Raw genomic sequence first — 61,210 nt, 5'->3', positions numbered from 1 at the left:
GAGGCTGATACGGAGGAGTGGACCCGAAATGAGCTGCTGGCATTTACTTGGTGCCAGGCAGATAAGGCCAGGGGGTGCCAGCCAGCACCTCCAGAGCTCCCAGGGCAGGTGGGAACCCTCTGAGCCCACACCAGGAACATCCAGGGCGCTGTGACCCCTCGGGAGGCTCCTGAGAGAGGCTGGCTCCAGGGAAAGGAATCTGGAAGGGCTGAGGAAGAGGAGGGTTTGTGGCTGAGGCACTGCAGAGCCTGGGAACAGGGCTCCTGGGAGATGGGAACTGTGCGGGCAGACAGCTGGGGACAGGGCTGTGATTCATCCTGGATGCTCGGGAAGCAGGGAAAGGGCACGGGGAGCCAAGGCGGGGAAGGAGGGATGAAAGAAGGAGAATAAGCAATGGGCCCAAGGCTTTGTGAACTATAAACACTGCGATGGAGGAGCTTTGTATTCAAAATAAGCAAAGGCAAATTAAAGGAGGGAATTAGGGGAAGGGAAAGACACAAGTGAGGAGAGAGAGAGAATGAGCAGAGATCTGTGCCCAGTGCCAGGTGAAGAGAAAATTCTTCCCAGGTTTTTGCTGGGGAGGGAGAAGCCTGAGAAAGGGTGGGGAGAAGTGAGTGAAGGGTGGCAGGGGTGGTGCCAGGAAAGAGGGGTCCCCAGGAGAGTCCTGGGTGCTCTTCAGAGCCTCCAGGCAGAAGGGGAAGAACTGGATTAAAGGGAAACTGGGACCAAGGAGCCACTGGAGAAGCTGCATCTTCACTCCAGGCTGCAGAGCAGCTGTGCCACATGGAATTACTGAGGGTCCACATGCACCAGAGTCCTCACCACGCTGCTCCCAGCCATGGGAGGAAGGACAGAAACCCCTTCCCATGGCTGGCAGGCTCAGGAGTCCTGGCAAAGCAAGACGGGGAGCAGCCCTACCAGGGAAGGACCCTCCAGGCCTCTCCTGCTCCAGAGCATGGACCCGTTTTTGTGTCCGCGCCTGTGCCACGCCCAGGCTGCTGCAAGAAAATTCCCAAAACCACACCAGTGTCAGGGGACGGTTCTGTGCCCAACAGAATTGCTCCTTGTCCCCAGGCAGACGAGGAGATCACCTCCAAACGCTGCCCTGAGCACATCCTGCCCACAAGGGTCAGAACCAAGGAGGAAGCACCAGGAGCTTGGCAGCATTCAGGGAAAAGGTCACTGCCCTGGGATGGCTCCAGGTGCAGAAAAACCTGCTCCCACAAGACCTGCTCTCCACCCCCTTGGGAATTTCAGCCTTGCACAGCTCGGAGAAGTTTCCAGACCGTGCATCCTGACTCCCAAACCAAACACCAGCTCCCCCCCGAGCCCTCAGACCGTGCCCAGCATGTCCCACAGCTCCCAGCTCCCCTCGGGGAAGGGGAGAGCACCGAGAGGCTCCTTTGGGTGCAGGAGGCACCAAGAACCCTCGGGGAAGCCTGGGAAAGTTCCATCCAACCGAGATATTCATCAGCACCACGGCGGGGAGCTGAGTCAGGACAAGGACGAGCAGGAAGCCAAGTGTCAGTTGCTTTAACACGTGCTTCACTTTCGCCCAGCCCAACAGGTTCCAGGAGGTCCTGACGCATTCCTGAGGCCCTGAGCTGCCATTCCTTCCCCCCAGGCCGGGTCCATGCCATCACTCATCCCTGCAAGCTCTCCTGGTGGATCTGCGTGGATCCACCCCAGCTCTGGGGTTTCTGTCTCCCTGCACTTCTCTTAATCCCATCTCAGCCCTCCCCAAAGCCCTGAGATAAGAGGCAGCCTGGAAAGGCTGATAAAAAGGAACTGAACAAATCCATTAATGCTGTTTCTGTGCCAGGAATTACAAATCCCAGCCCTTGGTAATTAGGGCTCTGCCAGCCAGAGTCCCAGCACAGCAAAGCCAAGGGAGGGAAGTCAGGCTCACTAAAATATACCCTGAGAAAAAGGAAAAAAAAAAACAAAAACAAACCAATATGTGGAGGACCAGGACATTTGGGATAATTTGCCAGGTTGTGGCACTGAGGGGCTGTTTGGGGACAGAGGTGATCAATGCAAGTACAGCCCAAACCAGTATGAGCAGTGGCTCTCCCTGCCCATTCCCTGTGTCCTGTCCCTCCAGCCTTGTCCCCAGTCCCTCTGCAGCTCTCCTGGAGCCCCTTCAGGCCCTGGCAGGGCTCTGAGCTCTCCCTGGAGCCCCTTCAGGCCCTGGCAGGGCTCTGAGCTCTCCTGGAGCCCCTTCAGGCCCTGGCAGGGCTCTGAGCTCTGCCTGGAGCCCCTTCAGGCCCTGGCAGGGCTCTGAGCTCTCCCTGGAGCCCCTTCAGGCCCTGGCAGGGCTCTGAGCTCTCCCTGGAGCCCCTTCAGGCCCTGGCAGGGCTCTGAGCTCTCCCTGGAGCCCCTTCAGGCCCTGGCAGGGCTCTGAGCTCTGCCTGGAGCCCCTTCAGGCCCTGGAAGGGCTCTGAGCTCTCCTGGAGCCCCTTCAGCCCCTGGAAGGGGCTCTGAGCTCTCCTGGAGCCCCTTCAGCCCCTGGAAGGGCTCTGAGCTCTCCTGGAGCCCCTTCAGGCCCTGGCAGGGCTCTGAGCTCTCCCTGGAGCCCCTTCAGGTCCTGGCAGGGCTCTGAGCTCTGCCTGGAGTCCCTTCAGGCCCTGGCAGGGCTCTGAGCTCTCCCTGGAGCCCCTTCAGGCCCTGGCAGGGCTCTGAGCTCTCCCTGGAGCTGCTCCTGTCCAGGGAGCACCCCCAGCTCTCCCAGAGGGGCTCCAGGCCCTCCTCTGGGCTCTCTCCAGGTGCTCTGCAGGTGGGGTCTCACCTGAGCAGGGCAGAATCCCCCCCTGCCCTGCTGTGGGGTCACCACTGGCTTCCCCAGATAAAACCCCAAACCAATCCAGGAAACCCCAAATGACAGGAGAAAAAAAATCAAATGCAGGACATTTTGTCAAGGTGCTAAATCAGAGAGTGAGGGACAACCGAGCAGGATAACTGGGACACGTTTGGATTGTGACCTCTGGAAAAAGCTTCTCCTGTACAAATGGAGATTAATGGACATTTCAAAAGACAGTTGCTTTAGCTTAACCCCTCCCCTCCATGTTTTCCTTGGGATGGGACCTAAGGGACGCATAAACAATGTAAAAACTAACAAATACTAATAAAATAAATAAATCGAGACGCTCATCCAACCAACACCCTCCCTGGAACAGATTCCGTTTCTATTTCAATTGACAGCTCCTAAAAAACAAAGCCTTTCTCAGGAAAAATAAAGCACAGCCACTTCAGAGAAAAACAGGGCAAGAACTGCCCAGGATCTCCCAAATTCTGGGAGGCAGAGGCAGGAAACCAGGTCAGGAGCAGAGCACTGAGCACAATATCAGTGAGTTTCCCTGAAATCTGGGCATTTTCTGCTTTTTGAGATTTTTTTTTTGGACTCCTGATGTTTGCTGGGATTTTGCAGCCCACCCTGGAGCCAGCCCCAGCCCTGGCAGGAGGCTGTGGGTCCTTCTCCCTCCTGGAAGTGATGACAAGGTGCTCAGTCTTCCCAAAGGCTCGTTAGGAAATGGCCCTAATTAAGTTTGATGGATGGGGAGTGGGGATTATTCCTAATCTCCCTGCAGCAGCCAGACCAGAAAGGATATTTCACACAAGAATTCAACTGCACAGCACGTGCGTGGCCTGACTCCACAGACCCAGAACCTGCTCCCAAGGAATCAAATCCCCAGGAAAATGCCCCAAAACGAGGAGAGCAGGATTTGGATCCCATGGACAGCCCCTCCCTGGAGTCAGCTTTGCTATAAAACGGTTTGTTGGATAAAAATAATTTGGTTTATAAAGGTACATAACAGGCCCCAGTCACAAAACTGAGTTCAGGATTTAAAGTCCAGTGAATGTTAAGGATTTTCTTCCTCCAAAAGATAAGATGAAGATTTGTTTTTCTGTATTTCCTTCCCTTCTTCTCTGATGTGGGAGGGAATATTCCACACAGGAGGAGATGTGAACATCCAAGCCCTTCATTGAGCATTTCAGTCTTTGCATGTGGGCTGCAAAATAATGGAATAAAGCAACAGAGAAAACACATAAAGCAGAAAAAAAATCCAGGGAAAAAAAAAAACAACAAACAAACAAAAAAACAAAAAAAAAAACCACAAAAAAAAAAAAACCCTCTCCATTGCCAGCCTGAGTTCAACCTGAAATCAAACAATTTCTCCAAGTTTTCTGCACATGGATCTGCCTTGATGACCTGGGGATCACCCAGCAGGAGAAACCTGGGCTTTTGATGTCACAGCAAAGTACAAGAGAATATCTGGGGTAATTCCCAGCCAGGCTTGCTCAGACCCCAGGACACAACATGCTCGAGCAACACCTGGGAAAGAAATGTTCCTGACCTGGGAAAGGGGGGAAAAACCAATTAGGATGAGCCAGATCAGCTCCTCCAACCGGTTTTCTGCAACACAACCACAAAGGGTTGCATCAGTGCAAAGGGGAGAATGGTGCAGTGGGGCAGCTCATGGGGAAAACAGACAGGGGAAAACACAGATATGTGGAGAAAATACAGATACAGGGAGAAAATACAGATACAGGGAGAAAATACTGATAGATGGAGAAAACACAGATAGATGGAGAAAATACTGATACAGGGAGAAAATACAGATACAGGGAGAAAACACAGATAGATGGAGAAAATACTGATACAGGGAGAAAATACAGATAGATGGAGAAAACACAGATAGATGAAGAAAATACTGATACAGGGAGAAAATACAGATAGATGGAGAAAATACAGATACAGGGAGAAAATACTGATAGATGGAGAAAATACTGATATGTGCAGAATATAGATATTTGCAGAAAAAGATACATGGAGAAAACACCGATATGTGCAGAAAACACAGATTTACCCAAGGAAAACGCTGCTTTTACCCAGCCCAGCGAGGCGCGGGGGTGTGAGCGCAGCATTCCTTGCCCAGATTGCAGCCAGGACAATCCCTCCTGCTTTAGCTCCCTCTCAGCGGCTCATCCGGGAGCAAATCCCGAGGGCTGAGCCCGTCCTGGCCAGGTGAGCCCCGAGCGCACCTGGAGCTGCCATCCCTGGGCAGGAGGGCACCCCGAGCCAGCGCTGCACCCTCCGTGGGCTCATACCCCCCTCTCGTGGCAAACCCTCGGCTCCCGGAGCCCACGGGAGAGGATTTTGCAGGGCTGGATCCCGCTCTGGATGGCCACAGCTCTCCCCAGGGGCTCTGCTGGTGAAGCACATGAATTTTGATGATGTGCAGGGAGCGGGGAGAGGAGCTCCCACTTCAGCAAATGCTGCCCAGGGCAGAAAGCTCCGGGGCAGGGGAAGGAGAGGGAGCAGGGAGGTTTTGTGGGGCAAAAACAGGTCAAGATGTTTCAGCCATGCTTAGGAGAGCAGGATCCTTCATTTCACCAGGAAAGGGCAGCCAGTCCTTCAGTGAGAGCTGTTTTTAGAGCCCAGTGGTTCTGTGGAGCAGCAGTTGTACAGCCCTGCATGGATCCATCGTGGAATATCCTGAGTGGGAAAGGATCCACGGGATCAGAGTCCAGCTCCTGGCTCTGCACAGACCCCAGCAATCCCCCCCTGTGCCTGGGAGCGTTGTCCAAAGGCTCCTGGAGCTCTGTGTTGCCATCCTTGCAGATGAAAACGAGCACAGACGGCTCTGGCTGCCCTTCCCTGACCCAGTTTAGGGTGTTTTTTGGGGACACGGACCTGTTGGAGCAAGTCCAGAGGAGGATTAGCAGGATGGAGCACAAGGAGAGGCTGGGAGAGCTGGGATTGCTCAGCCTGGAGAAGCTCTGGGGTGACCTCACTGCGGCCTTCCAGCACCTGAAGGGAACAACAAAAAACATGGAAATAGACTTTGGGCAAGGCCCTGGAGCAACAGGACAACCTGGGATATGGAATGTGCCCTGTGCTCTGCTGGGAGCAGGAAAACCCCCATGGGATGATGAGCTACAGCCCCCACACCTCACCCAGCTCCTTCCCAAGAGCCCCCTCCGAGGGGACACAAATCCGGGTCCTGCATCAAATCAGCTCCCCCAAGAAGGGTGGGAATTCAGTGGGCTTGAGACATTTCCTCTCTGTCAAACGCTGCTGGAATGAGCTGGGGCTCAGCAGGGGGAGGGAGCCGTGCACCCACACACACAGATGGAATCTCGTGTCAGAACTGAGCCAGCCTGGAGAGCAAGTGCATCAGACCCTGCTGAGAAGGGATCTGGGGACAGAGGGGGACAAACGGCTGGGGAGGGACTTTTCCAGCTCAGGAAGGGCTCACTGCAGCCTCCTCAGCCCTCCAGGACAGAGTCCTGCTGGAGCTGCTCACATCCAGGCCCAGCCAAAGCCTCTTTGCCCTCCCTGCACTTCCCACACCCCAAGCTGCTCCCTCACCCCCCGAGAGCCCCAGCAGCGCTGCCAGAGCTGTGAGAGTGCACAGCAGCCAGAGGGGATGGCTCGTCCTGCAGGAACACCCCAGAGATCCCACGGGATCTTCATCAGGGCTGACAAACCCCAGCCGGGTCACGCCCTGCCTCGTGCCAAGTGCCATCTCCCCACCTCACCATTTTCCAGGGACAGCACCGCCTGTTTCCTGCCTCTTCTCCCCCTGATTTACAGAACCATGTGCACAGGAGAGGGACAGCTGCCTTCTTGTCACCAGAGTTCGGCTAAAAGTGCCAGCTCCTGGCTGAGAGGTGCCCTGCGGGGTGCTGAATGCAGGTCACTGCACAGCACAGTTCCCCAGGGCACAGCCTGGTACACTGGACACAAATTAAATCACCTGGATTCAATTCCCCAAGGAAAAGGGGACACCCCCCACCAGCAAGGTCACAGCCCCAGGAGTGGCTCTCACTCAAAGCAGGGAAGGGCAAATCCTCAAGATGCATTTTTAAGGCAAGGGTGAATCTTGCAGAAGGAAGAGAGGATGGAAAACCGGCCCAGCCTCATGCAGGGGATGAGGTTCTGGTTCTGCAAAGCCTCCTCAGCTGCTGCAGGTTCAGGTGGCATTGCATCAGTGCTCTGCACCTCAGTCAGGAGCAGGAAGAAAAAACCATCTACCCTTAGTCTGCAAAAATCCTGTGTGAGGGAGAGTTCTGAATCAAAATAGCACCAACGTTTGGTTGGTTGTTTTTCTTTCAGAGCGAAATTAAAATGTGGGGAGGTTTATTTCTCGTGATTCTGCTCGGGTGAGACCCCACTGCAGAGCTGCCCCAGCCCTGGGGCCCAGCAAAGGCTGGGAAAACTGGGATTGTCCAGCCTGGAAAAGCCCCAGGGTCACCTAACTGTGACTTTCCAGTGCCTGAAGGAGCCACAAGAAACGTGGGGAGAGATTTTGGACAAGGGATGAAGCGCCAGGACACAGGGAATGGCTTCCACTGCCAGAGGGATGGGATTTTGGGATTTTGGGATGGAATTCCTCCCTGGGAGGGTGGGAGGCCCTGGGATGGAATTCCCAGAGCAGCTGGGGCTGCCCTGGATCCCTGGCAGTGCCCAAGGCCAGGCTGGAGCCACCTGGGATGGTGGGAGGTGTCCCTGCCATGGCACCAAGGCTCCATCCACCTGTAGGACACCCCAGAAAACACCTGGAATGAACAGGAACGCAGGGCAGGGATCAAACTTATTCATCAGAAACAGGAAAAGTGCCCAAAATAGCAGTTTTGGAAGGTTCCAAAGCTACTTGAGAAGCCAGGCCAGATTTGACAAATAGCTCCAGCCAAAGTGGAGAAAATAATTAGAAAAACATTGAAACGTGTCATTTTTAGTTGTTGTTCTTATTTTTTTTCTAAACTGAAACGTTTTACTTCGGAAATGATGAAACATTTTAGTCCCAGCAGGATCTTGGAGCCTTTGTCCCAGCGAAACAGGAATGTTTATTGGGTTTGTCACTCACTGACTGAGTTAAATGTCAGGAGGAAACTTCAGCGTTGCTTTCTCGCGTAAAAATAAAAATTAAAAACGCACACAAGATTTTATCTGGTGGCACACAGGGCATTAGAAGAGGCCAGATAAAGACTTGAAGGCGAGCACCTTTCCTGTCCAGCTCCTCAACTCCCCTAATTCCCAACAGGCTGAGCCACGAGGGATTAGGCAACCTGCAGGGAAAGGGGACAGGGTGACCTCAGGTGACAGCAGAGGCCAGGAGAGGCAGCTCCTTTTGGGAGCCTCCCATGGAACCACCCCAAAACAGCCCTGGGAACAGCAGGGCTGAGGGTGATGAAGGCTGGGAGGACAAAGGCTGGTGAGAGATGCCCCCCAGAGCCACCAGAACAGAGGATTGGGACCTTCCCCTGCTCCATGCCCAGGGCTCTGGGAACGGCCACATCCTGCCTGCTCCATCAGCACTGCAGCCTTGCCAAGGAATCCGCCTCTCCCAGCACTGGGGCCTTGGGCTGCCTCTAATTTTAGGGTGTGATGAAAAGGTCTGGGGTCTCCTCCAAGCCTTCCCAACAAAGGGCTCAGTGCCACAGCCAAGAGCCCCGGGATCCCACAGCACTCCCACGTGAGCCCAGATGTCCTGTGCCTTTCCCAGCTCCCTGCCTTTCCCAGCTCCATCCCTTTTCCCTTTCCCAGCTCCATCCCTTTTCCCTTTCCCAGCTCCATCCCTTTCCTCTCTCCCTGCTCCATCCCTTTTCCCTCTCCCTGCTCCATCCCTTTCCCAGCTTCATACCTTTCCCTGCATTTCCCTGCTCTATCCTTTTCCCAGCTCCATTCCTTTCCCTTTCCCTGCTTTTCCCTGCTCCATCCCTTTCTCCCTGCTGTTCCCTGCCTTTCCCAGCTCCATCCCTTTCCCAGCTCCCTGCCTTTCCCAGCTCCATCCCTTTCCCTGTTTCCTGCCTTTCCCTGCTCTATCCCTTACCCTTTCCCTGCCTTTCCCTGCTCCATCTCTTTCCCAGCTCCATCCCTTTTCCCTGCTCCATCCCTTTCCCTGTTCCCTGCCTTTCCCTGCTCCATCCCTTTCCCTGCTCCATCCTTTCCCCTCTCCCAGCTCCATCCCTCTCCCTGCTGTTCCCTGCCTTTCCCTGCTCCATCCCTTACCCTTTCCCTGCCTTTCCCTGCTCCATCCCTTTCCCTGTTCCATCCCTTTCCCCTCTCCCTGCTCCGTCCCTTTCCCTGCTGTTCCCTGCCTTTCCCTGCTCTATCCCTTTCCCTGCTCCATCCTTTCCCCTTTCCCAGCTCCATCCCTCTCCCTGCTGTTCCCTGCCTTTCCCTGCTCCATCCTTTCCCCTCTCCCTGCTCCATCCCTCTCCCTGCTGTCCCTCCTTTCCCTGCCCACACACCACAGCCATCCAAGGCCTCGTCACCAGGGATAATTACCCCAGCTCCGGGCACGCTCCCGGTGATCCGATACCCACAACAGGCCCCGAGCTGCAGCCCGCCCAGAGCTCATCCCAAATCCACGGGCCTTGCCCAGATCATGACCTTCAGCTCCTCCAAACGCTAAGTCAGCTCTTCACGCAGCCAGGAGGGACCTGCAGCGGGGAGAGCTTTCCAAACTCCATGACACACAGCCTGCAGCGGCCGTTTCCAAGCTCTGGAGGAGCACAGCCCCGTTCCAGAGTGTCCCAGCACAGGTTTTCCTGGAGCAGACAGAGCGTGGTGTGAGGCACTGAGTGTCCAGATGGAGGGGATGGAGCTGGTGATTGCAGCAGGGAGGGAATTGGGAGCTGGGACGTGAAACCAGAGAGGGGAAACGTTTAAAGCTTTAATCTTGGAAACAGCTTCCTGATAGGAGATTTATGAGCAAGGGGAATAGCCTCCTTTGCAGAAGGCTGGAAGCTGTGCTGCTGAAACCAGACCGGATAAAAGGGGAGACAACACATGAGGAATGGATTTGGGCTGAGCAGAACACAGGAGGTCGCCCCCAAAACCTTCCCACACACCCAACCCCAGAGCTGGGACATGCTCCCCCCAGCAGAGCTTGTCACAACACTCAGCACAGCTCCAGCCCAGTGTCACCAGCCCAAAGCTCCCTCCCCAGGGCAGCTGCTCGTGGGGCTGCTGCAGAACCTCATTTTTTGGCTAATTCCTGGCGTGGCAGCCAGACCCCAGGGCTTGACACATCCGACTTTTGTGTGGGAGCCTGTGGAAGGGGCAGGTTCATTAACACGTGTTTAACTTGGACCTTGAAGGAGCTGAACTTTTCCTGACTTAGCTCTCCCTGTATCTATATCCCACTTTCCTGTAATCAACCTTTCCCTTTTTCCTGCCTTGGCCTTTCCCAGTGAGTTCGTGGGTATTGGTTTTCTCTGGAGCTGCTGGAGGATGTGGGAGTGACAGCTCCGGCCTTCCAAGCTCCGTATTCACCCCACATTTATCCAGCTCCTCGTTCCCCTGGCTCCTCTTCCAACCTCAGCATGACCTGAAGGGGTGAAAAGATGAAGGAGATAAGAGCCGGCACCTCTCCAAATGTAGCAGAGAGTCATGGAATGGTTTGGGTTGGAAGAGACCTCAAAGCTCACCCATCCCTGAATGGCCAAGGACATCTTCCACTAGACCAGGTTGCTCCAAGCCCTGTCCAGCCTGGGAAAGGCTTTGTTGGGAAGCTCATCCAAGGCTCAGCCTCGCAAAGCTGCCGAGCCAGGGCCCTGAGCAGGGTTTGGATGCTGAAGTCTGACCTCAGCCGGGTGCAGCCAGCCCAAAGAGCTCTGACTTCGGGCTTATTGCCCCACAAAACCAGCAGTGAAATCACTTCATTAATCCCCAGAGCCTCGTTTCCTTTCCTTCCCACGTGCACACACAGCCCTGCAGCGCCCATGAACAATCTCAGTGTCGTGGCAATCCCCCAACACCACGAGCGGCCGCTCTTCCAGAGGTTCCAGCAGCTCCTAAATTAGGACAAAACCCACAAATTAAGCTGCCTCCTCGTTGATGCCTCCACAGAGCAGGGCTGACCCCGTGTCCAGCCTCATGGACAGTTTGAACCCAGCTAAAAAAAAATAAAAAACTCCTTGGATTCAGCGCAAGGCGTGGGACAGGAAAGATGGAGCCCAGCTCTTGCTGCACTCGGATTTTGCAGCCTTTTCTCGCCCTCTCAGCAGCCCAGGCCGAGCGCGAGTCAAACGGGGCTGTGGAGATGACGGAGCTGGAAAGGAAACGTCACCCAGGAGGGCTCCAAATCCACCCAAATCCATGAGACATCAGCCCCTCGCTCAGCGTCTGCCACACAGCCAGGCTCGGAGGGTCACGGAGGGGCTGTGGGCCAGGAGGGGTGCGGAGAGGGGCACAAACACAGGGAAGACGTGGGAGCTGCAGGGGAGGGAGGGAAGGTCACCCACGCCGCGCTTGACGCGTTTGTTTGGTTTTCAGCCCGAACTTCCACCCACGGAGCAAAGTCAGGGCAGCTTGAGCACTCCAGGCAGCTCATGAGCAAGAGCTGGTTCGTTATTTTAAAGCATTTACTGCTTTAAAATAATCCTAAAATGACAAAAAGCCATAGCGAGTACCCCACATCCCTGCAGAGCTCCATCCTCTCTCCTGATAACTGTGAAGAGGAGGGAGAGCCAGGCGCCCCCAAAACCAGGGAACTGTTGAAGGAAGGACAAAGCGGCACTTTGTGCGTCTGGTTGACATGATGGTGTTCAATTTTAAACTGAATTCGGGAGTCTCAGGGGTCCTCCCAGCCATGCCCACCCTCAGGGACCAGGGGCAGCACCTGCGACCCCCTCACACCCAGGCGTCCCCACAGAGAAGCCTTCAGGGACAACACCTCTCCCCGGTACAAGGGCTGCACAACGGCCTTCTTTCCGTGCTTGGGCAATCCTGACACTCATGAGGGGCTGTGTCAGGCCCCGAACCAGGCTCGGAGAGTGTACAAAGACAACAACACACAAACAGCACTCGGCCGCGGCTGCCGCCGCTGTGAGGGGACCGCGCCTCAGCCGGGCCCTTTTATACCGCGCGCGCCGGGTCACGTGGCCCTGCCCCACCCGCTGACGTCATCGCCGCGCGCGGCAGCATGGCAGCGGCGCCCGGCGTGGCGCCGGTTCGAGCCCGGTGAGTGCGGGACCGGGGCCTGGGCCCCTCCTGAGCCCCCGGGACCCTCTGTAACCCCCCCGGAACGGGCACGCATCCCTTCATGACCTCCTCTGCTATGTGCCCGGTCTCTTCATGAACCCCTCGGTACATTAGTGACCCCCCCCAGTACGTGCCTGGTTCCTTCATGACCCCCCCGGTACATTAGTGACCCCTCCATGACCCCCCCGGTACCTGATCAGTCCCTTCATGAACCCCCCGGTACCTGACCAGTCCCTTCATGAATCCCCCAGTACATTACCGACTCCCCCAGTACCTGCCCGGTCCCTCCATAACCCTCCCAGTCCATTCCCAGTCTGTCCACATCCCCCTCCCAGTACATTCCCAGCTCCTCCAGAATCCCCCAGTCCATTCCCAGTCCCTCCCCACCCCCCTCCCAGTCCATTCCCAGTCTCTCCACATCCCCCCCCCAGTCCATTCCCAGTCCCTCCCCACCCCCCCCCCAGCCCATTCCCAGTCCCTCCACACCCCCCAGTCCGTGCCCAGCCCCTCCTGCCCCCCTTTCCCACGGACCCCCCCTTTCCCCGCAGGTTCCTCACCTCCAAGGAGCAGTTCCACGCCTACCTGCGGGCAGGGGGCAAGGAGGAGGAGGAGGGAAAGGAGGGGAAGGAGGAAGAGGAGCAGGCCAGCGAACCCCCAGCCAAGAGGGTGAAGGCAGAGGAGCTCGGCCAGGATGGGGAAGGCCAGGGGAATGCTGGAGAGGAGGGGAAGGAGCGCCCGGGGAAGAAGAGAGCCCGGGGGCAGAACAAGAGCCGGCCGTGCATGAAGCCCAGCAGCTACGAGCAGAGCAGGCTGTGCCCCTCGGTGACACAGGTGGGACAGCTCTGGCTGGGCTAGGTGGGATTTTGGGAAGGAATTCCTCCCTGGCAGGGTGGGCAGGCCCTGGCACAGGGTGCCCAGAGCAGCTGGGGCTGCCCCTGGATCCCTGGCAGTGCCCAAGGCCAGGCTGGGCAGGGCTGGGAGCAGCCTGGGACAGTGGGAGGTGTCCCTGCAGGTGGGACTGGATGGGATTTATGGTCCTTTCCAACCCAAACCAGGCTGGAATTCCATAAAATCCAGGTGGGAGAGGGTGATGTGGGACGAGCTCAGTGTCACAAGTGAAGTGGCACCTTCCCTGAAGGGTGTCCATCCCCTCCTGTGTGTGTGTCCATCCCCTCCTGTGTGTGTGTCCATCCCCTCCTGTGTGTGTGTCCATCCCCTCCAGGGTGTGTCCATCCCCTCCTGGGTGTGTGTCCATCCCTTCCAGGGTGTGTCCATCCCCTCCAGGGTGTGTGTCCATCCCCTCATGGGTGTGTCCATCCCCTCCTGTGTGTGTGTCCATCCCCTCCTGTGCGTGTCCATCCCCTTTTCTGTGTGTCCATCCCCTTTGCCATGTGTCCATCCCCTCCAGCATGTCCATCCCTCTGCCGTGTCCATCCCTCCCTCCTGCAGCCCCCCGGGACCATGCCCTCCCTCCCCGGGGGTCTCAGGCGTGGCAGGGAGCAGCCCTGGGCTGTCCTGCCCCCGTCCCCCTCACCCTGCCCGTGCTGTCCCCAGGGCCGTGCCGGGCAGTGCCGCCTGGGCCCGCGCTGCCGCTTCCTGCACGACGTGTCCAAGTACCTGGCGGCCAAGCCAGCAGACCTGGGCCAGCGCTGCGTCCTCTTCGACACCTTCGGCCTGTGTCCCTACGGTGTCACCTGCCGCTTCGGCCGGGCCCACCTGGGGGATGGCCACCAGAACCTGCTGGACGCCGCCGTGGCGCGGCAGTGGGAGGGCAAGGTGCTGGTGAGGAACGGCCTCTCCAAGGAGCTGCAGCAGCAGCTGCGCAAGAGGAGGTGCAGCTTCCAGAAGGCCGAGGAGTTCCTCCGTGGGCTCCGTGCTGGGAAGGGAGGCAAAGCCACGGGGGGCTCTGCGGAGGTGTCCGACTGCACTGCTCCCCAGCAGGGCCTGAGAGGCAGCCCTGAGCGGCAGGAGCAGGGAGAAGAGCCCAGACCTGAGGCCCTGCAGAGCTCCCCAGGGGCTGAGGGTGCTCCCAGACCTGAGATCCTGCAGAGCTCTCCAGGGCCTGAGGGTGCTGCCAAACCTGAGGCTCTGCAGAGCTCCCCAAGGCCTGAGGGTGCTCCCAGACCTGAGACCCTGCAGAACTCCCAAGGAGCTGAGGGTGCTCCCAAACCTGAGACCCTGCAGAGCTCACAAGGAGCTGAGGGTGCTGCCAAACCTGAGGCTCTGCAGGGCTCCCAAAGGGCTGAGGGTGCTCCTAAACCTGAGACCCTGCAGAGCTCCCAAAGGGCTGAGGGTGCTCCCAGACCTGAGACCCTGCAGAGCTCCCAAGGAGCTGAGGGTGCTCCCTCCATCCCGACCCTGGGCCCCCTGACAGATGAAGACATCACGAAGCTGCGGCCGTGTGAGAAGAAGAAGGTGAGAGTCCCCTGTGTCCTGATCTCATGGTGGACATTGTGCATGGAAAGATGGCAGAGAAACCCTTGGAGAGCCTTGAGCTGGGGGAGGCAGGCGGAGCATGGAAGGAATTCCTGCCTGTGAGGGTGGGGAGGGGCTGGGGTGGAATTCCCACAAAAGCTGTGGCTGCCTCGTCCCTGGAAGTGTCCAAGGCCAGGCTGGACAGGGCTTGAAGCATGCTGGGACAGTGGAAGGTGTCACTGCCCATAGCCAGGGCATGGAATTGGACGATCCTGAAGGTCCTTTCCAAGCCAAACCATTCTGTGATTCCATAACATCCATTCCGTTGTGCTGACCTGCTCCTCCATCCCTGTTTTCCAGCTGGACATCCAAGGCAAGCTCTACCTGGCTCCACTGACCACGGTAGGTTGGTAACGCACTGTGGGCACGGTTGGAACAGAGCAGATGTGCTGACAGTCCCTGTCCCTGCTGTCCCTGCTGTCCCTGGCAGTGTGGAAACCTCCCTTTCCGGCGGATCTGCAAACGTTTTGGAGCGGATGTCACCTGTGGGGAGATGGCTGTGTGCACCAACCTGCTCCAGGGCCAGTCCTCCGAGTGGGCTCTGCTCAAGCGCCACCACACCGAGGACATCTTCGGGGTGCAGGTGAGGTTACCCCCCCACAACCCAGCAGGAGCTCACTTCCCAGGGGAAAAGCTTTCCCTGGAACTCAGGGAGCTCTTTCCCTGTGGCAGCTGGAGGGAGCCTTTCCAGACACCATGACCAAGTGTGCAGAGCTCCTCAACAGGACAATCGACGTGGATTTTGTTGACATCAACGTCGGCTGTCCCATCGACCTGGTCTACAAGAAGGTGGGAAGTTCTGTGGTGCATTTTCCTTCCATAGATCATTGTCTTCAGCCTGTGCTGCCTGATTGCTCTTTCCAGCCTGACCCAGAGCTCCCAGTTCTGATCTCAGTGAAAAGGGGAATGAGCTGCTCAAGGAGCAGGGAACGGCTGTTCTGCCTGGTGGGATTTGGGAGGGAAAAGCACTCTGGAGTATTTTTGGTTGAAGGACCTACTTTCTCCAAACTCTGAGATGCTCCGAGGACTCTCCACTGTGTGAGGAAGGTCCTGAGGTGCACGTTTTGTCCCTCAGGGAGGAGGCTGTGCTCTGATGACTCGCTGCAACAAGTTCGAGCAGATCGTCCGCGGCATGAACTCGGTGAGTGGGAGCTCCTGGAGCTGAGCTGCTGGAGCCCTGTCCAGCCTGGCCTCATCCTCCCACCTCTGCAGGTGCTGGATGTCCCCCTGACGGTGAAGATCCGCACCGGGGTGCAGGAGAAGGTTAACGTGGCTCACAAAATCATCCCCAGGCTCCGGGAGTGGGGCGCGGCCATGGTCACGGTAGGGCCGGACGGGTGGGGGTGGTGGCTGGGCAGTTCTGCCTGCAGATCACATGGGGATGAGCTTCTCCTGCCTTTTGGTGTCCTCTGCTAATCAAAGAGGAAAATTCAGCTGCAGGGGGCGTTTTCCTCCCTGCTCCTGAGCCTTGGGTCTGTGATCATGGAATCCCAGAATGGTTTGGGAAGGGACCTTTAAGGTGATCCCACCCCTCTTTCTCCAGGAACCGACAGAACCAGAGCACACAGCCTCCAGCTGCACCAAGGGGAATATAGGTTGGGAAAAGGATTTCCACTGAAAGAGAGAAAAAGTTCTGGAAAAGTTCTGCAACTTTTCCTCACTGAAAGAGAGCAGAACTTCTCCCCTGCCTGGGGAGGTGGTGGAGTCACCACCCCTGGGGGTGTTTAACAGAGCCTGGATGTGGCACTGGGTGCCAGGGCTCAGTTGAGCTGTTGGGGCTGGGTTGGACTCCATGACTTTGAAGGCCTCTTCCAACTCTTCTCCCCTGCCTGGGGAGGTGGTGATTCTGTGAATTCCGTAAATCCAGAGGTGCATCCCAAGGGATCCCTTCCCTTGTCCTGCTCTCCCCATCCCAGTGTCCCGCTCTCCCCATCCCCGTGTCCTGCTCTCTCCATCCCCGTGTCCTGCTCTCCCCATCCCCGTGTCCTGCTCTCTCCATCCCCGTGTCCTGCTCTCCCCATCCCCGTGTCCTGCTCTCTCCATCCCCCTGTCCCGCTCTCCCCATCCCAGTGTCCTGCTCTCTCCATCCCAGTGTCCCGCTCTCCCCATCCCAGTGTCCTGCTCTCCCCATCCCAGTGTCCTGCTCTCTCCATCCCCCTGTCCCGCTCTCCCCATCCCCGTGTCCTGCTCTCCCCATCCCAGTGTCCTGCTCTCTCCATCCCCGTGTCCTGCTCTCCCCATCCCCCTGTCCCGCTCTCCCCATCCCAGTGTCCTGCTCTCCCCATCCCCGTGTCCTGCTCTCTCCATCCCAGTGTCCTGCTCTCTCCATCCCAGTGTCCTGCTCTCTCCATCCCAGTGTCCTGCTCTCCCCATCCCCGTGTCCTGCTCTCCCCATCCCCGTGTCCTGCTCTCTCCATCCCCGTGTCCTGCTCTCCCCATCCCCGTGTCCTGCTCTCTCCATCCCAGTGTCCTGCTCTCTCCATGCCAGTGTCCCGCTCTCTCCATCCCAGTGTCCCGCTCTCTCCATCCCCGTGTCCCGCTCTCTCCATCCCCGTGTCCCGCTCTCTCCATCCCCGTGTCCTGCTCTCCCCATCCCCGTGTCCTGCTCTCTCCATCCCAGTGTCCTGCTCTCTCCATGCCAGTGTCCCGCTCTCTCCATCCCCGTGTCCTGCTCTCCCCATCCCAGTGTCCTGCTCTCTCCATCCCAGTGTCCTGCTCTCCCCATCCCCGTGTCCTGCTCTCCCCATCCCCGTGTCCTGCTCTCCCCATCCCCGTGTCCTGCTCTCTCCATCCCAGTGTCCTGCTCTCTCCATGCCAGTGTCCCGCTCTCTCCATCCCCGTGTCCTGCTCTCCCCATCCCCGTGTCCTGCTCTCCCCATCCCCGTGTCCTGCTCTCTCCATCCCAGTGTCCTGCTCTCTCCATCCCAGTGTCCCGCTCTCTCCATCCCCGTGTCCTGCTCTCCCCACCCCAGTGTCCCGCTCTCTCCATCCCAGTGTCCTGCTCTCTCCATCCCAGTGTCCTGCTCTCTCCATCCCAGTGTCCTGCTCTCTCCATCCCCGTGTCCTGCTCTCTCCATCCCCGTGTCCTGCTCTCTCCATCCCAGTGTCCTGCTCTCCCCATCCCCGTGTCCTGCTCTCCCCATCCCCGTGTCCCGCTCTCTCCATCCCCGTGTCCCGCTCTCTCCATCCCCGTGTCCTGCTCTCCCCATCCCCGTGTCCTGCTCTCTCCATCCCAGTGTCCTGCTCTCTCCATCCCAGTGTCCTGCTCTCTCCATGCCAGTGTCCCGCTCTCTCCATCCCCGTGTCCTGCTCTCCCCATCCCAGTGTCCTGCTCTCTCCATCCCAGTGTCCTGCTCTCTCCATCCCCGTGTCCCGCTCTCTCCATCCCAGTGTCCTGCTCTCCCCATCCCTGTCCTGCTCTCTCCATCCCAGTGTCCTGCTCTCCCCATCCCTGTCCTGCTCTCTCCACAGCTGCACGGGCGCTCGCGGGAGCAGCGCTACACGCGCAGCGCTGACTGGCCCTACATCGCCGAGTGCGCGCGCCTCGCCAGCCCCATGCCTCTCTTTGGTACGTGGGGCCTCCCCGGGCGCCTCTTCCTTCTCAAATCCCTTCAGACTGGGGGGAAAGGAGGATGTTCAGCATGGGAAAAAGGTTGAGCATCGCTGGGTGTTGGATTTGCGGGGCCCTCACGGCGGGAGGGAACGATGAATCCGTTCCGTGTTCTTGAAGGCTGATTTATTATTTTATAATAATATTTTATATTAAATAGTTTTAAACTATACTAAAGAATACAGAAAGGATACTCACAGAAGGCTAAAAAATTATAATAAAAACTCGTGACTGTCTCCAGAGCCCTGACAGAGCTTGGCACTGATTGGCCAAAGAGTGAAAACAATTCACATGAACCCAATGAAACAATCTCCAACCTCATTCCAAAGCAGCAAAACACAGCAGAAGCAATGAGATAAAATTGTTTTCCTTTTTATCTGAGGCTTCTCAGCTTCCCAGGAGAAGAATCCTGGGCAAAGGGATTTTTCAGAGAATGTGAGTGCCACACCTGGTGCTGCTGATGTGGTGCCAGAGGGAAGGGACACCAATCTCTTGGGTTTTAAAGGGGTTTTCTTGGATTTTGTGGCACAAAATCCCTAAACCTTCAGGGAAACTGAAGGACAACAGAGGAGAAGGCTCCTTTTTTCCTTGTAAGGGAACATCATCAGAAACATCCCTGGGAATCCAAAGCAGGAGCCTCTTTGGACCATCTGGCTCTTGGACGTTGTGTCCATTTTGAATTTTATCCCATGCCTGCATTAGCTCACTTTGACTTGTCCTCACGGATCTCTTTGACCTCTGGCTTCTCCCTCCTTCCTGGGCAGGAAATGGGGATATTTTGTCCTATGAAGATGCAAATCGAGCCATGCAGATGGGAGTTTCTGGAATCATGATTGCAAGGCAAGTGCCTGTGTTTCCCTTCACTCCCGAGCTCTGGTGGTTCAAGAGAGGGGGGAAAAAAAAAAAAAAAAGAGGATTAAAAAAATCCCTAAACAAACCCAAAGCATGGAATTTCCTCTCAGTGAAACCAATCTGAAAATCGGTGAAATCAATTTGTATCAGTTGGAGCTTCTTGTTGGAATGGAAAAGGAGATTTTAAGCAGAATTGGCTGGGAAATCACTGCTGGAAAGTGTCTCAGATCTTCAGGAGCATCAGTGATGGGAATAACAATTTTTTCTTTTTTTTTTTTTTTTGGCTGCAGAGGGGCACTCATCAAACCCTGGCTTTTCACGGAAATCAAGGAGCAGAGACACTGGGATATCTCCTCCAGTGAAAGGTTTGACATCCTCAAGGACTTCACCAACTACGGCCTCGAGCACTGGGGCTCAGACACTCAGGGAGTGGAGAAGACCAGGAAATTCCTGCTGGAGTGGCTCTCCTTCCTGTGCAGGTGATGCTGCCCAGCCAGGAGCATCCTCAAACAAGAATTCATTAATGAATCCCTAGTGCTCAGTGCTGGCACGTTTAATTTCACTCCAGGTACATCCCAGTTGGGTTGTTGGAACATCTACCCCAGAAAATCAACGAGAGGCCGCCCTATTACCTGGGGAGGGACTACCTGGAGACCCTCATGGCCAGCCAAAACGTGGATGATTGGATCAGAATAAGGTACTGAGGCAGCAGATTTCACTCCAGTTGCCAAGAAGGGACGTGGCAGAGCCCCTGTAGGGCCACGGGGTGGTTTGACAGCTGGGGGCTGAGCACTGGCTTGGGTTTTGTTGTTGTTTTTCTGCCCTGGCAATGCCCAAGGCCGGGCTGGACAGGGCTGGGAGCAGCCTGGGGCAGTGGGAGGTGTCCCAGCCATGGCAGGGGTGGCTCTGGGTGGGCTTTGAGGGCTCTGGGTTAATTCTGTGGTTGATTCTTTCTCCCAGTGAGCTGCTCCTGGGCCCCGTGCCGCCCAGCTTCACCTTCCTGCCAAAACACAAGGCCAACTCCTACAGGTAGGGCTGGCCAGGCCCTGTCCCTTGGCGTCAGGAGGAGTTTGGAAGGGCTGTGAGGAGGAGCAGGGCTCCTGGCACTTGGAATAAAGCTGATGTTTTTAGAAGCTGGTGAATTTTTTGCCTTCCTGCGTGCCCCACACCAATCCTGGCAGACAAGCACCCGTTAGTGAGGGGATGTTTGAGCCCAGTTCGCAGCCAGAGCTGTCCCACGGGGCTGACAAAGAGCCTCAGCTCCCACCAGGATGTCCTCGGGAGTGACAAAAACTCCCAGGACAAGGAGCAGCAACGTCCCCCAGCCCTTCTGCTGCCCCCACAACCAAGGTGACACAGAGCTGATGTTCAGGCTCCAAAGGGAAGCCTCTCAAAGAATTCTGAAGGCTCTGGGGACAGCCTGGAGGGTCCCAGCAGCGTCCCCACGCCTGGGGGACCCCAGTGGCACCGGCAGCGTGGGGAGAGCGGCGATCCCAGCACTGCTGACACCCATCGTGGCCACCTCCACAGGCCACCACAGCTCCCCAGCCACTCTGCTGCCCCCAGACCAAGGTGTCAGGGACAGGGCAGCGCTGGGGCACCGCGGGGATCCCCTGGACCGTCCCCAGCTCGCCCCAACACAGGCCCTGGACGAGCTGCTGCCTCGGTAGGTGTCATGGCGGCCTCCCGTGCCTCGGTAGGTGTCATGGCGGCCTCCCGTGCCTCGGTAGGTGTCATGGCGGCCTCCCGTGCCTCGGTAGGTGTCATGGCGGCCTCCTGTGCCTCGGTAGCTGTCATGGCGGCCTCCTGTGCCTCGGTAGGTGTCATGGCGGCCTCCTGTGCCTCGGTAGGTGTCATGGCGGCCTCCTGTGCCCCGGTAGGTGTCATGGCGGCCTCCTGTGCCTCGGTAGGTGTCATGGCGGCCTCCTGTGCCTCGGTAGCTGTCATGGCGGCCTCCTGTGCCTCGGTAGCTGTCATGGCGGAGGCAGGAAGCGGAAGCGGCCGTGACGTGGCGCTGCCCGGTTCCGCGTGCGGGCGGCGGTAACGCCCGGTAGGGGCGGGGGGGGCCCGGGGGCACCGGGGGTGTCCGGGAGGGGCACCGGGACCCGGCGGGGTAAGTGGGGGGACAGAGAGAACGGGGGCGAGCGGGGGGCACCCGGGGCGTGGGGATGGGGGCACTGAGGGGACACTGGGGGGACTGAGGGGCAGTGAGGGGACTGGGGACACTGGGGGAGCACTGGGGACACTGGGAGGGACTGGGGGGACTGAGGGCACTGGGAGGGACTGGGGGACACTGGGGGGACACTGGGAGGACTGGGGTGGCTGGGGATACTGGGGACAGTGGGGGGCACTGAGGGGACTGGGGGACACTGGGAGTGACTGGGGACACTGGGGGCACTGGGGCACTGGCAGAGGGGTCGGGGGTGTGGAGCAATGGGGGCACTGGGAGGGTGCAGGGGGGGTGACTGGGACACGCAGAGGGGGAAACTGGGAAAGTACCCAGGCTGAACTGGGAGGGGCACAGGGGAACTGGGACAGTACCCTGGGAGCACTGGGAGGGTACCCAGGCCCAAACTGGGAGAGTTGAGGGGGCACAGGGGAACTGGGAGGGTCCCCAGGCTGAACTGGGGGGCACTGGGAGGGTCCTCAGGCCCAAACTGGGGGCTCAGGGCCAGCCAGCAGTGACCGGGCTATCCGTGCCGTGCCGTGCCGTGCCAGGCCAGGCCGTGCCGTGCCGTGGCAGGCTGAGCCGTGCCGTGCCGTGGCAGGATGGCGCTGCGCTCGTGGCGGTCGCTGTTCTCGGGCCGGCTGCTGCTCCTCACCAACACCGTGAGCTGCGGGGGGCTGCTGGCGGCGGGGGACTGCCTGCAGCAGGAGTGGCAGCGCCGCAAGCACCCCGAGAGCCAGCTGCAGCTGGGCCGCACCGGTGAGCACGGCACGGGCTGGGAGCCCTGCCCGGGCTGGGCAGCTCCTGCTGCTGCTGCTGCTGCTGCTGCTGCTGGCACGGGGCTCTGCCGGGGAGCCGGGCTGGGGGAAGCTGTCCCTGTCCTGAGAGGGAGGAATTCCTTCCCAAAATGCCCTCATGGACCCATCCAGGGCCAGGGGAAATCCATCCCTGCCCTCACAGAGAGGAATTGCTTCCCTAAATGCCCTCATGGGCACTGCCAGGGAGCCAGGGATGTGGGGAATCCATCCCTGCCCCCATGGGGAGGAATTCCTTCCCAAAATGCCCTCATGGGTACCACCACAGAGCTGGGGCTGGGGGAAAACCATCCCTGCTCTCACAGAGAGGAATTCCTTCCCAAAATGCCCTCATGAACCCATCCAGGGCTGGGGCAATCCATCCCTGCCCTCAGGGAGAGGAATTCCTTCCCTAAAATGCCCTTATTGACACTCCCAGAGATCCACGGCTGTGGGGATCCATCCCTACCCTGACAGGTCCTTCCCCAAATGCTCCCCTGGCCCCATCCAGGGCTGTGGGGAATCCATGCCTGCCCTCACAGGGAGCAGCCCCCTCCCCGGTGCCCTGCTGCCCCCTCCCCGGTGCCCCCTGCCCTCCCCAGGTCCCTGCTGCCCTCCCCGGTGCCCCCTGCCCTCCCCGGTGCCCTGCTGCCCTCCCCGGTGCCCCCTGCCCTCCCCAGGTCCCTGCTGCCCCCTGCCCCGGTGCCCCCTGCCCTCCCCAGGTCCCTGCTGCCCCCTGCCCCGGTGCCCCCTGCCCTCCCCAGCCCGTGATGCCCGGCGCGGTTGCAGGGCGCATGTTTGCGGTGGGCTGCAGCCTGGGCCCCCTGCTGCACTACTGGTACCTGTGGCTGGACGCGGCGTTCCCGGCGCGCGGCGTGCGCCGCCTCAGGACCGTGCTGAAGAAGGTGCTCATTGACCAGCTGGTGGCCTCGCCCAGCATGGGAGCCTGGTACTTCATGGGTACGTGGCCAGCCCCGAAATGCCAGCCCGGGGCTCCTGGTGCTGCCTGGGGGTTTGGGGTTGGTGCTCGCCGGGTTCTGTGCTGTTGGGGTGTAGCTGGGAACCTCCCGGGGGCGTTGGCAGGGGCTGCTCGTGGTTTGTGTGAGGAAAAGGCATCACTGCTGCTCTGGCAGGGCTGGGCTGGCACCATTCCCTGGGGAATGCAGTGCCCAGCTCCCTCTGGGGGAAGAACCTTCCCTGGGATCCATCCCAAACCCCAGAACCTTTCCCTGGGATCCATCCCAAACCCCTGAACCTTCCCTGATCCATCCCAAACCCCTGAACCTTCCCTGATCCATCCCAGACCCCTGAACCTTTCCTGGGATCCATCCCAAATTCCCTGAACCTTTCCCTGATCTCCATCCCAAATCCCAGAACCTTCCCTGGGATCCATCCCAGACCCCTGAACCTTCCCTGATCCATCCCAGACCCCAGAACCTTTCCTGGGATCCCAAATCCCAGAACCTTTCCCTGATCTCCATCCCAAACCCCTGCACCTTTCCCTGATCCACCCACCCCTGGCACAGCCCCAGCCGTTCCCCAGACAGATCCCTGCCTTCCCTTTCTCTTTCCATTTCCCGGACCTCCCTCCTCGGGATGCTGCCCTCCCCGCCCACACTGGGAGGGGTTTGGGGCATTTCCCAGCAATCCCCACCCCAATTAATCCCCCCCCCAGTCCCCGCTGACCCCTGCTGTCCCCGCAGCCATGGGCACCCTGGAGGGCCAATCTCTCCAGGAGAGCTGGGACGAGCTGAAGGAGAAGTTCTGGGAGCTGTACAAGGTGAGGCCGTGGTGGGCTGTGCCCGCTGCCCCGGGGGTCCCGGGCAGCCCCCAGCTGCTCCCTGTGCCCCCCAGGCCGACTGGAGCGTGTGGCCGGCGGCGCAGATCCTCAACTTCCTCTTCGTGCCGCCCGCCTACCGCGTGGTGTACGTCAACGTGGTGACCCTGGGCTGGGACACCTACCTGTCCTACCTCAAGCACCGGGTGAGCCCCGCCCCTGAGCCCCGGGAGTTCCCAAAATTCCCCCAAATTCACGGCGTGATCAGGGCGCAAAAAGACCCTAAAGGTCATGGAGTGCACCCCAGCCCCAGCACTGAGCCCTGGCACCCAGTGCCACATCCAGGCTTTGTTAAACACCCCCAGGGATGGTGACTGCACCACCTCTGGATGCCCTCAGTGTCTCAAAGTCCCTCCCAGGGTTTGTGTTCCCAGCCCTGGTGCCCCTCAGTGTCTCAAAGTCCCTCCCAGGGTTTGTGTTCCAGCCCTGGTGCCCCTCTGGGTGCCCCCAGTGCCTCAAGGTCCTTCCCAAGCCGAGGGGCAGCCCTGGGCAGAGCCCTGGAGGTGTGCCCAGCCCAGGGGCAGGGCTGGCTGCTCCTCCTGGGCAGTGCCCAGCTCACCCCGGGCTCCCCGGGTGTTTTGCAGCCCCGCAGCTCCAGGCAGGAGCCACAGCAGAGCCAGAGCAGCGCCGGCGCCTAGAGAGGGAGCAGCCCCCCAGAGCATCCTGAGATGGATTTCTGGGCATCGTGGAGCCCCCCAGGCTGCTGCTCATTAACTCATCTGCTAATTACAGCCACGGCTTGGGGTTGTAACAATCTGGTGTTGCAGGAGAAGCTGTGAAGTGATTTCTTCTGGGATTTGCCCGCAGGGCCGGGGTGAGCAGGAGCTCTGCAGCCCCTGGGCAGGGCCCTGCCTGGATTTGCTCCTTCTGCAGAGCAAACCAATGCCCTGCTGCTCCTCCAGCACCTTCCAGCCTCCCGGATCCCCCTACATGGATTTTGGGAAGGAATTCTTCCCTGTGAGGGTGGTGAGGCCTGGGGTGGAATTCCCAGAGCAGCTCCTGGATCCTGGGCAGTGCCCAGGGCCAGGCTGGAGCAGCCTGGGGTGGTGCAAGGTGCCCCTGCCATGGCAGGGGTGGGAAGGGATGGGGTTTGAGCTCATTCCAGCCCAACCCCAGTCCCCGATTCCCTCTGGCTGCTCCTCTGCTCTCCCTGCAGCTCCTCACTCCTTCCCCTCCTGCTTCTCCTCTTCCAGCTCGGGGATAAATCCCTCCACTCCCCCCAGCTCGGGCGGGGGCTGCAGCCACCTGCACCCTCTATAAATAGGGATGTGATTGCAGCGCTGGGGAGGAGGCAGGGCGGGTTGGAGCCACATTTTGGCACAGTTTGGGCCATCACATCCCTCTGCTCCCAGCCCTGGGCAAGCTGGAAGCTCCCTGCATAACCCAAGAACTGAATTATTTCCAGTGTCAATGAAAATTGCCTGAATGGGTTTGGGTTTGTTTTTTTTTTTTACTTGATTTTTAAAGCTGTGCCTTAATGCTCTGCCCTGGTCCCTGCTGTCACACACCCGGGGGGGACTCAGCTCCTCCCTCAGCAGCAGCAGGAGCCATTTGGGGGATGATAATTTAAAAAAATCCGATTAATTCTGCTCCTCTCTGGCAACTCAGGGACCCCGAGGAACTTCTGATCAGCATTGGTTTATTTCTTCACAACATTTCTTTTAATACAGTGATTTTTAGGAAATTGTACTCTTTTTGACACTTTTGACATTTGTACAGTACAGTGTAACTCTTCCATAAGTAAACTTCACAAAAAAGAGGAGGGGAGGGGGAAGGGGAGGGAGATGGAATCATGGTGGGGGGAAATAGAGGGAAACCTGTAAAATAAAGACACAGCGCTCCAGGAAAAATAAATAAAGGGCAGCTCTGTTATGGCTACGGGAATATCCACTTATTCACAGTCTCCACAGAAGCACAGAACTACAGGAACACGAGATCCCAAATCCCTGGAGCAAAGCAGCCACGGTCCCAGCCCTGCTCCCCCCCCACGAGCCCAAACTGGGGCTGATCTGTTCCAGCTGGCTCGGCCTGGCTGATTATTGAACGAATTTTTCATTTGAAATCTCATTATTGAAATAATAACAGTTTTGTCGTCGTTGGGTTGTGTGTGGGGGGGAGGTGGGGTGGGTTTGGTTTTTTTTTGGTGGGTTTTTTTTCTTTAAAAGTGATATTCACAAGCAAGGTTACCACACTGAGAGAAACAAAACCAAAAAAAAATCAGAATATATATATATATATATATATAAATGCACCACCACGGCCACAGCACAGCAGGTCACGCGCACAGCGTCACTTCCTACGCCTATTTACAAGGAATTTCTGTATGTACAAGGAGGAAGACGGCGGGAGCATAAATTAGCATCTATTTATACAAATAAACAAGAGTCAGGAAATATCCATCCAGCTGGAGGGGCAGGAAAGCCGGGCACAAAGAGCCCCCTGCACCAGGAGCTCGGGGGGCAAAGGGGGCACGCGGGGTGGCGTGGAGTGGGGAGGGGGATTTGGGGGTCCTGTCACAGCACCCACACGCTGGGAAGGGGGTCCCAGGGCAGGGGGATCCCCAGGACAGGGGGTCCCAGGACAGGAAAATGGGCAGGGGGTCCCAGGACAGGGGATACCAGGACAGGGGATACCAGGGTAGGGGGATCCCCAGGACAGGGGGTCTCCAGACAAGGGGTGCCAGGACAGGGGAGGGGGGCTCACCAGGGGAAATGGGGCTGGGGGTGATGGTTCCTTGACAGTGATTAAAAGCAGAATGGAGGAGGAGGGGGAGGAGTTTTCTACCAGCCCAGGCTTAAAAATAAATTAAGGGGTGGGGGGCATAGCCTAATGAATTGGGGTGGGGGGCTCCTAGAGGGGCCGCAGCCCTTTGGGAGACATCAGCAGCAAAAGCCCCCGCGGGACCCCCGCGAGGAGGAGCTCGTGGGGGGGGTTGGGGTGCACTGACCGGTTTTTGGGGGGGTTTTGGGGCGGGGGGCTGGCCCCTAGCAGGCACAGTCCTGGTGGGGGGGGGCCTGCTGGTCCGTGAGCTGGGGGCCCTGCTTGGCGCCGGTGACGGCGGGGTCGGCCGTGTCCAGGGACTCCGACATCTTCTCGCAGATGATGTCCACCAGCCGCTCGAAGGTCTGCTTCACGTTGATGTTGTCCTTGGCGCTGGCCTCGAAAAACTCAAACCCTGAGGTGGGGAGGGGTGGGGGGACAAGGTGGAGGGGGACAGAGGGACAAAGGGACACAGGGACATCAAAGCTCCGGCCCCCGTCCGACCTGGCGCGGCTCCTCCTCCTCCTCATTCAATATTTAAAGGGTTTGCAACCCGCCCCCACCACCCTCAAAATCCCCTTTTTCCCACCCAAAGAACCCCCCAGATCCTCCCCCCAGCATCTCTCAGATGTTGAAGGTGTGTGGTGACTCTGGTGTTTCACCGAGCCGCCGCCGATGTCGGAGCGCAGCGATTGCACGCGGGGAATTAAGCCCTTAATTAAATTAATTGTGGGCTGGCAGCCGCGGTGGGGGGCTCCCCCTCCCCAGCTCACCCAGGTGCTCGGCGAGCTGGCGTCCCTTCTCCGAGGACACCACACGTTCGTCCTCCATGTCACACTTGTTCCCCACCAGCAGGACCTGGGCGTTGTCCCAGGAGTAGGTCTTGATCTGGGTGGACCTTGGGCAGGGCAGAGGGGGCTCAGAGGGGCTCAGGGGGGGAGGCTGGGGCGGTTTGGGGTGCCCAGAGCCCCCCCGGTGCTCACCAGTCCTGCACGGCGTTGAAGGACTCCTCGTTGGTGATGTCGTACATGAGGATGAAGCCCATGGCCCCGCGGTAGTAGGCGGTGGTGATGGTGCGGTACCGCTCCTGCCCGGCCGTGTCCTGGGGCACAGGGGGCAGCAGGGTCACCCCCGGGGACGAGGTGACACCCCCCAGGGCCAGCGGGGGCATGGGGCAGATCCAGCCTCAGCCTGGAATCGCCCTGGTGGGGCAGCTCCACACTGAGCATCACCCCAACGAGCATCACCCCACGGTGACCATCACCCCATAGTGACCACCACCCTACAGTGACCATCACCCTGCAGTGACCATCACCCCTCACTGACCATCACCCCCACACCTCACTGACCATCACCACCACACCACAAATCCATCACCCCAGGTGACCATCACCCTACAGTGACCATCACCCCACACCACCAATCCATCATCCCCACCCCTCACTGGCCATCACTCCATCAAGTATTATCCCACAGTGACCATCACCCCTCACTGACCATCACCCCTCACTGACCATCACCCCTCACTGACCATCACCCCCACCCCACACTGACCCCCACCCTCACCGTCCATCTCCCCCCACCACCCACCGCCCCCTCCCCACCAGCCCAGCCCAGCAGCGGGGTCTGGGGGCTCCCCGGGGGTCTCCCCTCACCCAGATCTGCAGCTTGATGCGTTTGTCGTTCCGGTAGATGGTCTTGACCTTGAAGTCGATGCCCACGGTGCTGACGAAGGCGGGCGTGAAGGAGTCGTCGGCGTACCGGAACAGGAAGGAGGTTTTGCCCACGCTGCTGTTGCCGATGATCAGGATCTTGAACATGTAATCGAAGTTCTGGTCCGAGGATTCCTTCTGCCCATAGCGGGAGTCAGTAGCGGACGCCATCTGCAAGGGGGGAGAGGCCGTGACGGGGCCGGCCCCGCGCGGCTCCCAGCAGGGATCGGGAATGTTTTGGTTCAGGACGGGCGATGGCGTGGCCATCCATGGGTCACTGAGCCCCCAAGGGCTTGGGGAGGCCACCTCCTGCCACCCGCAGAGCAGGGACCCGCGGCGTGTCCACGGGAATGGGGGGCACGTGGCCCCTGGTGTTTGCCACGGCCACAGAGATCTGCCACGGCTCCCAGGAACTGCCACGGCTGCCAGGAATTGCCATGGCCATAGAGATCTGCCACGGCCACAGAGATCTGCCACGGCTGCCAGGAATTGCCATGGCCATAGAGATTTGCCATGGCTTCCAGGCTTTGCCACGGCTGCCAGGAATTGCCACAGCTCTCAGGAATTCCCACGACTCCCAGGAATTGCCGCGGCTCCCAGGAATTGCCGTGGCTCTCAGGAATTGCCATGGCTGCTGGGATTTGCCGTGGCTCTCGGGAATTGCCACGGCTCTCAGGAATTGCCACGGCTCCCAGGATCTGCCATGGCTCTCAGGAACTACCACAGCTTCCAGGCTTTGCCATGGCCACAGAGATTCCTTGTGACCTCCAGGCTTTGCCATGGCTTCCAGGCTTTGCCACGGCTGCCAGGAATTGCCACGGCTCCCAGGAATTGCCGTGGCTCCCAGGATCTGCCATGGCTCTCAGGTCTGCCGTGGCGCTGGGGGTGCGGCCGGGGCGCCGCAGCCTCTCCCGCATCCTCCCGGTGACAAAATGGCACCGGCGGCGGTGCCCCCGCACGGCGCGGCCAGCATGGTGACACGGAGCCGGGGGGGTCACAGGGCACCCGGGGGTGTCACAGGGCACCCGGGGCAGGGCGATGCCAGGCAAGGGGGCACAGAGGTGGGTGCGTGCCCAGGGTGGAGCCCGGGGATGCGGGGAGCTCGTGGAGGGGGGGCAGGAATGGGGTGCAGGGCGCTGATGGGCATTTTTGGGGGGGCTGGTGGAGGAGGGGTAAGAGGGGGGATGCAGGGCGATGCAGGGAGGGGGTGCAGGGTGCTGATGGGGAGGGGTCGGGGTGCTGATTGGGGGGGGTGCAGGGTGCTGATGGGGGGTCAGGGTGCTGATGGGGGGGTGCAGGGTGCTGATGGGGGGGGGTCAGGGTGCTGATGGGGAGGGGGGGTCACCCCCCGCTCCTCCCCGCAGGCCCGACCCCGCTGCCCCCACTCGGTCCCCGCCGCACCGAGACCCCCCCCAGGTCCTGCGCAGCCCCCCCCGCGCCGCATCCATCATCATCATCATCATCATCATCACCCCCCCCGCCTCCCGCCTCCTCCGCTGCAGCCGCCCCTCCCCTCCCGGGGCCGGGGGGCACAGAGGGGGCTCGGGGGGTCCCTGGGGGGGTCGCTGGGGGGGGGGTCGCTGTTGGGGGGTCCCGGTGGGGGGGGAGGGGGGGGTCTCACCTCTGCCGCGCTCGCGCCGCCGCCTCCTCCCCGCAGCGACTGCAGCAGATGCGGAGCCCGGGTGACGTCGGCTGAAGGGGCGGGGTTATCTATGCAAATGAGCCCGGACGTCACGGGCGCGCCCCTGAGGGAGGCGCTGATTGGCTCGGCGGCGCGCTTTGATGGGCAGCGGGCGGACGGGGGGGGGAGACCCCCCCCTCCCGGCGCGGTGGTGGGCGCCGCCCCCTCCTCCGGCAACGCGCAGTGGTGCGGTCCGGCCGCGCTGCGCGGGGCGCGGGATGAACCACCCCTGCGCCGGCGGGGGTGTAGGGCAAACCATTCCCGCTCAAAGGGGGGGGGCGATGTTTGACAGGCTCCCTGTCGCGACATGGCGCGCTATCGCGACGCCTAACATAGGCCTGCAGTGGCGGGCGGGCCGGTCCTTCCCGTGGCAGGGCGGCTGGCGCTGAGGCGGGGCCGGTGCGCAGGTGGGCGGCCATGTCCTCCCTCGCCCTGAGGCCCAGCGGGGATTAGGGCCGGCAGCATATGGCGGCCTGAGGGCAGCGGCGCCGCCCGGCCCTGCCCCGCCCGGCGGCTCCGTGCCCTCGGCCCCGGTGCAGCGCTTGGCTCCTGCCCAGGCCCAGCCCACGGCCACAGCCCCGGGGGGACCGAGCCGGGCGCGGTGGGCTCGGGGAGGGGACGTGGGGATGGACACAGGGCAGGGATAGACACGGGACAGGGATGGACATGAGGACAGGGATGGACACAGGACAGGGATGGACGTGAGGGCAGGGATGGACACAGGGCAGGGATGGACGTGAGGGCAGGGATGGACACAGGGCAGGGATGGACACAGGACAGGGATGGACATGAGGACAGGGATGGACACAGGACAGGGATGGACGTGAGGGCAGGGATGGACACAAGACAGGGATGGACGTGAGGGCAGGGATGGACATGAGGGCAGGGATGGACACGGGACAGGGATGGACATGAGGACAGGGATGGACGTGAGGGCAGGGATGGACACAGGACAGGGATGGACGTGAGGGCAGGGATGGACATGGGACAGGGATGGACACAGGGCAGGGATGGGACACAGGGCAGGGATGGACATGAGGGCAGGGATGGAGCCAGCTGTAGGATGGATCCAGAACTAGGGATGGATCCAGGCTCAGGGATGGATCCAGAACTAGGGATGGATCCAGGCTCAGGGGTGGACCTGGCTGCTGTGACCATTTTTCATCACCCTCCCCAGCAAGAAACGGGGGGAAAAGGGCTTTTTCCACCTGCCTCGCTCCACCCTGGGCTGGATCTGGATCTGAGGAATTTGAGAGCACAGAGCCTCAGCCCATCCCTGTCTGGAGAGACAGGGGGACATCCAGAGCCACCAGGGATGGCACAGGGGACATCCAGCACCCACCAGGGATGGCACAGGGGACATCCATAGCCACCAGGGATGGCACAGGGGACATCCAGAGCCACCAGGGACGGCACCGAGCCGCCACCACCCCGAGCAGGACCCGGCACTCCCGGAAAAACCCTGGAGAATGCCTGGGCTGGGGAAGAACCATCGGTTTGTGAGGCCCTGCTGCTGCCAGGGCAGGCAGGGGGCGAGGGCCCCGCGTGCCAGGGCAGTGCCACGGGTGGGGCCGTGTTTGTGGAGATAAATCACCGTGGGGAGCAATGCGGAAGAGCGCGGCGCGGGCTGCGCAGCGCGCCAAGCCGGCGATTAAATATTTACCTTAGCAGGTCGTGTTTGCCAGTGATGGATCGGCGTTTCCAGGGAGGAGCTGGCTTTTGTTCCAGCTCGGAGCCAGGCCCTGCCCGCTGCCCGGCGGGAGACGGGGCCGCCAGCCACGCCGCTCCCCGGGGACACCGGCTGCGGCTCCCGTGACACAAAGAGGCGCTGGCAAGGCTCGTGTTTAGGGTGGAACAAACCGGGTTTAATCTCTGGAAGGTGAGGGAAGAATCCCAAAGGACCCTGCCCCAAGCAGGACAACGGAGATGGGGGGTGGGGGGGTGGTGACAGCACCCGCCAGGGTCCGAAATGTGAAATGCAAATGGTGTTTGGAGTGATCGCAGAGAAGAAATGGAACTTTCCCCCCCAAAAATGCGTCTTTTCTGCCTCAAAAATGTGTGTGAGCCTCGGGGAGGCTCGTAGTAAAAAGTGAGCTACAAAAGGCTTTGAAAAGTGAACCCATCCCCAAATAAATAAAGCACTGAGCCGTGCCCGTGCCGTGCCGTGCTGGGGGTGCCTCGTGCTGGGGGTGTCACCAGCACCCTCTGCCCACCTCGTCCTGCCAGGGGACACCTGGCCAGGTGCAGGAATGCTCCTTCCTGCGGCGCTGTGGGGCGTGATGTCCCCAGGGCTGGGCTGGGCCCAGAGCAGCGTGTCCCCACGCCCTGTCTGAAGGGGACAGGGACCTTTCCCAGGGAGAAGGCCAGCAGCGTCCTGGTACCTGTCAGGACCTGCCCAGCTCCCAACGGGGACACATCCCGGGTGCCTCCGAGTCCTTCCAGTGCCAGCTCCCCGCTGTCCCCAGCACTGCCAGGGCACCCAGGGGCCGCTACGTGCCCAGGGACAGGAATGTGACATTGCCCTCAGTGTCCAGGCACAGCCCCTGGCTGCCCTCGGGGCCTGGCACGGGGCACCCGCCGCCGTCCCTGGGCAGCGTGCCCTGCAGCGCCTGCCGGTTGTCCACGTCGCTGGGGCAGGGGACAGGCGAGTCCCGGTCCCCGGGGCCAGGGGACAGGCGCTTGGTGTCGGCACACTCCGAGTCATCCGTGCCCGGCGTCTTGGAGCCGCTGTTGTCCTCGTCCAAGGGGCTCTCGGCGCCCTCCAGCTCCGTGTCCGACTCACCCTCCTCCTCCTCCTCTTCCTCCAGCGTCAGCTCGAACTGGAACTTGTCGGCGGTGGCGGGGGACGCGGCGGCTGCCTCGGGCGGAGGCGAGGGGCTGCGCGGGATCATGCTCTGGTACCACTCCCGGTTGTCCTCCAGCGTGTCCAGCAGCTCCTGGGCGTCGGGGTGCACGAGGTCGGCCCAGGTCTCCCACAGCGGGTGGGCGATGAAGTCGATGAATCCCACCTGGGGGGAGGCACAGCTGAGCCCCCCTGCCCGGCCCTGGCAGCCTGCCCTGCCCCCAGGCTGCCACCCCACCTGGGACTTCTCCACGGAGGCGGTGTGCTTGTCGCACATGGGGCTGATCTCCATGCCCTTCTCCCGCTCCCGGTCTCCCTGGCGGAAGAACTCCACCATGATGCGGTCGGTCCACTGCCGGTACAGCTCCAGCGGCTTCGTGGGGTTGCTGAGGTCGGCGCAGTGCACCATGTTCTGCAGAACCTGTGGGCGTGGACGCCGTGTCCTCCGTCCCCCAGGGCCACCCACACCGTGCCACGAACTCGCTTGGCCACCCCCAGGTGCGTTTGGGATGGTGGTGGCACCAAGTGGGACATCCCGGCAGGCCAGAGCTGGGATGGGCACCTGCGGTGCCGGGAAGGGTTGCCCAGGTGTGTCCCCACCTGGATGCGGTCAGAGTAGTTGTCCAGCAGCAGCACGCCCAGGCTGGTCACCTTCTTGGTCTCCACCATGGTCTTCAGATCCGCCAGCAGGTTCATGTGCTTGGACATGTCCGTGGCCAGCACCTGGGCAGGGAGGGGTGGGAAGGGGTCTCAGCCCGATCCCCCAGGCCAGACCCCACCCTGGGCTGCTGCAGCCCCCATACCATGTCGATGACCATTTTACGGAGCGTCTGCCTCTGCTTCCTGCTCAGGTTCTGGAAGATGTCGCAGTTCTCCTCCTGGAGCAGCTTGAAGCCCACGGCCAGGTGGTGATTCTCCAGCACCGAGGCGTCGTTGTACATCAGGGCCAGCTCCGAGTCTGTGAGACAGCCCTGGTCACCCCGGGGTGACCCCTGGGGTCCCCCAATATCCCCCAGGTCCATCCCTGCGCCCCAGCTCACTGGTGTTGATGAGGAACTGGTTGGAGACCCCGGGGTGGTCAACGTCGTGGATGGCGCTGGCAAAGATGGCAGCCATGATCTCCAGGTCCGTGAAGACAGCCTAGGAACGGTGGGAGAAGGCATTGGGGACACGTGACAGCCCCGCCAGGCACACCCGGGTGGCCTCGGTGACCAGGACTCACCTCCAGCGCAGGCGTGGAGAGCAGGACGTGCGTGGACTGCGCCACGTCGGCGGCGTGCAGGCTGTTGTGGTAGGCCACGTCGGCGTGGTAGTGGTCCTCCAGCGTCAGCATGTAGGTGATGAAGGTGTTGACGGGGATGCGGAAGGTCTTCATCAGGTCACGCTCCTGCAGGAGGGCGGGAGGTGGCTCGTCCCCATGCGGGCACGGGGACAGGGCCGTCCCGGCGCGACGCTCACCTGGAAGATGCTGTACATGATGACGGTCAGCGGGCGGTTCCCCGAGTACTCGGCGACTTTGAACACGTCGAGCCCCCACTTGTTGGTGTCCTCCAGCTCCTGGGGAGCAGAGGGACAGAGATCCGTGGTGGGGTGGTTCTGGGCACCCCGCGGCCGGGGGGTCACCCCTGGCAGGGCCCACCTTGGCCAGCAGCGCCTCGTGCTCCGTGCGCACCCCGAAGCGGGGGATGCCGGCGGCGGCCAGGCTGGAGCCGTGCTTGAGCTTCCTGACGCCGCTGATCTGCGACATGGGGCGCTTCCTCCGCTCCTTCTCCTTGTCCTTGGCCAGTGCCGAGGGGATCTCCACCTCGTGCTGCTTGTCTGGGGGGACACGGGGAGGCCAAAGGTCACTGCCAGCATCTCCCCGGGTCACGCTGAGGACAGGCACAGGTCACGCTGTGACAGTTTGAGGACTGCAGCACTTGACTTCATCCACAGGTCACACATCTGCCAGGGCACCCCTGGACGCTCCTCCAGGCACACGGGGTGGCCCCAGTGCACCAGTATACACCAGTATGGGCCAGCACTCCCAGCCAGGACAAACACCATGACATTTGTGGGACAAATCCCACTGGGACACCCAGGAAAACCCCCCTGGCCCCCCCATTCCATTCCTCCACAAGAAGCAAGCGGGACCCTCCTCGGCTGGCATCATCCCCGCGGGCACCCCAGCTGGCTGGGGACACAAAGCCCACCCTGGTGCCAGCGGGGAGGTGACCCCGGGGCAGGGGGTCCTCACCCAGGAAGGTGCTGGAGATGTACTCGGACACCTGGTTCCCGGAGCGGCTGGTCTCCGAGAGGTGCGTCAGCTCCCGGCTCAGCATCCGCTTGAACTGTGGGTTCAGGGCAGGGTCAGCGGTGCGGGGGGCTGGCAGGACACCCTGGGGGGCTCTGGGGTCCCCGTGCCCGCCAGGGTGACCGTGAAAAGGTCCCTTACCTTGTTGGAGGCCATCTCGCTGACCGAGTGCCTGGTCTGCAGCGTCTCCAGCTGGTCCAAGCACCAATCCAGCTCCTCCAGGGTCTCCCTCGAGAGCTTCTGGTGGGCATCTTCTGCTGGGGACACCCGCCAGCTTGGCAAGGGACCTGCCAGCAGCACGGCCACCCGCCACGGGGGGGGCTGTGCCACCCCAAACCCGCGTGGAGGGTCGCAGCACCCCCCGAGCGGGGCGGCGGGGGGCACGGGGGGGCGCGGGGCCCGGGCATCCCTGGGCAGCGGGGCTCAGCCCCGGCACGCTGTCCCCATGGCGTGGCAGCCCCGGCACGCGGCGTGCCACGCTGTCCCGCGGGGTGACAGCCAGCCCCGGGGGCAGCCGGGCTCCCGCGGGGCCCCGCTCACCGCCGGGCTTTTATTAATGGAAGGTTTGACGTCAACCGGAGCTTTTCCACCGCCGCCAAGGGCGGCCAGGCGGGAGGAGCTGCCGAAAACCAGACATGGATCCCAAAGGGCAAAGCCGCAGCTCTGCCTCGCCTTGGGGGGAGGCGGCTGCGCCCCCAGGGCACGGCAGGACACGGCCTGGGGACACGGGGACAGCCAAAATCCCCCCGGCACTCACCGGAGAGGCTGGCCTTGCTCCCCGAGGGCAGGCTGCTGCTCGATCCTCGCCTGTCAAACACGGGGGGCTGAGTGGCTGTGACCCCCACGGCGGTGCCCCCCGCCCGGCCGTGGGCTGGGGTCCCCCCTCGGGTGACATCCTCGCCCTCCCGCCCCCCGCCGACTCACTTGAAGCCAGCGCGCTCCTGGAGGTGGGTCAGGTTGCTGCGGACGGTGCGGAGGCTGGCCAGGACCTGGGGGGCGACAGGGGGCTGGGGTCGGGCGGAGCCCCCCGGGACACCCACCCCGCCGCTGGCCGCACGCCGCGTCCCCTCCTGTGTCCCCCGTGGCACCTACCTGGGCAAAGGGCGTGACGATCATGTCTTCTCCATGCCTGCGGGAGCACAGGGAGCGTGAGGCTGGGCGCGGGGAGGGGAGGGGGCTGCGGGCTGGGGGACACTCACAGGTCGCTGGCGATGGAGGAGTTGCGGGACATGGCTTTTGGGGACAGGTCGTAGTCGCTGTCGGAGCGGTACAGGAAGGACTCGCGGCGCTGGCCGTGCGAGAAGGTGCCCTGCAGGACCAGCCCCGCGCCCGGGCTGGCCTGGGGGTCCAGGGCGCCCCGGCCGGGGGGGCCATTCTCCAGGTCAAAGCTGTGAAGGGAGAGGGGACGAGGCTGGCACGGGGCGCGTGGCTCAGGGAGCTCAGCCCAGGGTTTGTCGGGATCTCTTGCCACCACCTCGCTCTGGCTTGGCGGCCCTGTGGTGACAGCGGTGCCCGGTCTGGCCCCGCTGGCTCCTCCACCTGCTGAGGACGGGCACAGCCCGGTGCACAGGGACCCTCTCAGCTCCCTGCTGGCACAGTGGCCCTGGGACTGCGACACTGACCAGCAGAGCCAGGCGGTCCCTTGTCACCCAGCTGGGACAGCAGCCGCTGCCCTGAAGCTCCCAGCTCCAGGGACCCCCAGGAAGGGCTGGCTCCTGCCTGTCCCTCCCCCTACCTGCCACCAGCACCCCGGCCCCAAGTCCTCCAAAGCCTCCATCAGCCTCGAGGTGCCTCGTCCCATGGAGGGGACAATATCCCAGCCACGGCACAGAGCCAGGGGACATCGAAGGACAGAAATCGACGCAGAAGCCAAGCCCTGGCCCCTGGGGACACGCTGGCGGCAGCCCAGGGGCACCCCGACCAGAGTCACCTGGCAGCCGTGTGCATCCAGGGGGGACAGGCATGGTGACCCCGCAGTGTCCCCAAGCTGGCCGCGGCCGCCTCACCCACCCTGCCGCTCTGCTGGCCCCGGGGTCATGGGAAAGGCTGCACGCAGCGGGGACACAGCGAGGGCCATCCAGCGCCTGTCCCCTCCCGCAGCCGCCCCCGCCGTGGGGACGGCGACAAGCCACCCCGGAGCGGTGGGAAAGCGCAGATGCCACCGGGGCCACCGTGTCGCCAGCGGGAGCCCGGCACCTACCCGATGCAGGAGTGCCTCCGGGACGGGCACCGGCTGCCCGGCAGCATCGTCCCGCTCCGGCAGCCCCGGCGGCTGTGGCGCGGCCGCCCCCGGCAGTGGCAGTGCCAGTGGCAGTGCCAGCCGGCACCGCGTCATGCCATCCCGCAGCCCCTTGTTTTCCTGCCTCGCCTTCCCATCCCCGATGGTACCGGCGACACAAAGCCGCATTGTCCCTGAGGGCCCCGCGTCTGTCCCGGGCCCCGTGCCACCCCCCCTGACCCCGCTGCCACCGCAGGGGACAGCCCCGGGGGACACGAGCCCCCGCCACGGGGTTGGTGCCCAATTAACCCCCCTGGTTTCGGCGTTAATGACCTCCGAGCGGCGGCGGTGGCGGGGGGGCCGGGGCCGCTATAAATAGATGCTGTCGCTGCCGAGGAGGGATGTGCTGAGCCCCAGGGCGCAGGTGGGGCCGGCCCCCCAAAACCGACCCCACAGAGCCGCGAGGTGGGGAGGGCAGGGACGAGCCGCGCTGGGTGGGTTGCTGCCCCGATTTGGAGGGCAAAGCCCCCCTCCGTCCCCACCGTGCCACCCCGCCGGGGTCCCTGCCTGGCCGTCGCTGCCCTGAGCGTGTCCGCGCTCAGCCCCGCCGGCTCCCCCTGACCACGAGGGGACACCCGCTGTCCCCTCCTCGTCCCCCGCGGGCCCACAGCCCCGAGGAGGTGCCGCAGCTCCGGGGGGAGCCGTGCCCCCACGCCGGCAGCACAGGCTGGTGCCACCCCCGCGGGGACCCTCCAGCGTGCCCCCCTTACCAGAGGGGATGCGCCACGGTGAAGCGCCGCTGCAGGCGGATGCTCTGGTTCATCAGGAGCTTCCTGAAGAGGACGGGAGAATTGCGGGGCGAACTGCGGGGGGACGCGGCCGGAGAAGCCCCCGGCGTGGGCAGCATGGCCCGGCTCAGGGAGCCCCGGGCCGGCGGCGCGGCCGCGCTGCCCCCGGTGCGGAGCAGGGAGCGTGCGGCCGTCCCGGCCCCGGCAGCCCCGGGAAACTTTCCATCCCCCTCCCGCCCTGCGCCTGGGAAATTAAACAACTGTCTGGCTCCGGCAGCCGGCGCAGGGAGCGGGTCCCCCCCCGGTGTGCCTGGCGGCCCGGGCACGTGGCCCCTCGCTGGCCCGGTGCCACCGGCCACCCCGCTGTCCCCGAGGCCGCAGCTGCTCCTGAAAGGGCAGGGGTGCTCTGCCTGGGGACACGGAAAAACGCCCCGCGAAGCCCCCCCAGGGAGCCAGGGGTACGGAGGGGACGTGCCACGGTGCCGCGGAGGGACACAGCTGAGCACGGAGCATCCCGGACACATCCCGGGGCGGTGACACGGTGCCAATAAGGGACATGGTTGAGTCTGGAGCATCGCGGACACACGGTGTGGCTGTGCCATGGTGCCACCAAGGGGCACAGCTGAGCTTGGAGCGTCCCAAACGCGTGGTGTGGCTGTGACACGGTGCCACTGAGGGGCACAATTGAGGCTGGAGCATCCCAGACGTGTGGTGTGGACATGCCACGGTGCCACCGAGGGAGCTGCGAGAGCCAAACCCGCCCCACACCGTGCCCCAGCCCCTCCCTGGTGCTGTCCCCTCCTGAGCAGAACAAGTGGCAGCAGGGGGAGGTCCAGCTGGTGACAGTGACACTGTGGGGCACCCACTGTGAGGTGGCCGTGGGAGCTGGCACCTGCCCAGCCTGATGTGGCTGTTCCTGATGGCCACAAAAACATCCAGCAGCTGGCAGGGAGCCAGGAGGGACAGCCACAGAGCCCCCCTGCCAGGACCCCAAAACCCACCGGAGGGGGGTCCTGGAGGGGTCACCTTGGCTTTCACGACACCAGGGACATCAGGGGACGAGGGACAGAGGGAAGAGCCCCCTGTGCTGGCTGGCAGCCAGCAGCCCTGGGCAGCGAGGGCTGGGCTGGCCGCAGGACAGCCAGTGCCCGTCCCCAGGACAGCCAGTCCTTATCGGAGTGTCACTGTCCCCACGTGGCCGTGCAGGGGTGGAGGACAAGTGACACCAGAGCCATGTCCCTCGGCTGTGCCAGCTCGTTGCTGTCCCCACAAGCCGGGCTGGGAGAGGCACGGGACAGGGGGAACGGCCCAAAAATAGCCCTGCAGAGCACGGCTGGGCCCGAGCCACCGCGGGAGGGACCGAGGTCACCTCGGGCAGGGCCACGCCAGCACCGCCACGGGGTGGGGACAAGGGGGGGCGAGGAGGGTGAGGACAGGCATGGGTGGTGGGGAAAAGGCGGATGGGGGTGGCAGGGACAGGGGGGACAGGAGTGCTGTGCGGTGACAGCGACAGACGGTGACCACAGCGGGCATCCCGAGGCTGGCACAGCGGGCTCGGCGACAGAGGAGCTTGTCCCCAACCCACCGGGTGCTCTGCCCCGCTGCCGCTGTCCGGCCCTCGGTGCTGAAGCCGGGAGCGTCCCCGCCAGCCGTGCCCTGCCCGGTAACCCGCTCCCGGTGCCACCGGGGCATCTCCTCCGCGCTCCCCGTGCCGCCCTTACCGGGGGGGCTCGGACTCATCGCCGCTGCTGGGGCCGCTCTCCTCGATGGTGAACACCACCCGGGCAGCCTCGGGCTCGGGGGCGCGGGCCGCCTCCGCCAGCCGGCAGCCCAGCGGCGGCAGCAACGGGGTCCCGGAGAAACGCCGGCGCACGGCGCCCACCGCCGCTCCCGGGCCCGGGCCCGACGGGGCGGCCTCGGCGGCATCGCGGCAGCGCTGCCGGGAAACGGAGCGGCGGTGAGGGGCGCGGGGAGCGGCCCGGGGGGCTCCGTGCCGGTCCCGGTCCGAGGGTCCCGCCCGGGCAGCGCCCCCCGCCCCCTCCACCCCCCCGCCGGTACCGAGCGCCGGTAGCGCGCTGGCGCCCCCTGCCGGACACGGTGCGGCGCTGCAGCCGGGGGTACCGGGGTGTCACCGGGGCTCGGGGGGCTCGGGGAAAGGCACAGCCGGTGCACCGGGAGCGGCACCGCCCGCAGCGCACCGAGCCACCGGGACCCCCCCGTCCTCCCCCTCCTCCTCCTCCCGCCGCCACCGGAGAGGACCCCCCTGATTCCCCCGGGACCCCGCCGGAAAAACCCCCGGAGCCGGCGCGCAATTACGCAGAGGTGAATAATAATTAACCGCCCATTAAGGGGATAATTAACTCCCGCTCAGCGCCGCCAGCCCGGTTATTGCTGCCCGGGGGCCCGGCGCTGGGACGCTCACACCGGGGACACCCCTCGCCCCCCGGGACACCCCTCGCCCCCCCGGTGGCCCCCGGGGCCGGTCTCACCTCCGCGCCGAGGAAGGGCAGCGCTGTCCGGCTCCGTCTCATCGCCGTCCCTGCGGGGGGAGCTCCGGGAGCCGCGGCCGGGAGGGGCTCACCGGCGGGGACCCCCCTCCCGCGGCTGGGGACACCCCGGGGCCACCCCGGGGCCGGGACACGCGGGCTCCTCCCCGCCGTGATTTATGGCCACCGGCTCTCGGCCGGGCTCAGCCCCTACCTCGGGTTTCGGGGGCCCCCCCGCCTCACTCCCGGTGCTCCCGTGGGCTGGATGGGGACAGGGACGAGGATTTGAGGCCACGGGGGGTGACCCCCAGCTCGCAGCTCCCGCCAAATGTCGAAGCCACCGGTGCCACGTTAAGGATCCACCCGGGACACCGGGACCTACCGTCCCCGGGACCCCGCCAAGCCCCCAGCACCGAGCCCCCCGGGATCTGCCAGCACCGGCAGCGGCCTCATCCCAGTCCCGGGATCCGCCGGTGCCCGGCACGGGGGTCCCGGCGCCGCCAGCCCCCCGGCCCCGCCCGCAGCCCCTTACCGGTGCCCGGTCCTCGCGGCGAGCGCGGCCCCGGCCGAGTGCAGCGGAGCAGAAGGAAGGCGACGTGCGTGCCTGGCCGCTCGCTCCCTCCCTCCCATCGCACCTCGCCGCGGGGGCTCCGCGGCTCCCCCCACCCCCGGCACCACCGGCGCGCTCCCCGCACCCGCCCCGCCGCACCGGCAGCGCCCCGGGGCCGCCGGCCCGGCCCGGGGCACCCCGAAAGGGGCTGGGGCTTCCCCCGGGAGCGGGGGTTTTCCCCGGGCGCCCTGCAGAGCACATGGCAGACGGGAAGGCAGAGGCAGGGCAGCGGATTCTTTATTCAGAGCGCGGGGAGCCCGGGGGGCTGAGCCGGGGGTCAGCTGGGGGAGGGGGGGGCGACAGGGGACCCCTCCGTCACTCTGCTCTGGGGAAGAAGAGAAAGAGAGCGGGGTGAGCGGCCGCACCCCGGGCCTGCTGCCCCCCGCAAATCCCCCCCCGGCCCCCCACGCACCATGGGCACCTCATCCAGGTGCTGGAAGGGGGGGGTCCCGCGCCGGGACAGCTGCGGCAGCAGCACGGCCACCCCCGCCACCAGCAGGCACACGGCCAGCGAGACCAGGGCAACCACGGCAGGGCTCAGCTCCGCGGGCTGCTGCTCTGTGGGGTGAGAGGGGCACCCTGTTATATCCCTTGGCACCCCGCTATCCCCCCTTGGCACCCCGTTATCCCCCCCTGGCACCCTTTTATTCCTCCCTGGCACACCGTTATCCCCCTGGCACCCCGCTATTCCCCCCTTGGCACCCCGTTATCCCCCCTTGGCACCCTTTTATTCCTCCCTGGCACACCGTTATCCCCCCTTGGCACCCCGTTATTCTCCCCTGGGACCCTGTTATTCCCCCTGGCACCTCATTATCCCCCATTGGCACCTGTTATTCCCCCTGCACCCCATTATTCCCCCCTGGCACTCCATTATTCCCTCTCCCTGGCACCCTGTTATATCCCTTGGCACCCCGTTATCCCCCCCTGGCACCCCATTATTCCCCTCAGCACCCCGTAATTCCTCCCTGGCACCCTCTTATATCCCCTGGCACCCCGTTATTCCCCCACTGAGACTCGTGCCCAGCCTCCAAGCACCTTGGAGAAAGAGGTGCCTCAAGCCTGGCTCCAGTCACCCGACTGCCACCAGCCCACCCACCACAGCTCCTGTGTCACCTCCACCAGGGCGCTCTGACCCCCCTGGCAGACACTGGGGGAGAAAAGGGGAGCCCTCAACGACCCCCCCAAGGAGGGGGAGCAGCCAGGGGGGCTCTGGGCTCACCTTGGGACATGCACCCCTGAGCCCTCCTGCGAGTTCAACCCCAAGTGGGGGATCCAGGGGGGCCCATGCCCACCCCAGGACCCCCAGGTGCCCAGTGCCCCCCAGCCTGGCTCTCACCGGAGCTGCCAGCCGTGCTGCCAGGGGCTGCTGTCCTCCTGGAGCTGCTGGTGACAGTGCTGCTGCTGCTGGGACCCGGGCTCACGGTGGGGGAGCTGGGAGCAGGCCCAGAGGGCCTGGCTGAGGAGGGGGCTGGCGCTGGGGTTGAGTTGGATGGATGCTCTGGGGGTCTGGACACACTCGTGTGGGATGGAGGGGGTGCCGTGGTGGCATTGGATGAGGGTGTCACAGGTGGTGATCCCGGTGTCCTGGCTGAAGATGGTGCTGTGGTGGTGTTGGATGAAGATGTTGGAGGTGTTGATTCTGAAATATTGTGTGGAGTTGTTGCTGTGGTGGTGTTGGATGGAGATATTGGAGGTGTTGATTCTGAAATATTGTGTGGAGTTGTTGCTGTGGTGGGGCTGGATGGAGATGATGGAGATGTTGATCCTGAGGTACTGGATGGGGTTGTGGGTGTGGTGGTGCTGGATGGAGACAATGGAGATGTTGATGTGGAGGTCTTGGATGGAGTTGGTGTGATGGTGCTGGATGCAGATGATGGAGATGTTGATCCTGAGGTACTGGATGGAGTTGGTGGGATGGGGCTGGATGCAGATGGAGGTGTTGATCCCGAGGTACTGGATGGGGTTGTTGGTGTGGTGGTGCTGGATGAAGCTGCACGGACCCTTCCCGAGGCAGGGCCAGCCAGACTCACACTCTGAGTGCCCTGGCTGGTGGCTGAGTGGGATGGAGATGGTGACACGGCTGTCCCTGAGCTGTTCTGAGACACTGTGGTGGCAGGATCAGTGCCACGTCCCAGCTCCAGACCTTGGGGGAGAGAGCTGGTGAGCAAGCACATGGCAGGGCCCTGGCAGGGTCATGGCAGGGCCCTGGCAGGGCAGCACACCTGCCCCACCTCCTGGTCTCACAGAGATCACTTCCCAGGTGCTTTTGCTCCCACAGAAAGCTGGCATTCAGCCAGTATCAAACCCCAGAAATCCAGAAGCACAAGAGCTCCCGAGCTGTTGTGGCACGGCCACAGCACTGGGGACAAGCAGAGCAGCAGCGGGCAGTGCCAGGCCACGGGGACACGTGCCGACCCAGCCCTTGTGGCACCCGCTGGACACCCTGAGGGCCAGGCGTGCCAGGGACTCTCCCGTGGCCACGTGGGACAGAGCAGGTTTGCCGGGCAGTGCCCCTTATCTGCCCAAATCCTGTTTGCACAAGAGGAGGAGCAAGTCCAGACTGGCCCCAGGGGGACAGGGGACAGAAATGTCCCGTGGCAGAGCCAGCACCCAGGGGCACAGCGTGGCTGGGGGTCCCCACAGCTGCCTGGCTCACTGGGATGGGCTGTCCCCACCAGCTGCCACCCTCTGCCAGGGTGGCACGGAGCCCAGGGCCAAGCACCCCGTGTGCCAGGATGGGTGAGCCCAGGCCCCTCGGGGTGCAGGGAGGGTGTGGGGGGCCCAGGCTGGAAACGGGGGCCCACAGTGGCCCGGGACACCGGGGAGCCCTTTGCCCCAGGAGCGCCAATGCGGTGCCAGGGCACCCGTGCCAGGAGCAGCCGGTTTGGCAGCCCTGGCACCGCATTGGGAGGGGCAGGGTGCTCCGGTGCAGCCTGGCACTCCCGGGGAGGGGGTGTAGCCCCCCCCCGGTGACCCCAGCCCCGAAAGGGACACGGAACCCCCCCAGTGCCCCACTGGGCTGCCAGTGCAGACCGCGAGGCAACGCGTGCCCACCTCCCCGCACTCCCCCGGTGCCCCGGGGCGCCTGGACGCTACTCCCCATACCTGGAACCGGGAGGGGGGAGGCCACAGACGCTTCCCGGTACCCACCGCTGGCACCGGGAAGCGCCCAGCCCCCCGGTGCTGCATCCCCCACGTGCCCCCGGGACCCCACGGACCCCCCCGGTGCCCGGTACCTGCGGCGGCGAGCAGGGCAGCGGCGCAGAGGAGCAGGCGGAGCGCGCCCCGGGCCATCCCGCCCGGTGCCGGTGCCGCCGCCTTTATCCGCCCCGGGGGACGCGGGGGCGCCCCCTGTCGGTACCGGGAGAAACCCCCCCAAAATTCCCTCCCCCCTCCCCGCCACTCCGGCCGTTTCCCCCGCCCATCTCCCACCCCGGGACCGTGAAACGCCCCCGGTACCGGGAGCCAGCCCTGCCGCGAGCTCCGCGGGCACGTGGGGACAGCGGGAAGCGGGCACAAAGGGATCGGAGGGGACGTGGGGACTGGGGACAAAGGGACCTGGGGAAGGGGACACACCGGGATATGGGAACACTGGACCGTGGGAAGGTGGGGACAAAGGGACCTGGGGCCGTCAAGATGCAGGGACAACGGGATGTGGGGACATGAGGATGCGGGGATCTGGGGACACAGGGATCCGGTGACACAGGGCCGGACAGGTGGCTGCCCCGTCCATCTCGGCGCCGGAGCGGCGCATCCGGGGCGCAGCACGGCCGCGCCGGGACGGCGCTTCCCCCGGCAAACCGCGGCCGGCGATCCGCCCACGGCACGGCCGAACGGGGGGATCCCCGGGGAGCCACCCACGGCACGGCATGGTACCGAACGTGGGGTCCCCGGGGAGTCACCCACGGCACGGCCCGGTGCCGAACGTGGGGGTTCTCGGGGAGCCACCCACGGCACGGCACGGAACGTGGAGTCCCCCAGGATCCACTCACGGCACGGAACGTGGGGGTCCCCGGGGAGCTCCCCAGGGCACGGCCCGGTGCCGAACGTGGAGTCCCCGGGGATCCACTCACGGCACGGCCCGAGGGGTGCCCGGGGAGCCCCCAGGGACCCCCACGCTGTCTCGCACCGTGCTCGCGATGCCGCTGCTGGAACGGGCTGGGGTCGGCCCCTCGGTGCTGCCCTCCCCGGGACGGGGCCCCGCAGGTGGGGAGCGCGGAGGAGGAGCTCTGCAGTGCCGGGAAGCCCAAGGGTGGTGCCGGAGTCGGGCAGGAGCGGTGGGGGCCCGGCCGCGCTGGGGGCTCGGTGTGACCCCCGGGGCCAGGACAGGGGGGTGCTGGTGAGCCCCCCAACACGGAGAGGGGCTGGCAGGGCAGAGCCACAGCGGGGTCCCCTCGCCCACCTCCTCACACATGGGGACCCCCCCCAGCCCCAGGGGAGCCCAAATTCACCCGTATTCCCCCCAAAAGAGGGGGGGAATATAATAACCCCAAATAACCCCGCAACACCCCAGCCTCCCACCACCCCCTCCCCACAACATCCTCCACCCTTCCCAACCACAACCCCACGGACCCCCTCGCCCTCCATCCTCTCCAGTGATCCCCAGAGCCTCCTTGCCAGCCCTGGAGGGGCCTCACTCCCCAAAGCCCCCCAAAACTCCCCAAACCCCCCCAAAACGCCCCAAACCGCCCGGCCCCGTTTCCCCCCAGCCCAAGATGGCTCCCGGCCGCGCCACTTCCTGCCCGCGCCGCCCCTTCCCTTCCCTCCCCGGCCCTCCCGGGCGCAGCAAACAGCCAGAGGCCAATTCTCCGTGTCGCGGGGTTTTACTGGGACCGCACTGGAATGTGTGGGGCGCGGAGGGGCCCGGGGGGGCGGCCCGGGCCCCTCTCAGTCCGTGCGCGGCCTGTCCCAACGCGGGGAGCCGGAGCCGCTCCTGGGCCTCCCCTCAGAGCCCTCAGGCCGCGTCCGGGGAGATGGAGCGGGGGGCGATCATCGCTCTTCTTCTCCCCCTCGGGACCCCTCGGTCCGTGCCCGGGACCCCTCGGTCCGTGCCCGGGACCCCTCGGTCCGTGCCCGGGACAAGGCGGGCTCTTCCCCCGCTCCCCTCAGTCCGTTCTCGGGATCCCTCGGTCCGTGCCCGGGATCCCTCGGTCCGTGCCCGGGATCCCTCGGTCCGTGCCCGGGGCGAGGTGAACGCCTCCCCCGCTCCCCTCGGTCCATGTCCGGGGCAGGGCGGGCGCTCCCCCGGCTCCTTGCCCGGTACCCCTCGGTCCGTGCCCGGGCCGGGGCCCGCCCGGGGTCAGTAGGCCGGCACCTGGTGCTGGTGCTGGGGCAGGAGCTGGCAGCCGCTGTTGACGTGGCTGAGCACCTTCTGCTTGAGCTGGGCGACCTGCTCGCGGAGCAGGCTGGCGGTGGAGGCGAGCTCCGTGTTCTGGCTCTTGAGGCTCTTCACCTTCTCCTCCAGCCGGGAGATCCGCTCCAGCTTCCTCTTGCGGCACTTGGAGGCGGCGATGCGGTTCCTCAGCCGCTTCCGCTCCGCCTTGATGCGCTCCTGCGTGTCCATGTCGATGGGGGACAGCGGGGGGCTCTCCCCGAAGCTCGGCACCTCCGGCACGATCTGCGGCTCGTCCTTCAGCGGCGGCGGGGGCGGCGGCGGCGGCAGCCGCGGCGGCGGCGCCGCGAACGGGCCGGGGTCGGCGGCATAGCTGACGGCCGGGTAGGTGCTGAGGTTGGCGTAGACCGGCGGCTCCGGGGCCATCCCGGCGGCGGGCAGCTCGCCCGCGCCGCCGCTTCCTCCCCCGCCGCCGCCGCCCGCGCCGCCGCCGCTCCCCGCCGCGCCGCCGCCCAGCTGGTTCTGCTTGTGCAAGTCCTCCAGCGCCTTGACGAAACCCTCGGCGAACTCCTGCTCCTCGGAGGCGGCCGCTTTGGGGTAGAGGAACTGGCCGCTGGTCGGGGTGGTGGTGACCAGCCCGTTGGACTGGATGATGAGCCGCTCCAGCTCCGGGGACGCCAGCTTGAGCAGCCCCAGCTCGGCCGAGCCCAGCAGCCCCGCCGCCTCGCCGCTGGCCGCGCCGGGGGCTTTCAGCGCCGCCGCCACCTGTTCCGGTAAGGCCATCCCGAGCGCGTCCTTCTTCATCATGCTGCCGCCGGGGAAAGGCAGGAGGAGCCCGTTGCTGCCGGAGGACGGAGCGAAGCCGCTGCCGAGGCCGCTCAACACATCATCATGGTAGAAGGGTGTTTCCATCCTCCTCCCCCGCCCGGCTGCGGGGGAAACGGCGCCGGGGCGGGGGGAGGACCGGGGCGAGCGCGGGGCGGGGAGGGCGGGGGAGGCGCCCGGTGCGCACCGGCCGCGGCCCCGCTCCTGCGCGCGCGCACACGGCTCTGCCGCCGCCGCGCGCCCCGCGCCGCGTTAAATAGGCGGCGCCGCCGCGGTGACCTCACCGCGTCGGGTCCCCATTGGCTGCAGATGACGTCCTCGCCCGCCCTCGTTTGCATACAGGGCGTGGCCCCCGCCCCGCGGAGGCGGTGCCCCGCCCCGGGCCGGCCACGCCCCGGCCCCGTCGCCGCGGCGACCGGCGGTAAACGGGACAACAGCGCGCGGGGCCCTGGGATGACGTCAGCGCGGGGGAGGGGCGGTCACGTGGCCCCCGCGGCGCGCGCCCCGCCGGGGCTGATGGGCACAAAGGGAGGGGCGGGAACCGGGCACGGGAACGGGCACCGGGAACCGGGAACGGGCACCGGGAACCGGGAACGGGCACCGGGAACCGGGCATTGGGAACCGGGAATGGGCACCGGGGAACGGGCACCGGGAATGGGCACGGGAACGGGCACCGGGGAACGGGGGACCGGGAATGGGCACTGGGAACGGGGAACCGGGAACGGGCACCGGGAACGGGAATGGGCACCGGGCACTGGGAGCCGGGCACCGGGAACCGGGCATTGGGAACCGGGAATGGGCACCGGGAACGGGAACGGGGAACGGGAACGGGCACCGGGAACGGGAATGGGCACTGGGAACCGGGAACGGGGGACCGGGCACTGGGAACCGGGAACGGGCACCGGGAACAGGCACTGGGAACTGGGCACGGGAACCGGCCAGTGGGAACTGGGGAACGGGCACTGGGAACCGGGCACGGGAACGGACACAGAGCACCGGGAACGGCCACTGGGAACCGGGCATAGGCACGGGAACCGGGCACAGGGAGCCGGGAACGCGCACTGGGAACTGGGCACGGGAACCAGGCACCGGGAACAGGAATGGGAACCGGGCACGGGAATTGGCTACTGAGAATCGGGACCGGGCACAGGAACCGGCACACCTGGCACTGGGTACCGGCAGCGGAACTGTCCCTGGCACGGGCACGGCCAGCAGGACACCGGTACTCGCACTGGCACCGGGCACCGGCACCGAGCCGGAGCCCGGCTGTAAAAAGGGTACAACAAACAAATAAAGAAACAAATAAATAAGGAAACAAACACAACACCGGGCCAGGCACGGGCACGGGACCTCACGGGACCCTCCGGGCACAGCCGGGCCCCCCCGGTGTGGGTCAGCCCGGGACTGCGCGTCCCCGCCGTGCCCCGGTGCCACCGGGGTTCCCCCGGGGTTCAGCCGCTCCCCGCGGCCAGCCCCGGTTCACCGGGGACGGGGGGGTTCCCGTTCCCTCCGCGGTCAGCCAGGGGCACCGCGAGCGCGGCGCGGGCGGCACCGGGGAAGGAGTTAACGGCGGCGGCACACGTCACGGCCGGCCGGGCCCGCGGGCGGCTGAGGGGGCGGATCGGCGTCAGCGCTTGACGTCACCGGCGGGGGGAGCAGCGCCGGTGTCCGCCGGTCACCCCCGCCCCACAGCGGGCAGGATGCGGCCCCCGCGCCGCCGAGCCCCCGGGACACCGGGGCGGTGACGCCGAGCCGGCGCTAATTGCGGCCAGATGCTTCGCGGCCCGCGCTAATGAGGGCGATAAATCGGCGCTGCGGGCGTGGGGGGGACCCGGGGGACCCCGCGCCCCCTCCCCGGGTCTGCCGGTGCCAGGCGCTGCCGCCGCGGTGTGTCCGTGCTGTGCGCTGCCCGCTCCGGTGGGGCACGGCACGGCATGGCACGGCTCAGCATGGCACGGCTCAGCCCTGGCTTCGCGGGACACGGGTGACACCCGGGACGGGGCTGGGGCAGCGCTCGGGGCCGGCACACGCAGCGCTGGCACTGGGGAAACTGAGGCACGGCAGAACAACTGCGCTCTACCCTCCCCCCCCCAACAGCTGCTGTTAATTAAATCCCGAATAAACGCGGTTTAATAAATCTGAGCGAGAGCAGAGCGCGCAAGGCTCCGTGTCCCCCGCTGTCCCCGCTGTCCCGACCCAGCCCCGGTGTCCCGGTGTCCCGGTGTCCCGGCCGGGGGGAGCAGCCCGCAGGTGAAGCCGCCCGTCCCAAACCCCTCATTAGGGGCGCGGCCGGCCCGGCAGGTTCAGACTTTCCATCCCGGCCAAACCCGGCGGGCGAGGGCCGGGGCGGTAAAAAGCCTCCCCTTGTCCCTGTCCCAGCCCCGGGCTCGTCCTGCCGTGTCCCCCCCGCCTGCCACCACCGCGGCTCATCCCGCGTGCCCCTTGGCCCCAGACCAAGAAGCCAATGCCTGCAGCTTCATTTTCTTAATGAGCGCTTAATGAGGGGCGTGAATCAGCGACCCCTTCCTCCTGCCGTGCAGGGAGCTGGTGGCAGTGCCACCGTCCCCACGGCGGGGTGGCCAAAGCTGCTGTTCCCGGAGGCACCGGAGCCACCGAGCCACTGTCCTGCCACCTGGGCTAGATGTACCCCGAGCGGGATTTGGGATGAGCCTCGAGCAAGGCCATGGCCACCAGAGCCTCCTCAGGGCTCCTGCTGTCCCCAGCAGTGCCACCAGAGCATCCTCAGGGCTCCTGCTGTCCCCAGCAGTGCCACCAGAGCCTCCTCAGGGCTCCTGCTGTCCCCAGCAGTGCCACCAGAGCCTCCTCAGGGCCCCTGCTGTCCCCAGCAGTGCCACCAGAGCCTCCTCAGGGCTCCTGCTGTCCCCAGCAGTGCCACCAGGTCCATTCCCTGCGTGCCACCAGCTCCAGGACACCAGAGGAGCCTGACCCCGCTGTGGCCAGCAGCTCTGGACACTGAGGCCACAGGCTGGACACAAGGTGCCCGTGGGCTACCAGGGGTGCCCAGCTGCCCCTGGAAAAGGGAACAAGCAGGCTCTGCACCCCGGGGTCTGCACGGCAGGCACCGGGCACGCAGGGGAAGCCGCCTCTTAGTCACTGCCACGGGCAGGGAGAGAGGAACCGAGCCGGGAAAACAAGAAGTCACAGCTGGCAGCGCCTGTCCCCAAACCTGCCCTGTCCCCGAGGAACCCCCAGGGGCCTCCGACAATCAAAAACAAGCATTAAAAAAAAAAAAGAAAAAAAAAAAAAACAGAAAGAAAGAGAGAAAGAAAACAGATTTAAAAAGGAAAAAGGAGGAGGAGGAGGGTTTGACGTGTATTTTTAGTTGCTTAGCACAGCCCTGAAGTATTTCGGCAGCCACTCCCTCCGCGTCGCTGGTGTGTAACTATTCCTGTGCTGAGAGGCTCAGAAGCTCTGAGTCACCGTGGGGCAGTCGGAGACACAAACCCAGGGCTGCCACCAGCTCCAGTGCCACCAAAATATCCCGGGAAGGCTTTCCAGGGTGGCCTGTGCTGGGTCTTTCCGTGCGGGACGCGTTGGCTCTGCACCCACCCACGCCCAGCCAGGCTCAGACTTCTTTTCCTCCTCTCTGCTTGCTTTTATCTCGCTCCTCCCTGTTTTGTTTCTCTTTTTTTTGGTTTTTTTTTTTTTTTGAGCCTCCCTGCGCTGCCACGGGGCAGTGACAGCCCCAGACGTTCATTTTTGGGGCAGAAAAGCCCAAAGTGACAGCTGAGCTGCCCTTCCACAGAGCCATCCGCCACCCAGCTGCCCTTGGCAGGGCACAAAAATATTCCTGCAGAGGTGGAAAAAGGGGGAAGCAAGCAGGGAATGCTGCTGAAGCCCTAAAGTGGGGTAATTAACCAAACGCAAACTTAACGAGCTCCATCACCTGACCCCAGAGCTCGGCCAGGAGATAAGGAGCACTTGGAGGAGTCTAGCCCGGGCTGGAGCCAAAGGTCCCATTGCTGCAGTCAGGATTTCTGCTGCCAGAAAAGACCTTAAATCCCAGCAGGGCTGGAGCTGTTTCCCTTCCCAGCCCCGGCACACGGAGCCTCTGTGGCTGGAGGGATCCGAAGGGAGGGAGCAGCTCGGGAAGGGAAAGTCTGACACAGCCTGGGCTCTGTTAAAATGCCACGGGAGTTTTCCAGCAGGGAGGACACATCACCCCATCCCCTGGAACTGGCTCCCTGGGATGAGCACGGAGTGCTGGGCACGGCCTCAACAGGGAGCAGCTCCACGGAGAGCACGTGGCTGGCGCTGGGAAGTGAATATTTGGGGATTTATCCCCGACTCCAGGGCTCAGGGAAGGGCTCTGGCTCGGGCAGGGCCCAGCAGCATCACAGACACACAGAGGGAGGCGGCTGGAAGAGGCTGGAGGTTTATTCTCACTCACCACTGTGCCCAGTTCTAGAAACATTAAAAAAATAAGTCTATAAAAGCATGTTCTTCACTCCTTTTCAGAACAGTGGCGATGGCAGAGCCTCCAATACGAGAACCAGTTGTACAAACCCCAAACCTGCTCACAACAAGTCACAATATCAGTTTTCCCCCCAAAATTCAGCTGTTTCATCCATCCAGGGGGGTGAGGCGCACCCAGAGCTGTTTCTTCCCCCACCGTGTGCTCAGCTGGGATCAGCCAGGATTTTCTGAGGGTGTATTTTGCTCATGGGATGGAAGACTGGAGTAACCTGCCCTGGGAATTCCCAGGAGTTTTCTGAACCTGCAGGAGGGACGTGTTCACACGCTGGCCTGTGTCCCCAAGGGAAGATAATTGGTGGCTGGGGGAGGAAGTGACAGGTACAGCCAGTGAGGTCAGCCACCAGCTACTGGAAGAAATTAGGTTGAGAAATACTGTCAGAGTTCAGCACTCGGTGTCACAGCAGAAGGGAGAGAGTTTTCAAAGCGGGGGGGGAAACAAACCCATGTAAATCAACTCAAATTGGTGTTAAAAATAAAAAATTAAATCCCCCATGAGGAATAAGGGGCGCACCAGCCTCATGCAAAAAAAACCCAAACAAACAACCCAACACAGAAAAACCCCCTGTTCCTTTGAAGGAAACTTCTAATCTGAAGTCAAATTAGCAATGAACTAATTGGGAAATGCTCATTTGTCACAAAGCTCTCTTGGGAACAAGCCTTGAAGGCCAATGTTCATCCCTCCTTGAAGCCACTGGAGAAACAGAACTCATGGCCAGGAGAAGAAAAGCAATAGCTTAAAAGTTTGTTGGTTTAAAAAAACCCCAAACCTTTAGGACTATTCATATACAGACGCAATCAAGTTCAGTGTTTTTAAACCAAAACACATCTGTTACAAACAAAACAAGTTTCCCAAGTTTCAAGTATTAAAAAAAAAAAAAAAATCCAAGCAATCCAGAAAGTGTTTGCCTTCGTACTGGTACCTCTGAACAGGAAAATATTTTAAATTAAACCTGAAAAATTCACTCTCAGGAGAAGGCAGAACCTCGGTCCTCAACCATGAACGAATTTTTAAAAATATTTCCAATGATCTGCTGACTACAAGGAGCAAAAACTCCACCAGACTACAGCGTGAGGGGCTTCCAAAGGAACACGATTTGGGCTCTGGTTCTGATGGAGGAGTGGGAAAGGGAACGTTTTTGGACACGTGGCAGCCCTGAGGTGACAAAACCCGAAGTGTCCCTGCCCTCACTGCTTGGCTGATTGCCTGCCTGGCTTCTTTTCCTGCTGGCCTCTTCCACTGCCTGGAATTCCTCGGCCACGGCCACCGAACACACCTGTGGGGCAGAAAGGAACAGGTAACAGCAGCCCTGCAAGGCCCCACAGCTTCAGTTATTGGTGCTTTACCCCCAAAACTCGCTTATTTTTGAGCCTTAGAAGCAGAAATGTGACTTTTGGACTTCTCCTTTTCCAGTGCCAGACCTTTATTTAGGAGGTGCATCTCATCCCCCTCAGCAGCAAGTTCAGCAGTAGCTCCCTGGCATGTCAAATTTACGACTAATGTTGATCTCGTGGTAAACTGAAGTTTCTTCCCCCCAAAAAAATGGAACCAGGGAAGGAACAAATGTAAAATCCAGGTTGTAACGTGTCCCCTGAGAGCTGTGAGGGCAGCCCAAAGGCTGGGCAGAGCAATCCTTGGCCCTGGAGAGGGCACTGGGCACAGGGCAGCAGAGATTTATTTGGGGGCTGCAGGGAGATGAGCATCCTCAGCCCCAAAACCACAGGAGCTGCTGAGCCCAGCCCTCAGATTTACCCCCAAAATCCCATCCTAGGGATGTGGATCCACCCTGCTACACAAAAGGCAGAGCCCCAAGGAGACCCAAACCAAGCACCCAGCTTCTCGAGAGGAGGGGACGTGCCCAAACCAGAGGGAAAACATAAATTATTAAATTATTCCCAAGCCTGCAGTGCTTGGGATGCTCCTCCTGGAGCAAAGGCTGGGGACTTGTGAGTTTGGCAAGCAAGAAGTCAAAGGAGGAGGATCAGGAGTGTCAGAAACAACAATCCTTTCAGCTGGGAGCACAATTACAGCTTCCCTCCTGCCCGCTGGCCTCCCAACAAAATTGTCCTGCCTTAATTTTTTTTTTTTCCTTTCCCTCCTCCCTTCATGTCTTGGTAATGAGAGCCAAACCTTTGAGCTAATTAGCAAATGCCGAAGCTTCCCTTGAAAATATTCCATCAGCAAACTGAGGCTGCAGATGGAGGGAGCAGGAGCTCCACCTCGGAGCTGCCCACGAGGTGTGGGCACTGCCACAGCGAGCTTTTGGTGTTTATCCCCCCAAAAAATCCCAAAGAACTGCCGTGCCAAGGCGAAGGCAAGCAGGGGAACAAAAATACAGGGCGCCTTCAGATTTGGAAAGGTCACTGGGGGTGTCCAGGGGCAGCAGGGATGTGGGGAGAAGGAGCTGGTGGGAGTCACCCCCACGGCCCCAGGTCCATCCCGCCTGCCCTGCCAGGATTCCTGGCACAGCCAGGGCACGGGCAGCCCTCCTGAGAGGCTGGAGCCCATCCCCAGGGCTCCTCCTAAAGCTGAACTCGGGATTTGGGGATTTTTAAGCTCTGACTGCAGGTGAAGCCCGGGCGGAGAGCAGCCCTGGGGTTGTGGGGTGACCACAAATCCCAAAAACATGGCATTAGGGGAGAGCAGAGAAAGAGCTCCCAGGCTTCCAGGGGGATAATTTGGGGGAAAGGAGCAGCATATCCCCCAGCTGAAGTGCCCTGGGATCACCTAACCCCACGAAATGGGAAGGGCTGTTTTGGTGACCTATTTCTTCTGAAGTGGCAAGCTGCCCTTTATCAGAAACATGAATTATTCATGTTCCAGGAGCAACTAAAACCCTCACATGGTTTAGTCCTTTTTTTAAAAAAATATAAATACATTATTTATATTTATATAAATATAAATAATATGTATATTTATATAATTATTTTGTAAATAATATATATTTACAAATCAGGAAATCCAAAGCCCCATTTTAAGGGGGAGAAGATGATTTTTTTTCCTCACTGCCACGGGCACAGCCTGATTTATTTTCACCCAGAACAGCCTTTTGTTTTCCCCCTGGGCCTTGCTAAGGCACAGCTCTGCAGGGCCACGCTCCTGAACGAGCCAGGAGGAGCTGAAACAGTCAAGTTCAGACTCTCTTAAGCTCCTGCCCAGCCCCAGGAACGAGGGAGGCCCATCCCTGGCACGAATCCTCCCTGTTCCTTGGCAGGGGCTGCCTTAAGCACTCGCTCGACTGGATCCTGCTCAGGAGCTGCTCCAGCTTCTCCCAGACACAGCCCTGGCTTTAAAACACAGCAGCAGGAGCTGCTCCTTGCACAAAAGGGGGAATTTTAAAGGCAGGGATCCCACTCTCCCCTCTCCAAGCTGGGGGGGAAATAAAAAAAAAGAAAAAAAAAATCAGATTTTTACCTCGTCCAGCTCCTCCAACGCCACGGCCCTTCTGCTGCTTCTGCTGCTGCATCCCACCACGGCCTCTGCCCTTGGACACCACCTCCTCCTTCACCATGTCAATGATTTCGTCAGGGATCCGCAGGTATTTGATGGTGCTGCCACGGATGTAGCACTCTGGCATCCTCCAGAACTTGTCCCCGTCCTGTTGGGGAGCAGCACGTGAGGCCACGAGCCAAACCTGCTGCTTTTGGGTCACTTTTAGGGATTTTGAATTTGTCCCCGTCCTGTTAGGGAGCAGCATGTGAGACCAAGAGCAAAACTTGCTACTTTTGGGTCACTTTTGGGACATTTTGGGGATTTTAAATTTGTCCCCGTCCTGTTGGGGAGCAGCATGTGAGGCCACGAGCAAAACTTGCTGCTTTTGGGTCACTTTTGGGATTTAAAATTTGTCCCTGTCCTTTTAGGGAGCAGCATGTGAGGCCACGAGCAAAACTTGCTACTTTTGGGTCACTTTTAAGGATTTTGAATCTGTTCCTGTCCTGTTGGAGAGGAGCACCTGAGGCCACAAGCAAAAACTGCTGCTTTTGGGTCACTTTTAGGGATTTTGAGCGTTTCCAGAGAGGGGGAGAGCTCCAGCAGCCTTTGCTGGGAGCATTATCTGTAACCAACTGTGGAAAATGGGAGGTTTAACTCCCCAAAACACAGAGCCCCACACACAACTGCAGTTTCAGTTTGTTCCCCTCAATCAGTGGCAGAAGAAGAGGGTGAGGACACAAGGCCCTTCTTCCCTTCTCACACGAGAGGGGAACTGAAAGTGGGACCAGAATCACGAGTTAAATTGGTGGTGAAGAAGCGGTTCTGGTCAGAAGAACGCAGCTGTGGCCAGGATTCTTCTCCAGCTGGGAGTCACCCCTCTCCTTCTCTCCTCTGGGCTGTGGAAGGAGCAGCGAGGCAGCTCTGCAGCCAGCTGGCTGTGAGCAGCTGAGGGAAAGAAGGAACTCACACATTTCATTTTTTTAAAAAATAAAAACCCTGAGGTGCTCACTGTTGGAGCAGCCACCTCCCTGCCTTGCTTTGAGGCAGCTCCAGGATTTTCCTGGGATGTCACAGCCTCCTCTAGGACTCAGCCCAGCAGGGTTTCAGCTGTGGGAATAAGAAGCCAGGGCTGAACAACAACTCTGTGGCCATGATGTAACTGGGAGGAGGGACTGGGCCCAGCCCCAGCTCCAGTATTGGGTTCTGTTTTGTGGGGCCAGGGTTTTATGAGCCCTCAAAAGGGAACCTAATCCACCCAAGGATAGCTGGGCTGTTACCTTTGGAGGCGAAGAATGGGCAGGATGGCTTCTGCTGCAGTGTTTGAAACAAAAAGGTTTAATAAAAGGCAAAACAATAAACAGAAAATCCGAGCCAGGTACAGAGGTCTGCTCCTGCTAGAAAACACATTCACAAAAGCCCCGTGGTCCTTTTGTTCTCTCCTTTTCTACCTTATGGCCCAGGTGGGACCTTTTGGCTCCTATCCAGTGAGGTGACCCCAAGGTTTTAGTGAAGTCTCTGGGGCCCTATGAGGTGGCTTTTCACCTGATCGTTGGGAGAAACTTCTGGGCTCCTTTCCTCTTTTGGGGGACAAAGGCTAGCTTTGCCACTCTGTCATTGGGGGCATTCTCCCTCCTGCACCCCAGCAGGGCCTGGCTGCAGCCGGGGGGGCTCCAGCCCGGCCAACCTCGTGTGGGGCAGGCGCCTGCCTCGTCCCAGGAGAGGAGGAGGAGGAGGAGGAACCAGCCCGGCTCTTGTTATCCAGCTCTGCCTGCACGGGCAAGCCCAGGAGGAGGCAGAGGAGCAGCAATCCCCTCCCGAGAGACACCCGGCAAACCCCACCCTGCCCTGGATGTGCCTGGCTGCTCCTTGGCTCGGCGTGCAGGAAGGGATGGAGCTCCAGGCTCCTTCCTCGTTCCGGCCTCCCCCGAGTAAACAAGAGGCTCCCGGCTCGTTGTCCCGTGCCATCTAGTGGCCAGTGCCACCAGTGCCATCAGATCCCACCTTCACCCGGGCTTTGTGGGGGGTTTGGAGGCAGCTGAGGCTGCTCTCCCACGTGCTGGGTCATAGAATGGTGGAATCATGGAATGGTTTGGGACTGAAGGATTGTCCCAGTTCTACACCTGCCACTGCCCCAGGTGGCTCCAGCCTGGCCTTGGACACTCCAGGCATGGCACAGCTCTGGGAATTTCATCCCAAACCCTCACCACCTTCACAGGGAGGAATTCCTCCCCGAAATCCCCCCTAACCCTGCCCTCCCTCCGTGTCCTGCCATTCCATCCCTTGTCCAAAGTTTCTGTCTACGTTTTGTCAGCCCCTTCAGGCACTGAAGGCCACAATTAGGTGGCCCCAAATCCTCTCCTCTCCAGGCTGAACAACCCCAATTCCCCACGGGAGAGCTGCTCCATCCCTCTGACCATCTTGGACTCATCTCCACGTCCTTCTGGGTGATCCCTCCCCACAAAACTGAGCTGCTGCTGTTCCCAGGCAGAGCACCGAGCCTTTGGAAGCAAATTTCCAAGGAAAGGGAATCATCACCTGTGTCCTGGGCACGGGTAAGACTTTGCTCAATGGAGGTTCCTCGTCCCACCGTGACCCAGCCACAAATTCCAAAATTCCACCCCAAAACTCCCTGCAAACCTCACTCAGGGCGTCTCAGCAACACCACTCCACACTCCTGTCGTGGACACAATGGGAACTGGGGGGTTTGCAGGGGGATTTTTGGAAGAACAAGGATCCCTGGCAGCCCCTCCCGTGGAGCTCTGGCATTCCAGGGCTGGGAAAGCACAACAACAGCTGGAATTCCACCCAGCTGTGCCTCCCACAGGGATGACACCAGACACTTCTGATGGAGCTCAAAGGCCAAAACGCAGATCCCAATCTCCTGGAGCAGCCCTGGCCAAGGGCAAAGGTCCCAGAGCTTCCAAAAGTCCCTTTCACCTCAGCGGGTGAGCTCAGCTGGATGTGCAGAGGGGAGGGAATGAAAGAGAAAAAGAGGTTGGAGGGAATAAAAGAGGTTGGAGGGAATAAAAGCAATTGTGGTGTTTGAGGCTGCCAGGGACAGGTAAAGGCTCCGGATTTTGGGAAACCTGGATCAGCATCACAGCACGTGGCCCCACTCCTCACCCATGAGGGACCCCAGCCCCTCATGCTGTGGTGTGCAGAAAGGGGACACCTGCACAAGGCTGCTCCCTAATCACGGGCATTATCAATAATTAAACGGACATTATTACTAATTACATTAAATCTGCATTTCAGGCTCCACAGGAGCGATGTGAACCCCAGCAGAGCCAGCCTGGCTGCGGGGACAGAGCCGGGGAACCTCTGGGGACAGATCCAGGGCTGCCAGCGCTGTCTGCTCCCGGCTGTTCCCCGCGGACCGGGGGTGGCCCCGCCCGGTACCGGTGCCGGTACCGGTGCTCCATCCTTACCCGTGACGTGCAGATAACCTCGCGCAGGTTGATGTTCATCCAGTTGTCGCAGCTCACCAGGTGCCCGTTGTAGGTCTCCCCGTTCTTCAGCTCCACCAGCTGCGAGGGAACAGCGGTCACGGGGCGCCGGTACCGGGACGTGCCCGGTGCCACCGCACGGCACCGGCGAGGGGAGCGGGGCTGGGCCGCGCGGCCGGTACTCACCATGGGGTGGTTCTGCGCCGTCTTCAGCAACGACAGGGGCAGCTGCGAGGGGAACAGAGGAGAAAGGCCTCAGGCACCGACCGGCAACGGGACACCGGCCGGGGCACCGACCCGCGCACCGAGCGGGGCACCGGGCACGCCATCCCTGGCGGCGGGGAAGAGACGAGGCAGGCCCTCCCGTCCGCTCCAGCCCCCTCCCGAGCCCGGTTCGCGGTTCCCGTTCCCGGTGCCGCCGCTCACCATCGTGCCGGACCGGGAGCCGCCGCCGCGCCGGGCGCTGCCGCTCAAACCGCCCCCGGCTCCGCGCGGGGCCAATCAGAGCGCGGCGCGGTCCCGCCGCAGCCAATCAGAGCGCGGATGGCGGCCGGGCCGCGCCGCGCCGCCCGGTCCGCGCCTTTGCGGCGGCACCGCCCGGGACGGGACGCGCCGCGACGGGACGGGACGCGCTCCGCACCTCCCGGTACCGCGGCCGCGCTCCGTGCTCCCCCACAACCAAGCGGGGAACCCCCGCGAGGCTCAAGGTGAGCGTTTTGCTTAATCAACCCCCCCCCCGGAATCCCGCGCTGAGGCGGGAGCCCTTCGGGCTGCGCCGCGCACGGAGAACCCCGGTGATCGGTAACGGGTGAAGCGCTGCAGGCCGTCCCAACGCGGGACTTCCGCCGCGGCGGCGGAAGCGGCGGGCCCGGGCGGCGCGGGGCGGGGCGGGCGGCGCGGGGCGGGGCCGCGCTCAGTGCGGGGCGGCGGCGGCGGCGGGACGGGACGGACCGGACGGGACGGGACGGGACGGGACGGAGCCGCGATGGAGAAGCCGCGGCGGGCCGTGGTGGTGACGGGTACGGGGCGGTGAGCGGGGAAATGGCGGGGTTGCTGGGGGCGGTGTGAGGGAGCCCTCCCTGAGGGGAGGCAGAGCGGGGCTCTGGGGTGTGGGGTGTGGGTGGGGGACCCCTGCTCTGCGGTGAGGAGCGGGTCTGGGGGCTTTATCCTGAGCGGGGGAAGGTGTGCGACCCCTCCCCGAAGTGATGGGGGGCTTGGAGGGGCCGCTTCTCCGTGAGGAGGAATCTGGGGGACAGGGGCGATTTTGGGGACCCCTTCACCACAGGGGGCAGTCGGGGATCTCTTCCCTGAGATCGTGAGGGGATAAGTGGGGGATCCCTTCCCTGAGGTGAGAGGGGGGTCTGCTGTCCCGTCAGGGGGGGACAGAGGGAATGGGGAGTGGAGCTGTAACCTCGGGGGGCTGTTCTGGGGGGCTGTTTTTGGGGGGCTGTTTCGGGGGCTGTCCCCTCGGGGGGCTGTTTTCAGTGGCTGTCCCCTCGGGGGGCTGTTTCGGGGGGCTGTCCCCTCCGGGGGCTGTTTTGGGGGCTGTTTCGGGGGGCTGTCCCCTCCGGGGGCTGTTTTGGGGGCTGTTTCGGGGGCTGTCCCCTGTGTAGGGTGATAAACGGGGTGCAGGGCAGAGTCTGGGGGGCTGTGGGTCAGGGGTGTCACAGCTGGGGGGGTACAGAGGTGAGGGGATTTCCTGACCCTCATCCAGCCAGGGTCCCCTTTTTCCGCATGTGACCCCATCCCAAAGCTCCGCTCTTCGCCAAAAGAAGGGAACCCAGCCTCCCGAGGAGCAGGAAAACCAATTTGGGGCGCAGGGAGAGGGGGAATCACCCCAGAGCACCCCACCTAAAGCCCCCAGGGTGTGGGGGCTGCTCCCCAGAGCTGCCCCGAGGCGCGGCAGAAGCACCGGGGGGGAAGAAAGAGCGGAGGCAGCGAGAGGCCCCGGCGCTGTCAGCCCCTTCCCGGGGTACAAAGGCAGCTCGGGGTGATTTGTGGGTGAGGCCGCCCTGTGACAAATGGGGAACTCGCCCAAACTATTCAGGTCTCCCCCCGGCAGCTGAAGTTGAGGCTGTTTGAATAGCAGAGCGGCCACGATCGCGGGCAAGAAGTGCCTTTTTCCAGGAGCAGGTGGCAAGCCCTGCCTCTCCCAGCCCCAAATCCAGCGTGGAGCGGCGGTGACTAAACAGAAAACTTGCGTCAGGAGACGTTCTGCTGCTCGCAAGGCTCCTCCACGCTGCTTTTTTTTTTTTTTAAATTTCAGGGAAGTCTGCTTGCAAAAGGCAGCGGTTGCCTTGTCAGCTCTGCCCCTGTTTGATGGGGCCGTGGATGTCAGGCGGAATTCCGCCCGGGGCTGGGCTCGGTGTCGTGTTCCCAGTGGGTTCCCAGCCTGGGCTGGCCGAGGATAAGCGTTATTTGTGCACAATTTCTTTTTTAGAACTCGTTAAGGAGATAATCCCATCAGCATCCCCTGCAGCTGGTTCTGCTGCTAATGAGCCTGGATGTGCTCCGTGGGGTCGGGTGCTGCCCACAGAGTTCCTTCTGTTCCCAGCCAGGG

The 61,210-nt window shown here is 62.4% G+C and overlaps 8 protein-coding genes and 2 long non-coding RNA genes across 17 annotated transcripts in view; 3 read left to right on the top strand and 7 right to left on the bottom strand.

Annotated features, from left to right (window-relative positions):
* Positions 1–2,759: 2,759 nt before the first annotated feature.
* LOC135284811 (uncharacterized) lies at positions 2,760–5,809 on the bottom strand. The gene is made up of 3 exons (XR_010349945.1): positions 5,696–5,809; positions 4,869–5,497; positions 2,760–4,010 (listed from the first exon to the last, which is right to left on the bottom strand). It is a non-coding gene; the product is annotated as an uncharacterized LOC135284811 (long non-coding RNA).
* Positions 5,810–7,490: 1,681 nt separating this feature from the next.
* Positions 7,491–10,693, bottom strand: LOC135284771 (uncharacterized). Its single transcript, XR_010349931.1, has 3 exons — positions 10,441–10,693; positions 9,401–10,340; positions 7,491–8,073 (listed from the first exon to the last, which is right to left on the bottom strand). It is a non-coding gene; the product is annotated as an uncharacterized LOC135284771 (long non-coding RNA).
* A 1,223-nt stretch (positions 10,694–11,916) lies between these two features.
* On the top strand, positions 11,917–20,065 carry DUS3L (dihydrouridine synthase 3 like). The gene is made up of 13 exons (XM_064396540.1): positions 11,917–11,974; positions 12,544–12,826; positions 13,550–14,410; positions 14,771–14,812; positions 14,901–15,053; positions 15,143–15,259; positions 15,546–15,611; positions 15,683–15,793; positions 17,942–18,038; positions 18,845–18,920; positions 19,223–19,411; positions 19,501–19,629; positions 19,893–20,065. The coding sequence occupies exons 1-13, from the start codon at positions 11,937–11,939 to the stop codon at positions 19,963–19,965; spliced, it is 2,235 nt and encodes a 744-aa protein (XP_064252610.1). The 5' UTR covers positions 11,917–11,936; the 3' UTR covers positions 19,966–20,065.
* An 867-nt stretch (positions 20,066–20,932) lies between these two features.
* MPV17L2 (MPV17 mitochondrial inner membrane protein like 2) lies at positions 20,933–25,419 on the top strand. 4 transcript variants are annotated; one of them, XM_064396102.1, is made up of 6 exons: positions 20,933–21,045; positions 21,701–21,858; positions 22,683–22,853; positions 23,597–23,673; positions 23,748–23,876; positions 24,315–25,419. In XM_064396102.1, exons 2-6 carry the CDS (start codon positions 21,702–21,704, stop codon positions 24,366–24,368), a joined length of 588 nt encoding a protein of 195 aa, XP_064252172.1. In that variant the 5' UTR covers positions 20,933–21,045; position 21,701; the 3' UTR covers positions 24,369–25,419. The 4 variants fall into 4 exon arrangements, with proteins under 4 accessions (XP_064252172.1, XP_064252173.1, XP_064252175.1 ...); XM_064396103.1 differs by having other exon boundaries at positions 21,027–21,045; positions 21,676–21,858; XM_064396104.1 differs by lacking the exon at positions 20,933–21,045 and having other exon boundaries at positions 21,464–21,858; positions 23,778–23,876.
* RAB3A (RAB3A, member RAS oncogene family) lies at positions 25,353–29,906 on the bottom strand. The gene is made up of 5 exons (XM_064396101.1): positions 29,824–29,906; positions 28,146–28,373; positions 27,474–27,592; positions 27,264–27,388; positions 25,353–26,905 (listed from the first exon to the last, which is right to left on the bottom strand). Exons 2-5 carry the CDS (start codon positions 28,371–28,373, stop codon positions 26,715–26,717), a joined length of 663 nt encoding a protein of 220 aa, XP_064252171.1. The 5' UTR covers positions 29,824–29,906; the 3' UTR covers positions 25,353–26,714.
* PDE4C (phosphodiesterase 4C) lies at positions 29,825–38,663 on the bottom strand. Of its 3 annotated transcripts, none has more exons than XM_064396094.1 (16): positions 38,007–38,663; positions 36,218–36,406; positions 36,111–36,147; positions 35,943–36,007; positions 35,776–35,825; positions 35,160–35,275; positions 34,962–35,055; positions 34,365–34,543; positions 34,184–34,282; positions 33,948–34,112; positions 33,766–33,865; positions 33,529–33,683; positions 33,326–33,448; positions 32,964–33,146; positions 31,547–32,891; positions 29,825–29,912 (listed from the first exon to the last, which is right to left on the bottom strand). In XM_064396094.1, the coding sequence occupies exons 1-15, from the start codon at positions 38,624–38,626 to the stop codon at positions 32,373–32,375; spliced, it is 2,694 nt and encodes an 897-aa protein (XP_064252164.1). In that variant the 5' UTR covers positions 38,627–38,663; the 3' UTR covers positions 29,825–29,912; positions 31,547–32,372. The 3 variants fall into 3 exon arrangements, with proteins under 3 accessions (XP_064252164.1, XP_064252165.1, XP_064252166.1); XM_064396095.1 differs by having other exon boundaries at positions 35,160–35,272; positions 38,007–38,662; XM_064396096.1 differs by lacking the exon at positions 38,007–38,663 and adding an exon at positions 37,219–37,931.
* Positions 38,664–41,341: 2,678 nt separating this feature from the next.
* On the bottom strand, positions 41,342–45,819 carry LOC135284541 (WAS/WASL-interacting protein family member 1-like). Of its 2 annotated transcripts, XM_064396099.1 has the most exons (5): positions 45,250–45,819; positions 43,121–43,224; positions 42,457–42,759; positions 41,533–41,678; positions 41,342–41,445 (listed from the first exon to the last, which is right to left on the bottom strand). In XM_064396099.1, the coding sequence occupies exons 1-5, from the start codon at positions 45,705–45,707 to the stop codon at positions 41,398–41,400; spliced, it is 1,059 nt and encodes a 352-aa protein (XP_064252169.1). In that variant the 5' UTR covers positions 45,708–45,819; the 3' UTR covers positions 41,342–41,397. The 2 variants fall into 2 exon arrangements, with proteins under 2 accessions (XP_064252169.1, XP_064252168.1); XM_064396098.1 differs by lacking the exon at positions 45,250–45,819 and adding an exon at positions 44,357–44,428 and having other exon boundaries at positions 42,457–43,263.
* Positions 45,820–45,924: 105 nt separating this feature from the next.
* JUND (JunD proto-oncogene, AP-1 transcription factor subunit) lies at positions 45,925–47,741 on the bottom strand. Its single transcript, XM_064396100.1, has one exon. It carries the CDS (start codon positions 47,362–47,364, stop codon positions 46,420–46,422), a length of 945 nt encoding a protein of 314 aa, XP_064252170.1. The 5' UTR covers positions 47,365–47,741; the 3' UTR covers positions 45,925–46,419.
* Positions 47,742–51,657: 3,916 nt separating this feature from the next.
* Positions 51,658–59,193, bottom strand: LSM4 (LSM4 homolog, U6 small nuclear RNA and mRNA degradation associated). The gene is made up of 5 exons (XM_064396784.1): positions 59,077–59,193; positions 58,837–58,878; positions 58,633–58,731; positions 55,187–55,370; positions 51,658–53,048 (listed from the first exon to the last, which is right to left on the bottom strand). Exons 1-5 carry the CDS (start codon positions 59,077–59,079, stop codon positions 52,960–52,962), a joined length of 417 nt encoding a protein of 138 aa, XP_064252854.1. The 5' UTR covers positions 59,080–59,193; the 3' UTR covers positions 51,658–52,959.
* Positions 59,187–61,210, top strand: part of PGPEP1 (pyroglutamyl-peptidase I) — an 18,942-nt gene continuing 16,918 nt past the window's right edge. Inside the window, exon 1 of one of the 2 annotated variants that reach the window (XM_064396783.1) lies at positions 59,187–59,357. Coding sequence is in view for 1 of the 2 variants with exons in the window: in XM_064396782.1 (XP_064252852.1) it covers positions 59,636–59,669 (34 nt within the window). In the remaining variant the exon portion in view is untranslated. Of the gene's footprint in view, positions 59,358–59,567; positions 59,670–61,210 lie in introns of those variants that run through there. The other variant, XM_064396782.1, reaches the window with a different exon arrangement.

Source organism: Passer domesticus, chromosome 21 (genome assembly GCF_036417665.1).
Source record: "Passer domesticus isolate bPasDom1 chromosome 21, bPasDom1.hap1, whole genome shotgun sequence".
Lineage (NCBI taxonomy): Eukaryota > Metazoa > Chordata > Aves > Passeriformes > Passeridae > Passer > Passer domesticus.
This window is presented reverse-complemented; position numbering and strand designations above follow the sequence as displayed.

What these genes read in the sequence shown, in the direction of transcription:
- MPV17L2 (XM_064396102.1), top strand. Translation starts at nt 21,702, where the DNA reads ATGGCGCTGCGCTCGTGGCGGTCGCTGTTCTCGGGCCGGCTGCTGCTC. An exon ending in GCTGCAGCTGGGCCGCACCG is followed by an intron (nt 21,859 to 22,682) that starts GTGAGCACGGCA and finishes GCGCGGTTGCAG; the next exon opens with GGCGCATGTTTGCGGTGGGC. An exon ending in TGTCCTACCTCAAGCACCGG is followed by an intron (nt 23,877 to 24,314) that starts GTGAGCCCCGCC and finishes GGTGTTTTGCAG; the next exon opens with CCCCGCAGCTCCAGGCAGGA.
- RAB3A (XM_064396101.1), bottom strand. Translation starts at nt 28,373, where the DNA reads ATGGCGTCCGCTACTGACTCCCGCTATGGGCAGAAGGAATCCTCGGAC. An exon ending in GCATCAAGCTGCAGATCTGG is followed by an intron (nt 27,593 to 28,145) that starts GTGAGGGGAGAC and finishes CCTGTGCCCCAG; the next exon opens with GACACGGCCGGGCAGGAGCG. An exon ending in TTCAACGCCGTGCAGGACTG is followed by an intron (nt 27,389 to 27,473) that starts GTGAGCACCGGG and finishes GCCCTGCCCAAG; the next exon opens with GTCCACCCAGATCAAGACCT.
- DUS3L (XM_064396540.1), top strand. Translation starts at nt 11,937, where the DNA reads ATGGCAGCGGCGCCCGGCGTGGCGCCGGTTCGAGCCCG. An exon ending in GGCCGTGTGAGAAGAAGAAG is followed by an intron (nt 14,411 to 14,770) that starts GTGAGAGTCCCC and finishes CCTGTTTTCCAG; the next exon opens with CTGGACATCCAAGGCAAGCT. An exon ending in TCTGGAATCATGATTGCAAG is followed by an intron (nt 18,921 to 19,222) that starts GCAAGTGCCTGT and finishes TTTTGGCTGCAG; the next exon opens with AGGGGCACTCATCAAACCCT.
- LOC135284541 (XM_064396099.1), bottom strand. Translation starts at nt 45,707, where the DNA reads ATGGAGGGCGAGGGGGTCCGTGGGGTTGTGGTTGGGAAGGGTGGAGGA. An exon ending in CTGGCCCTGCCTCGGGAAGG is followed by an intron (nt 42,760 to 43,120) that starts GTCCGTGCAGCT and finishes ACAATATTTCAG; the next exon opens with AATCAACACCTCCAACATCT. An exon ending in CAGCACGGCTGGCAGCTCCG is followed by an intron (nt 41,679 to 42,456) that starts GTGAGAGCCAGG and finishes CTCACCCCACAG; the next exon opens with AGCAGCAGCCCGCGGAGCTG.
- JUND (XM_064396100.1), bottom strand. Translation starts at nt 47,364, where the DNA reads ATGGAAACACCCTTCTACCATGATGATGTGTTGAGCGGCCTCGGCAGC.
- PDE4C (XM_064396094.1), bottom strand. Translation starts at nt 38,626, where the DNA reads ATGGCACAGCCACACCGTGTGTCCGCGATGCTCCAGACTCAACCATGT. An exon ending in GAGCAAGGCCAGCCTCTCCG is followed by an intron (nt 35,276 to 35,775) that starts GTGAGTGCCGGG and finishes GGGTGTCCCCAG; the next exon opens with CAGAAGATGCCCACCAGAAG. An exon ending in GTAAAATGGTCATCGACATG is followed by an intron (nt 33,449 to 33,528) that starts GTATGGGGGCTG and finishes CTCCCTGCCCAG; the next exon opens with GTGCTGGCCACGGACATGTC.
- LSM4 (XM_064396784.1), bottom strand. An exon ending in CGGCGCAGAACCACCCCATG is followed by an intron (nt 58,732 to 58,836) that starts GTGAGTACCGGC and finishes GTTCCCTCGCAG; the next exon opens with CTGGTGGAGCTGAAGAACGG. An exon ending in AGGTTATCTGCACGTCACGG is followed by an intron (nt 55,371 to 58,632) that starts GTAAGGATGGAG and finishes GCTCCCCAACAG; the next exon opens with GACGGGGACAAGTTCTGGAG.